The sequence below is a fragment of the Camellia sinensis genome, chromosome 2, assembly GCF_055761805.1.
Source record: "Camellia sinensis isolate YWXY chromosome 2, ASM5576180v1, whole genome shotgun sequence".
Lineage (NCBI taxonomy): Eukaryota > Viridiplantae > Streptophyta > Magnoliopsida > Ericales > Theaceae > Camellia > Camellia sinensis.
The window spans coordinates 168,748,897-168,820,985 of NC_138962.1; the positions used below are offsets into that span (position 1 = coordinate 168,748,897).

At 35.3% G+C, this 72,089-nt stretch overlaps 2 protein-coding genes across 8 annotated transcripts; one reads left to right on the forward strand and one right to left on the reverse strand.

The window, feature by feature from the left end:
- The first annotated feature begins 11,097 nt into the window (after nt 1-11,097).
- On the forward strand, nt 11,098-32,935 carry LOC145789265 (putative disease resistance protein At1g15890). 5 transcript variants are annotated; one of them, XM_082916089.1, is made up of 6 exons: nt 11,098-11,235; nt 15,533-15,644; nt 20,111-22,485; nt 22,570-22,923; nt 27,057-27,413; nt 32,319-32,935. In XM_082916089.1, exons 2-6 carry the CDS (start codon nt 15,602-15,604, stop codon nt 32,748-32,750), a joined length of 3,561 nt encoding a protein of 1,186 aa, XP_082772215.1. In that variant the 5' UTR covers nt 11,098-11,235; nt 15,533-15,601; the 3' UTR covers nt 32,751-32,935. The 5 variants fall into 5 exon arrangements, with proteins under 5 accessions (XP_082772215.1, XP_082772216.1, XP_082772219.1 ...); XM_082916093.1 differs by having other exon boundaries at nt 11,140-11,235; nt 15,533-15,630; XM_082916092.1 differs by lacking the exons at nt 11,098-11,235; nt 15,533-15,644 and adding exons at nt 19,496-19,568; nt 19,667-19,727.
- Nucleotides 32,936-36,616: 3,681 nt separating this feature from the next.
- On the reverse strand, nt 36,617-42,905 carry LOC114284048 (uncharacterized protein At1g51745-like). 3 transcript variants are annotated; one of them, XM_082916095.1, is made up of 4 exons: nt 41,904-42,905; nt 40,628-40,854; nt 40,426-40,525; nt 36,617-36,760 (listed from the first exon to the last, which is right to left on the reverse strand). In XM_082916095.1, the coding sequence occupies exons 1-4, from the start codon at nt 42,010-42,012 to the stop codon at nt 36,711-36,713; spliced, it is 486 nt and encodes a 161-aa protein (XP_082772221.1). In that variant the 5' UTR covers nt 42,013-42,905; the 3' UTR covers nt 36,617-36,710. The 3 variants fall into 3 exon arrangements, with proteins under 3 accessions (XP_082772221.1, XP_082772222.1, XP_082772220.1); XM_082916096.1 differs by having other exon boundaries at nt 40,628-40,989; XM_082916094.1 differs by having other exon boundaries at nt 40,426-40,854; nt 41,904-42,904.
- Between the last annotated feature and the right edge of the window lie 29,184 nt (nt 42,906-72,089).

The following is a 72,089-nucleotide window of genomic DNA, read 5'->3' on the forward strand; positions in this document are numbered from 1 at the left end:
GCATTTCCATGCAACGAGAGTGTCGAAGGTCTCCATTTCCCTCTGTTTTGGATGCGTTCCGTTGCCCAGATCGTCCGAAGTACACTTTGTTTTGTTAAGTTTTGTTTGTCGAGTTGTTGTTTTGTTTATCGAGTTGTTGTTTTGTTTATCGAGTTGTCATTTTGCTTATCGAGTTGTTTGTCGAGCTGTCGAGTTTCGTGTTTTTGAGTTGTTACTCTCTGTTTAAGCAATTTTTGTTCGAGTCTTGTTTATTTGAGTTGTCAACACTATTGTATTTTGCTTATCGAGTTGTAAACTTACTAAGGTTTTGTTATGTCTTAGAAAGTTAAGTTGTTGCGTCGGTTCACTACCTGACTGGGCAAAATGCAGAATGCACGTTTCCATTCAATCTCATTATGGTGCAAAATGATGCGATATGATGCTAAGAGTTTAAAATACAACACTTCTTTCAAAAGCTGTTTCATTTCATCATGCCTCGTTTGTTACAACATTTTACAGACTAAGGCACAAGTTTTACAAAAATAAAACTGCCCGATAATGTACAAATGTGCTACAACTACTAGCAAAAAGATAAATAAAACAGAAAACAGTTGCATCTGTGCTCTCAAGAGCAGGAATAAGAGGCCCTCATCGTCCTCTTCTGCGGAATAGACTCTCCACTGCCATCGCCATCATCATCATTTGAATCGGAATCGTCATCCTCGGGATCCCCCTCAGCCTTGCCTCCACTCCCGGAACCAAGGCCGGAGCCGTCCTCTCTATTGGCAGATGTCTCCGACTGACGATCTGCAACCTCCTCCTCCTCGTCCTCACCGGGCTCCTCCTCTATAATGTGTGCCCTGCGCCTACGAGACGGTCCCCCTCCAGCTCCTCGAAAAGGCCTGGATGGCCCAGCCCCCCGAGAAGGCCCAGGTGGCCTGGCCTGCGGCTGAGCATATACCGGGGGCATCTGAAAATAAAGAGTTCAATTCAAATACATCAGTCCAAATATGTACATTAGATGCAGATGCGAGAAAACTACATGAAATGGGTACATATAAACACAGTGTATAAATGAGGTGTGTGTCAGATATGCTCTACACAAGTGGCCTATCAATGCAGTAGAAATCAGCATATCATCAGAAGTATGATAAATGCCAGAAAACTAAAGAGTACCTGGAAACCCATGACGGACAGCTGCGCCTCTCTCCGCAAGACCATGTCCTCAAGTGAGGCCACCAATCCAATCACCCCCTCCATGTACTCTCTGGGTGGCTGCAGATACGAGCTCATAATCATCAGTGAATAAAGGAATGTCTAAGTGTTTGAATGATAGATGAAAAACAGTGGGGCATACCGGCGGTGAGTCGGGATCAATGACGTATCGATGGTCAGGCATGGGAGGCTCTATCGGAATCATGTAGGAGGCCCCGTACCACCATCCTGTTAACTCAGTCGGCATGTCTGGCCATCCAGGATGAGGATAAGTCGGAGGAATCGGGAGAACCAATCCACCCCCACCTCTAGATGTGCCAGCCCTGCTGGTGGAAGGAGCGTCTACAGCCCGAGCCCGGGCCTGGCTCGAAGATGGCATACCAGCAGGCCTCATCGTCGGAGTGCGAACTCCCGTCAATGGAGGCATCAGATATATGTGGCGGTAAGTAGCGTAATCCCCCTTCTCCAGATGTAGCAAGGCATCAGTACCCAGCATAGCATTAACAACATCCTGGGAAATGAGCATATCAGCAATCCGCATATCAACTGGGGGTGCTGAAGGAGGGTCTTGAGAAGTGTACCCCCAGACCTGACGCAAGAAGCGGTCTCCCAAAAACTAGGCCCTGCCAACTGGCCCTTCGAACAGAATCCTGTACCGGGAGGCACCCCACCCTCTGGCAAACTGGAATCAGAGACCCTCACCTAAAGGCGCCCATGGCTGCCATGTAATCTGCGGATAACAGACGCATAAACCAAGTAGAAATCGAAAATGTACAGGACAAATCAAAGATGAAAGCAGAAAGAACTGAGAATTTTGAAATACCTCCGACGACCGCACCGTGTCGAAATACTGCCGCAGATAAAGGAGAGACTCCCGAGGTCTTGGCCGGTGCTGGCCTTCAAATACCAGTGAGTATGGGGTCACGAGAGGTCCCTCTACCACCATCTCCGGGGCCAATATCGGGAAATACACATAGACCCACAACTGTGGAAAACAAAGCAGAATATGAAGTACTGAGGGCAAAGTGCACGATACAGAGTATAAAGTGCGCCGTGTGTGCAATGTGCAAGTAATGAGGAGCAAAAATGTAAATCAAGAGGGCAGAAAGTACCTCCCAGGCTCTCCAATAGCTGCCAAGTAAGTCCCTCCGTCCGCGGGAAGTCGCGCTCATATAGCAATAAAGGGTAGCCAAGCCGGCGCCACCCTAGTCGTATCGTTTGACCTGTGATAGGTCCACCAAAGCACTCAGCAGATAGAGCCCTACAGTGTCCCCCTGTCGGCAAACAAAGTGGTCCCGAAGAGGAACATCAGGAAGCCGCGGGCATACTGTGCCGCCTCATCAGGAGTCCCGGGCTCCATCTCCACCCGCCGGAAATGGGAAGAGAACCAGATGTATCGGACTCTCCCCGAAGCTCTATCAACAGGCGGGCGAGCCCCCAGCAAATATATCCAAGCAGCCTCCCACTGACCCATGTTCTCATCGTAAGGGATAGGCCAACCTCCCATGTCCATGCCAGTCAGTACGGCAAAATCAAAGGGGGTCATAGTCAAGTCCCCCGTAACAGAAAAATGGAAGGAGTTGGTGGTGTCCCACCATCTCTCCACCAAGGCAGCCATCAGCGTCCTTCGGGCAGGGCAACGGGATAGCCCAGTACAGAAGGGCCCAAACCCCGTCAAGTCAACCAAATCCCGGACAGCCTCCGGGAGCTCGGCATACCAGTCTCTCGCCGCAGTAGAGCCATACCCCCGCACATTGCGAGAAGTCACCTGCATTCAGAATGAATAGGTGTTTCAGCATAAAATGAATAAGCTGCGTGCAAATGAAATGAATAAGCTGTGTGCAGATGAAGTGAATAAGTTGCGTGCAAATAAAATGAATAGGCTGCGCGCAAAGTAAAGTAAGTGGGCTGTGTGTTCAAAATCAGTGTTTTGAGCTGCGTGTTCAACTCTCAATCTGTGTGTGCTGCGTGTTCACCATCAATTTGGGCTGTCTGTTCAAAATTAGTATTTGAGCTGCGTGTTCAACTCTCAATCTGTGTGTGCTGCGTGTTCACCATCAATTTGGGCTGTGTGTTCAAAATTAGTATTTGGGCTGCATGTTCAACTCTCAATCAGTGTGTGCTGTATGTTCACAATCAATTTGGGCTGTGTGTTCAAAATTAGTATTTGGGCTGCGTGTTCAACTCTCAATCAGTGTGTGCTGCGTGTTCACAATCAATTTGGGCTGTGTGTTCAGAAAATTAGTATTTGGGCTGCGTGTTCAACTCTCAATCAGTGTGTGCTGCGTGTTCACCATCAACTTGGGCTGTGTGTTCAGAAAATTAGTATTTGGGTTGTGTGTTCAACTCTCAATCAGTGTGTGCTGCATGTTCACAATCAATTTGGGCTGCGTGTTCAACTCTCAATCAGTGTGTGCTGCGTGTTCACCATCAATTTGGGCTGTGTGTTCAGAAAATTAGTATTTGGGTTGCGTGTTCAACTCTCAATCAGTGTGTGCTGCGTGTTCATAATCAATTTGGGTTGCGTGTTCAACTCTCAATCAGTGTGTGCTGCGTGTTCACCATCAATTTGGGCTGTGTGTTCAGAAAATTAGTGTTTGGGCTGCGTGTTCAACTCTCAATCAGTGTGTGCTGCGTGTTCACCACCAATTTGGGCTGTGCGTTCAGAAAATTAGTGTTTGGGCTGCGTGTTCAACTCTCAATCAGTGTGTGCTGCGTGTTCACCATCAATTTGGGCTGTGTGTTCAGAAAATTAGTGTTTGGGCTGCGTGTTCAACCCTTAATTAGTGTGGGCTGCGTGTTCATAATCAATTTGGGCTGTGTGTTCAGAAAATCAGTATTCGGGCTGTGTGTTCAACTCTCGATCAGTGTGTGCTGAGTGTTCACCTTAAGATCGGACTATGTATTCAGAAAATCAATGTGTGGGCTGCGTGTTCAAACCTCAACCGATGTGTGCCGTATGTTCACAATCAATTTATGGGCTGAGTGTTCGGGAATTCAAGTGATTGGACCGTGTGTTCGGAGTGCGAACAGAATACGAGAAAAATTCATAATACATTACAGAAAAGGTAAAAGACGAAGTAAATACCTCTCGTGCCTCATAGGAGAGATGATACTCTGGCTCCCGCAGAAGGAGATCCCCGGGCGCTCGCTCGTCGAACTCGGTGAAATGATGGAAAACAGCCCGCGGAAGAACATGTACTGGTGGGTCATACCTCTCGGGTATGAAGGGGCGAACCCTCGGAGGCAGAGACATGATGTCAGGCTCGCCTCCGGCGCCTGGAGAACCTCCGCCGTGGGGAAATTGACCCGATATTTCGAGAAATCTGCAAAAAAGGGGCAAAAATGAGCAAAAATGAGCCAAAATTGGAAAAAGTCAACAAAAGTCAACTCCCGAGAAAATCTTTCAAAAATTGAGACAAACTCACCTCAAGTGGCGAAAATGAGAAAAGAAGCCCCGAAACCGAAATTTAATCGGTTCAAAGTGCTTGAAACTGAAAGATTTCGCGAAAACAACTTGCGTGGGACGTTGGAAAACGCGTATAGAGCACAAATCTGACGGAGAAAATGGTTTGGGAAGCTAGGGAAGAGGATTTCGGAGCTACACTTATGAGCTCAAAATGTTTGGATAAGTGTATTTAAAGAAAAGAGGCTGAAAAGACAAAACTGCCCCCGGATTTGGCAAAGTGGTCGGCCGGCCACTTTTTCTGGCAGGCCGGACATTCACTTTTCAAAAAATGGTTGGTGGCCTCCCTCTCCCAACAAAACTGGCTGCTGGTGTTCCCCACATGCCCCCCAAGGTCCCTGCAAATTTTGAGGAGGATTGGAGTCCCCGGGACCTGAAAAAGTAGAAGAGAAGTGTACTTCCTGTCGCAAAATCGCTCCGCCGGGACCTCAGCTTTAACCTCCGACGCGTGTCTCATCATTACTCATCAAAAGTGAGATGTATCCTTTTTGAACATGTTGTAACCTCTCCGGGAGGTGAATCGGAGGTCGCGATCGAATCGCCCTCGCCGAAACACGCATTTCCTTGCTCTTTGTTTTGTGAAGAACATGCATCCTGGTTTATGCTTGTTCTGCATTATCATGCACATAACTTGCATTCTCATGCACATACTTGCATTGTTATGCACGTCTCTTTGACATCACCGAGCCTTCGTGCTTAAACTCGCGTTGTCGCGCGCGTTCCTTCCCGCATTGCGATGCACTTTTCCATTGACACCGCGATTGTCTGCATGCGATATCGCATTGAACATATGTTGTTAGATATGTTGTGCTTGTTGAGTTACTTTATTTTGCAGGCACGATATTTTATGTACGGTTCATTTGAAGCTGGTGTGACCAGACGAACCGCGCAGGTATCGTATCTTCTCCGTGTGAGACGTGGCGAGGATTGAATAATTCTCCGCATTCTTAACTGCATGAAATGTAGTTGTTGCTTTGTATTCTTGCTTAAAACGGTTGCATCTATTTGCGAATACTTGCTTCATTACAGCTTGCTGCATTTGCATGATCATTAAGTTACCTTCGGCTTCTTGCATTTTTGGTTGCATTTTGCCCCTGCCTGCAGGCATGCCTGCGGGCACATCTGTGTTATTTTGTATGTTTGTCTAAGTCTTCGGCCTTGTCAAAAATGGGTCGTCTCTGGGCTTTGACATTCACTCCCGTCACTTATGACTTTCGAGTTCTGTCAAAGAGAGGCAACTGTAGACACCCCATTTTTGACCGACCTTAAGACTCAGACGTCACCGATTGAGCGCTCGGTGATGTTGCATATCGTGCTCGTTCAGAGGTTTCAGAGTCTCGGCTACGAGCCTTGCCTCCGGACTTCTGGACTCTTTTGTGCTTTGCCTCGGTTTGCGAACCAGGCTCTGTTTTCTCTGTTTTCTCTTCCCGAAGGGAGGGAGAGGTCTCGTAGATCATCTCTCAGTGGCCGTAGGCTACGTTTCGTGGTCGTAGGCCATTTTGCCCGTTTGGAGTCCGGTTTTCGATTTTTCGGAGCCGTTGGCCGTGTGCCTCGGTTCGGGACCGCTTAACCACCTCCGTTTGCTCCAGTTTTTGGCATGCATCTTATTTACTCCCTTTTGAGGGACACTATGGTCCGAGAGACCAACTTTGTGGTCGGACACCACTTCCGGTGCCTAACAGCCCACTTCCGGGGCCCCGAACTGCGCGTTTCGGCCCCCGAACCCTCATTTTGCATCGGTTTTGGTTCATTTTTGGCAGGGACCTCTGTTTCATTGCTAGGAAGGTCGTAGAAGGATGGGAGGCCAGTAATTGTTCTGTCAGCCAACTTTATCCCTTCATCGCCCTCTGTCGCCCGATTTTTCTCACTTCAAAGCCAATATTGACCACCCTTGGGCCATTTTCTTGCACCCTAAACCCCATATTTGTGATGTACACATCTGGGAGGCCACCAAACCCCTTTGAAAAGTGGGTTGTTCTCTCTCCTGGTTCACTTTCTCCAGTTTTTGACCACAGAGTTGTGTTGTGCACACATGGGAGGCCCTCTTTCTGTGGTGGCCGGCCACTAATCATACTTGACCCTTTTGACCCTTGGCCAACCGGCCATGGGAAAAGCCGGCCGGCCACCTGCAACCTCAATAACTGGCCGGCCAGAATCCTTGCATCAAGTACAGTGCAGATACACCCTCTTTTTCCCCCCAGATTCTGTATCCGGGGGGGTGCATTTTTTGGGGGAAACTTGATTCATTTCCCTCCATTTTTCCCCCTTTTTTTCCCCTCTTTTGCCTATATAACAGGCCCTCCAGCTGCATATCTAGGGTTACAAAAATTTCCCCCAAGGCTCTTGCATTCAATCTCTCTCTCTCTATATTTCCATGCTCCAAACCCTCAAGTCCTACACTCATTTCTTCACCAACCCATAGCCCCACCCTTCCATCCTCCATTCCAGTAGCTTGAGGTTGTTTTTTAGAGCCTAGGAGTGCTGCATCTCAAGCCAAGAGGCTGTCAAAGACTAGTCTTCAAGGGTGAGTCCCTATTCTCCTTTTTTGTGCTTTATTTTGTTCAATACATTAGCCATACTTGCTTGCTGTTTTGGGCTCCGACCCTAACTGGAGCTAGGCTTATTTTGAGCTATTTTTCATGTTTGTTTAAGGGCCTCTCACTGTTTGAGGCCTCCTTGTTGCACTTTCTTCATTGCCTCTATTGTATGCCATTTTCTTGTGTAGTATTTTTGGCCTATGTATAAATTGTTTTGAGGCATGTCATAAACTGTAAAGTGGTTTATTTTGAGCCCTTCTTCAACATTGTTGAAGGGCTCATTACTGTTTGAGACTTCTATTTTCCACTTGCCTTTGTATCTCTCTTTTGGCTCTTTTTTTGCATGATTTGTTAGCCTCTTGTGCTTCTGTTTTTGGGCTCTGGTCCGAACTATAAATGGCCTTATTTTGACGCCCTCTTGATGTTTCATTAAGGGTCTTTTACTTTTTGAAGCATCCTTTTTGTACTTTGTGTTATAGCTCTCTTTTTGGCCTTGTTTTGCATAGTATTTTGAGCATGCTTGTGTACTGTTTTTGGCTCGGTCATAAACTATAAAATGCCATATTTTTGGCCTCTCTTCAACATTGTTGAAGGGCACTCAGCTGTTTGGGGCCAGAAGTTGTGACTTGCTTCATTACCTCTCTTTCGGGGTCATTTTTGCATGCTAGCTTAGCCCCATTTGTGTTCATTGTTTGGCCTCACCTAAAACTGTAAACATGCTTGTTTTGGGGCTTCCTTGAATTTTTATTCATACTTCATGTACAAATAATGCATGCTTGATGTAGCTACAAGTCATTTCATGTGCTTAATCTTGCATTTCGGGACCATTCCTTGCATCGGGTGCCAGGTTTTCATGATTCGGGGCTGTTTCGGGTCATATTTTAGCACTAAAATTTGCATGCTAGCATATCATATTTCATGCCTTGCCATGTCTTGTTAGAGTGGCATTCGGTGCCCTAGGGTCGGTCCTCGGTTTGCGTACATGCGTGCACGTACTTCGAGAGTCTCATTTTCATCTTATGGCCTCTGATGTGAGTGTGGCTGAGGTCCACTCATGTTGGTGTAAGTCCATTATGCATTGTGTATGCCATTTCATTTCATAACATTGTGTATGTTAGGTTGTATCTTAGTTGCATTTCACGCATATCATGCATATTGCATCGTGCTTGGGATAGGAGTTAGTCCGAGCACGGAAAACGAGGTACGTTTCGTACTCCGAGTGACGGAACATATCTCAATTCCCAGTCGCCGACACTCCGGATTATCCATGATGGAGTCTAGGTTTTGTTTTGTTTTCATGTGCATTCATTCTATATTAAGTTGCACAATTCGACTCCTCGGCCATCATGCATCGAGATGCGTGATTGGTGGCACGAGGATCGAGACATGCATACATATGTGAAAATACATTGCTATGTCCCTTTCCTGCTCTCTATTGCAGCAAATCAAGAATCAGCAGTCTTCCAGGGCTTGGCGCGCTTTCCAAGGAATCATTGCAAAACAGAGGCTAATTGGGGCATCCCAGTGGATTTTCGCGCAAGGCAGCCCAAACATACATCATTCATCAGAGTCAAGGCAGTCCCTGGCTTGCATGCCAGTTTATAGCTTTCCTAGATTAATTTGTAAATTAATTAGGATTTTTGTATTTATTCGGGACTGTAATTATTTATTTGGGACTGTATATTTATTCGGACCCTCTGCGCGAGGGCACAACTGTAATAAGTGTGCGTGTGTGCGATGTATGTCTTCCAACCCCACGTCTTTCTCCATTTTATTTACCAGCTTATGACGGTTAGATTATGGCATATTTCAATTAGCATACAGTATGATAGCATGTTTGCATTCATTCATCTGTTTTGCATGCACCGGGCTCGGCGCATCATACTAACTGCATTGTATTTTCAATTTCAAGTTGAATACATGTTAGCTGTAGCATTTCATATGCCATGTCTAGAATAGCCGAGCCTATCTTAGTTGCATTTTGCATGTGTTGCATTAGGCATTTCCGTGTAGTTAGGATCATGCATGGATTTCTAACCTAGCTTCTATTTTAGCTTGGAGTACTCGGTGTGTTTTATGTTTTAGCATCCTTGCATGTGTGTGAGTGACTGTCATGATAGCATGCTTACCATGAGGCTATATGCTTATGTGATATAACTGCCTGAATGCCTGTGGGTGAAGGTTAGGTTATTTGGATTGGAACAATTCATTAAATGCGAGTTTTAAGCCTACTAGATAGTGGCAAAATCATGTTTTTCTAAGCCCACCTGAGGGTGGCAAATCCACGTCTTAGCCTACTTGCGAGTAGCACCATCAAACCATCTTTCAAAAACAAACATGAAATGTTTTGTTCTAATTCAGGCGATCCAGTCTATACTTGTATGCTGTGCGCATCACATAGTAAATCTAGGCTAATAACCGGAATAAGAACACACAATGTTTTTCAAAAATAGATATCATGGTTAGTAGAGGCCGATCTTTGATCGGGCGAGCGGGGGTGCTCACGAAGTGACCTTTCCCAATCGTACCCAAGTTCCCGAGCCGAGACAACTTTGGTGATGACGGACACGTGGCCTTAGGCAACAAGTCAGGGTTTCCTAAATTTTTCAAAATAAAATATTTAGGTGGCGACTCTGTATCTGGAAAAACAGTCCATGTTTGACACTTCTTTTCTAAAAATCTGTTTTCTCAAAACGATTTGTCAGATTTGGACTCTTTGGTTCAGATTAAGAACCGTGACATTTGAGTCCTGAACTGTAGTGAGCCCAATATCGAACGGAACGGGGGGGACTCGTTCCTTCCTGCGGCGTTCGGAGACGTCTACAACGTTCTACAAATTGAAGGCAAATGAAATCAGTTTATCACAGCCATAGGACAAAAATTCATTCGATTATAGAAGTAACAAAGATAAATGAGTCTATCAGAGATAAGAGAGAAATTTCCACTCTTTCTCACTTCGATCAACTAAAGCAAAAACTTGTTGGCAATTACGAAGGGATAAAAATTAATCATGTGAAGTGGGTCCACCCAATGCCTACATAGAAATATAAATAAGGTAATACAATAATAACTTGCAATGCAACTTGCCAAGTTGCTCTTATATACATGCATCCGATAGATTTTGGGCCATACAAGTGACTTACTTTTATTGGACCAAATTAGTGGCTTAAGCTCATTGGACAAAATGAGTGGCAAGTTAGCCTATATAAAAGGATGTAGTCTTCAACTTCAGGAGAAATATGCCTGAACTACTTCTTTTAATTGTTCAATTTCATTTAGATATATGTTATCTAACTTGATCGGTGGAGTGCCCTTTGGCTGGCAACTGTCGGTCGAGAGACACAAACTATTTATTCTTTTGCAAATTCAGAACGGTGTAGCTCAATTCTTCGTTGATCTATCGATTAATATTTCTGAGACAATTTATACTTCCACAACTAAAATACTCATTTTTATATTGATTTTACTTAACGAAAATAGATAAATGATTTAAATTAAAAATAAATCAAAAATTTAGGATTTAAATTGATAAAATTAAAAATACAAGTTATATTTTGCTACAGGACTCTGATCTTAGGATTTTTTTATATATAATTTATCCTAAATATTTTAATGTAACCATCATTCTATTCCACTCCATTCAATTAAACCAAACACTAAGGGCTCATTTGGAAAGTTGGCTATGTTATTTGGCTTTGTGCCTATTTTAGCCTGAATAAAAAAAGTTGTATTTGAAAAATTAATTATTTATATATATATAGTTGATTTGATAGTTGTAATAAAAAAAAGTAAAATGATTGTGATTTAAATGTGAAATTTTATCTTATTAATTATTTGAATTTATTTTATTTTTAATAGCTATTTTAGTCCAAAATCAACCTTCCAAATAGGGCCTAAATGAAAAGTGTGAGTGGAGAGACATAGTACAAATTTATAGCCACACTTTGTTGATAAGTTTTTATTGGTCTTCTCTCGTCTGCTTCTTCTGGATGGATCTGAATGTCATCCCCAACTCTTCAAATTTTGTTAGCTAATAAGGTAATAAATATTATTTTCTTTTCTTTTTACTGTTGATGTTACTCTTATCATTTGCTCTTTAGATTTTGATCACTGTATTTACTGACGAGAGTTTGGAGTTTAGATCTATACTTCAGCTACTAATTTTAAAAATCACAATCAATTTTCATATTTGTTCTTCTTAAAACAAGATTGTTTTAATGAATGATCTGTTTCTTCTTCCTCTGTTATTGTTCTTTTTGTGTGTAATTCTTTTCCCCCCTTTTATTTCTTGATCTTGGAGTGAATAACAGTAATTGGGAGCACCGGAAAGTGTGATTGAAGTTTGGTTTTTCAGAAATTATTTTACGGTTTCTTGTTTTTTGTTTTTGTTTTTTTTTTGATAAAATTTTGGAGAAATTACAAAAAAAAAAAAAAAAAGAGTTCACTTTCATCTTTTAATTTGTTTTTAATTTAAATTATTTTTCTATTTTCATTAAATAAATTTGATGGAAAAAAAATATGTTTTAGTCATTAAATTTAATCTAGGTGTACAGAAAATGTCTAAATTATATATTTTCAATAAGTTTAATTATTAAAATATGTATATTTTTGATAATTTATTTAAGAAAAGTAGACAAATAATTTAGATTAAAAATAAATTAAAGGATTAGAGTTTAAATCGATAAAATTAAAAATGCAAAATTTACTTTGTTCCACTATTCAAATCTTGGATTTTGTTTATTTATTTATTTATTTTTGTTGTAATTTCTCTTATTTTTTAATATTTTATTTAAAAGTTCATCTAATTCACAACCGTCAAGGGGATTACAAACAAATACACCCATTGAAATTACTTAAAATATGAATTATTTATTACATTTGGAAAATTATAATTATTTATTTGGTAAAATTTTTTATTTAATAGAATAAATAGAAGAAAAAAAGTTGGATGATAAACCGAAAAAGAAATTATGATTATTTAAATGATCATGGACAACTAGGGGTGGACCTGTGTCCGATGGCTCACTTGAGCTCATCTTGATTTGTAGAGTTTTTTTTTTTTTTTTTGAACTTAGGCCTCGTTTGGGAATAAATTATTTTAGTTATTTTTTGACATTTTACAAGTAGATGTGTAAAAAGAGAGAGAGAGAGAGAGAGAGAGAGAGAGTGATGTGATAACTTACAATGACTTTTTGATTTTTTAACTAAAACTGAAGATTGTCAAATGAAGCCTTAGATAGTGAGACCCGTAAATCACTCACAGTGGGCAATTGTTGATTTTGGCAGATAAGGGGGGTGCTTGGTCGGCTTAATTTGGGCAGATTATAGCTTTTGGCTTCTAAAAAGCTACTACAGACTGTTTGGTTGAGCTTAAGGCCAACCACTTAAGCTTCTATAGATTTTTTTCTTACATAAAAAAGTCAAAAATAAGAAGCAGCTTGGAGCAGCTTCCGCAACTGGATTATGCGGAAGGGTGTCGAAATTACTTAAATGCCCTTCAATAATTTGAAGTATTACCAAATTGCCATTATATAAACTACAAAATCACTGTTCATTCTCTGAGAGAGAGAGAGAGAGAGTGGCGATTTCCAGCGACAGACGATTTCCGGCGACGCAGGCGATTTCCGACGTTATGAACCAGATCTCTCTCTCTCTCTCTCCGACGTTGTTTTCTGGTTGTGCTATGAAACCCATCGCGATTTGAAACCATCGCGAGTGACGATGGACGGCATGGCGATCGATGGCGTGACGATGAAACCTTCTTCTCCTCTCCGGCGTCGCGGTCGTGATCGCGATCAACGCTACCCAAGGTTGTTAAAATCGGGATCTTACGTTGGATCGTTGAAGGTGTTTATAGGATCGGATCGTAGAATCGGATCGAGGATCGTAAGATCCCACTGAAAAAGACAAATTATATAATAATTTAATTTAAATAAATATTTCTTATAAAGTATACACAAAATGAGCCTATATTCTATTAAAAAGAAGTGAAGATATTGTGAAAAATATAATACTCTATATAAAATGTACATATAATATTATGCAATAGAAAACTCAACGGTAAAAGTTTTGTATTTCATCAAAAAAGAAGGTGAAGAAGAAGAATTCTATAACAAAATACTTTACAATCTACAATAATGCATAAAAAGTGAAGAAAAAATATTTAACAAAGTTGGATATGAAAATAGATTAAGAACTCAAAAGAGTAGCTTAGTCGAATGATAAGGTTTGTCGTTAGCATCCCTGGTGGAGCGGATTCGAGCCACAAAAATAATTTCTCCAAAAATTGGGATAAAGTTTCAATCATCTTACCCTCCTTATACTTCGCTAAAGCTAAGTTTGTTTTTCCGACTATTTAATTTTCTTAAATTACTGCAATATTTGAATGTTTATTTCCTAGTTTGTTGTTCTTAGTCTATTTGATTCAATACTACTTAATTTTTATTATTTATTTTGACCACATAAATTGGTATTTAGACAACAAATATAAAATTTACAATAAAATATGTGATATAATACAAAATAAGGCTTGTAAATTGGATCGGATAAGATCGGATTCGGATCGGGATTCCACGATCCTATAAGATCCCACTACCAGGATCGACTGATCCTACCTATAAGGAGTTTTTTACACGATCCGGATCGATTGTACTCAAATGGATCGTAAGATCGTAGGATCGTAAGATCCGGATCAGGATTCTGATAACCATGACGCTACCTCTCTCTCTTCGCAATCGCGATCAATGACAAGCTTCTCTCTCTCTCTCTCTCTTTGCGATCAACGATTGCAGAGGGCTGCTGGAGTGTGGGATGAGGAGGAGAAGAAGGGCGTGGCCGGCGGTGGCTAGGGCTGCCGGCGGTAGGGTTTGGTATTTGTGATGAATTATTAAATTAAAAAAAGTTTAACAATTTTTATATTTTAATTAATATTAATTCTAATGAATTAATAATAAATTAAAAAAATTAACAATTTTAATGTTATTAATTAATATTAATTGTAATGGATTAATAATAAATTAAAAAAATTAACAATTTTTATATTATAATTTGTATTATAATGAAAATAATAATCACAATTTTTAATTAATTGATATTGTGCATAATGAAAAAATAAATCACAATTTTTATATTTATTGGCATGTAATAAAAAAAAAGGAAGAAAATGAAATAGGTTAACAATTTTTATATCTAATAAGGGTAAAAAGGACATTACATAACAAAAAGTTATTTTACAGCTTATTAAAAAAATACTACTCAGCAATTTAAATCTATAATCTAACAGTTATACTAAATAGGTTAACAGCTTCTGATTAAATCTATAATCTATTAAGTTATAAGTTATAATCTGTTTTAACAGCTGCACCAAACGCCCCCAAGATAAGGTTGGATTGGGTAAATTTTTGGGAAGAGTAGCCCCTGCCAAACCATCCCGATGGTTAAAAGTTATCTTTCAATTTTTAACTCATTTGCGTCGCATCATCTCTCACATTTTTTATACGTTTTTTTCAAAAAAGGTCCCAAAAAAAATCAAAAAGTCAATTTTTAACCATCTTTTCAATAAAGTTTTATAGATATTTATAGTTGTATCTATATTTTATATTGTTTAACTTTTATCATCTATCTACTATTATTATAAAAGTGTGAAAAGTCTACCATGTTTTCTACTTTTTTCAAATCTCAATTTTATATATTTTCTAAAAATCATGAAGAGTCCTATGTAAACGAACTGTTCCCTTTTTATTTTCCCGTGTCTGCTTCTATATTGATATACATAATATTTGCAATAAAAATCACTGTGAATAACTTTTTTTGAATATCAATTTTACCCTCTCAAATTTATTATATTTTCTATAAGTCATGAAGAGTCCTATATAAAACAACTGTTCCCTTCTTATTTTCCCGTATCTACTTCTATATTGATATACATAATATTTACAATACAAATCACTATGAAAAAATTTAGTTAAATTTTAAAATTGTATTCATTCGTTTGAATCTAGATAGAAAAAAGTACATACATTTTTAAAATATAGATTTGTGTTGCATTTAAAAAATTCGTAAGTTATCTTCATAAATTTTTTTTTATTTAAATTATATTTTATGAATTATAATATTTACATAATACTTTAATAGCCATGTATGACGTCAGAATTTTAAACAAGAACCACTTTTATTGGTTTTATTTTTTAAATCTATTTTTCACTTTTTGATTTTTCATATTTTTTTAAGGTATTGTTTGACTTTTCGTATAAATTACAGTGACCATTTGCATTCTAAATTAAAATAATAATGGCATTGTAATTTTTTATTAATTTGTTGTCTTTCTTGATTTCAGCGGCGGTGATCTGCGTCAATCGGCGAGAGGAGAGGCGAGACATGGTGTTTTCTTCTCTACGAATATGATATGCACACATGTAGTTGGGAATTGATTGGGTGCGTGTGTGAGGGTATGTTTTATTAAGGATAAATTACAAATATAACCTTTGACGTTTGATTAAAATACGAATTGTCCTTTATGGTTCTGAAAATTACATTTCACCTATGAGTTTCTAATTTCATAACAAATCGTCATTTTTATTAATAAATTATCAAGTCAATTAACTGTTTTTAATAATGTTAGAAATATGTTTTAATTAATAATTTTAATAATTTTATTATTGTATAGGAGAGTAATTATGAATTTCATTTTTTTAATTAATTATGTTAAATAAAAAATTATGACAAGGGGGTATTCGTAATTTTTCAAATCACGGGGGGTAATCTGTATTTTAAGAAAACCTCTGGGAGTGTATTTGTAATTTATCATTTTATTAAATACAATTGGTGGGTCGGGTCGGTTTGATAGGTGGATTGGTCTTTTGAAACCGCCATCACACCAACCTATCACTCTTAAACCGCCCAACCCGCTCGCCAGTACTCCAAAAATGCACGGTTCGACTTGGTTCGAATGGTTTTGGTGGTTTTGTTGATATTTTACAGAACCCTTAGACTCAAGTTTCTCCGAGCTTAGTGGGCCTCATTATGTTATTCATTTCGATGTTTTAAAGTATTATCCAAATAAAAAATCATACTGATAATTATATCTATATAATTTTGTTATATTTATCTTCAAATATATTAAAATGATCTAATTATGACTATTGAATCAATCTAATTTTTATGTGTGAATAATCTATACATAAAATTGGACAAAATACAATTCAAATTATTAAAATAGACAATGCTAAGCTCTACAAAGTCCAACAACACCCTTCCGTCCACCAAATGAACTAGAGACATACTTAGGCCTCGTTTGGCAAGTGGCTTTTTTAATCAAAAAGTTATTAAAAAAATCAAAAAGTCAACAACTCGTGCCAAAAAGTCAAATATTCTCTTTTCTCTCTACTTTTTGCACATCTTTTCGTAAAAAGTCAAAAAGTCATTCCAAACATATTCAGTTTTTTTTAACTCATATTTTAGCCAAAAAGTTACTAAATTAGCTTGTTTCCAAACGAGGCCTTAACTCTTATTAGTATTGTTTTTTTTTTATTATTTTTTTTTATGGTAATTAGTGAAAGGAGCTGGTATGTTTTCTTTTAGAATAAATTATGCTTTGTCCTTTTTAAGTTTTATAATTGGACAAATTATATTAATAGTCCTTGTAATTTGAGACTTCTGTCATTTTGGTCTATAATCTTTTAATTGTGATCCATTTGATTATGAATTTTGAATCTCGTTCCAAATAAAGACAATTAAAACGTTATTTCTTTTGCAAATGGAAAATGCTAAGTTGTCAATTTCATATTTTATATTTAAATTATACTTTTACATGAAACTATAATATCTAATAATTTAAATAGAATTAAAAAGTAAGATATTTGCAAAAATTTTATAAATTCAAACATGTACTGATTTATTATTATTATATATACATTTTTGTTATTATTATTTAATATGAATAATTTTTTTCTAAAAAGAATACACAACAAATTATTTTTTAAGTGCATTTAGATTAAGTGAACCTAAATTTGAAAGTAAAATTAAAAAACAAAAAAAGTAGTAAATTAAGTGAATCTAAAAAGATAATAAAATGGTTATTAAAAAAAATGTCTAAGACAAAAAATATGAAAATCAAAAGATTCAAAACAAAAGTTTGAAAAAACAAATCAAACTAACACTATAAACTTCTCTTTTTAAAAAAATTTCTTCACTAATCTCTAATTTTACACAAATTATTCACAATTTCCTTTCAAATTTTATGTGAATTTAATAATCTAATTAAAAAATAATACATAGACACAAAAAATATAACACTAAACATGTACATTATGATCAACTATTTAATTATGAATAATTAATTTCTCATTGTTACTTATATTATATTGTTGAAAAGATTACACATATTACTTTTGTAATATCTTTTATATATCAATGTCTACATATATAAATATAAAAAATATATAATTATAAATTTATGTATGTTACTGTATTCATACATTGTCAATCTGTAATATTATATTACTATCAGATACTTTAATTTTATAACATGTATCACTTTAGTAATATAGTTATATTTGCTAGGAAAAAATTGCGAAATTGTATGTTGTTCTTCTATCGACTTATGTTTAATACATATATACATACATGTCATACAATCAAGTGATCACAATAAACGCTTTCAATAACAAACTAAAATTTTGCAAAATATCTCCATCACCACAATAATTATACATTTTTTTCCCTCATAGAAAAAATCACATTATTGAGGAAAATGAATTTTGAAATTCATAACAATATAATATCGCTTCAAACTTACTCATCAAAATATTTTTATTACAATGAGTTATAATGGTGAGTAAGAAAAAAAACAAGAAGACTGTGAAATAAAAACTGCAGAAGATCTATTGCAACATACTCTCTAAACAAAGTTAGACAAGCTAAAGCAAGAATTATCCTATTTATTGTGAAATTCAAAAAAAACAATATATCTTATGCACACATTTTAGTCAAATTACAAGGGGAAAAAAAATCAAACCAAACAATATCGCAACAACACAATGATTTGAAAATAAGTACGTCAAATGAAAATTTTTGATCAATTTTTGTCATATGCTAATTATTTACAGATAACAAAATAAATTATATTACTTGATAATTTCATGAAAGTGACCTTACAAACACTTATAAGTATGAATCTATAAATATCATGAAAACAATTATGAAATTCATATATTAATCGAAATATTAAGTTACAATATCATTCCATTTTTTTTAAAAACAATTATTTCACATTTTCTAGATAAATGAAAATATACTAATGACTAATGTTATATTTTTCAACATGCAAGATATTCGTGGCACGGGAAACGAGACTCAACAACTCTTGATGTATAAGAATATATTACATATCGATATTAATGCATTCTTACACCAATAGTATGCAAATAATATGCAATAATGGGTTCAATGAATTTGTATTATGAGATGAACTATTTAACAAAATTGTGTAATTATGCAGCTAATTTCATACATTCAATTATATTACAGGTATGAATTATGAAAAGTTGATAGAAAAATATTTGTATAATACTATATATTTAAAATACATGTTTATTGTTTATTATTGAAGATAAGATTGTGATCTCAAGAATCTAGCTATACATTTGTATTTATGTTTATAAAATTTTTCATTTATTATTTAAATTCTTCAGCCAAGTATGTATTCATTTCTTACTTAGTTATATTTTGGATATAAATTAATTTATCCATACAAGTCTCCATACTTTATATACATATCACATATCAATTTAAGAAGCACGCATAATTACATTACTAACAGTTGATGAAAATCATGTGCCACATGCAATGCACGTGTCCAACCACTAGTAAGCATAAAATATTAAGAAAATTAGTAAAACATTCTCCTTCAACTTTTGATAGTAGAAGAGGTCTAATATATACATACATATATATATATATATATTATGAGTTAAGATCTCTCAATAATATTATTAGAGAAATTTCAGCTCGTTGTAAATTTCTTTGTGATGAATTTTTTTTACGAGTTGAAATTTCTCTGTGAAACTAAATTTTCTCTGTTAAATTTCTTTTTGAAGAGCTAAATTTTTTTTATAATGTGCTAAAATTTCTCTATGCCAAAATTTCTCGGTACAAATGTTGAGAGACTACAACTATTATAGAAATATCATGCACCTTTTATTTTTTAAAATCTTAATATCAAGAATCTTAAACTAAAAATCTATATTTTTTTTTCTTGATTATTTATTTATTTATTTTGTTAAATTCACTTTTCTTGAACTTAAAGCAGAGCTCCAAAAGAGGGTTAGTAGAGCTGCAAGTTTTTAACAATTGAACTACTCTCACATTTGCAAGTAAGTTTTAATGTTCAAAATCCTCATCATTAAAGTTGAATTGGTCCCATTGAGCATCAAAACTCATCTTATGAGTTTGTAACAATTTATTACAACAGAGCTGAGGATCTTCTACTTCTCTCATTATCTTCTCTGCAAAAGATCACCTACAGGCTACAGGTCAAATACATTACCACATTCTTCCAATTAATTGTTTGCTTTCCAGATCTACCATTACAAACCATAAAATTAATTTAAAGCTCTAAAATTATATTAAATAGTGAAAAATGAATTACCCAAAAAAATATCATCCACCCTCTCAAATCACAAAAATTAGCCTTCTATATAATGTTATTTGTAGATTTACTGACTAAATTAATTTCAGTTTTGAGGTGAATCAAAAATTGAATCAGTCTTTGCGGTTTTAAAAATTTAGAAACCAAACTAAATCAAACCAAGTGAGAACTAGGAAATTTGGCAAGTAGAGCTTCTTTTCTTTTCTGAAGCTAAACCCTCTTGAACTTTATTTTCCTACTATCAATGTTGTGCCCTTTTGTTTTCAGCAATTGACAAAAAAGAGACCAAAATGATTGGTTTGGGCGACATCGTTAAAATTTTATGTTCAGACGGTGTCCTAAAAGCCTGCAAAACTGGCTGGTCTCACGTTGGCTATGTGATTCACTATAAGAAGAACATTCAAAAACTTGAAGATGAAATTGTAGGGCTTGAAGATGAATGGAAAAGGATTGATGGCAGTGCCCACAGAGCCAGAGACGATGCAAGAGTTGTTGAGAATGATGTTAGGCAGTGGTTATTGTCTGCGTATGGAATGCAAGCAGAAGTCGAGGTGTTTCTACTAGACATGGTAAGGGAAAACAAGTGGTGCTTCAATTGCTCATGTCCAAATATATATTGGCGTTACTGGCTAGGCAAGGAGTCCGAAAAGAAGACCGCTCGTGTTATTAATCTAAAAGGGGAGGGCACCAAGTTTATGACATGCCCAATGTCACACCGCGCACCTCTCCCAGATGCTGGATTCACATTCTCTGCAAAATATGAAGCATTTGATTCAAGGAAACGCATCTTTGAAGAGATCATGAAAACATTGGAAGATCCAAGCATTAAAATGATTGGCATTTACGGACCAGGTGGTGTTGGCAAGACAACAATGGTGGAAGAGGTTCGCCAACTAGCAAAGAGAAATAGGCTTTTTGATTCTGTTGTCATGACAACTGTGTCCAAAGTTGTGGAAAAGGAAAAAGTTCAAGGTGAACTCGCAAGTCAACTAGGACTAAAGCTAGACGAGTTTGGAAGAGCTGGTGAACTACTGACTAGATTGAGCAATGGGCAAAAAAACCTTGTAATTTTGGACGACGTTTGGGAGCCACTTGATTTGGCAGAGATTGGAATTCCTATTACAGATGGTGGTAACAATGAGCCACTTATTAACTTGCCAGAAATTGGAATTCCTTTTACAAATGGTAGTAACATGGTCTGCAAAGTTGTGATAACATCACGGAAACACCGTGTGTGCCAAAGGATGCAAAAGTCTAATGAACTGAAAGTTTTCCCGATCGAAGTGTTAACAGACATAGAAGCATGGAGCCTATTTACGAAGGTGGCTGAAATTTCAGTTAACTCTGAAATACCCCCTGCAGCAGAAGACGTGTGTAATGAATGTGGAGGCTTGCCAATTGCTATATGTGCAGTTGCAGCAGCATTAAAAGGTAAGAACAACTATGCATGGATAGATGCACGCACACAGCTGAAAAATTCAAAGCTGAGGGATATAGTGGATATTGATCCAAAATTGTTCTCCTCCTTAAAGTTGAGCTATGATTTTTTAGAACCCAAGGATGCACGGTCATGTTTCTTGCTTTGCTCTCTTTTTCCCGAAGATGCTGTGATTTCCATTGAGGACTTGGTGAGATACAGCATGGGGATGAGGTTGCTTGATCAAATACACCTAAATACAGTTGAAGACGCTAGTGCCAGAGTACTTACATTGGTTGATGGGCTCAAATCATCTTGTTTGTTGTTAGATGCCAGAAACCAAAATGGGGTCAAAATGCATGATGTTATTCGAGATGTTGCTATATCAATCGCGGAAGAAGAGAAAGGATATCTAGTGAAACATGATATCAAAAAGTGGCCAGAGAAGGGCACATATGAACATTACTCGGCAATGTCATTAAGGTTCAGCACAAGTATCCGCGAGCTTCCCAATGAGTTGGACTGTAGAGGACTCCATGCCTTGGTGTTGAAGAGCAACCATGACTACTCACCAACAGATGTTCCAAACAATTTTTTCAATGGAATGGAAAACAATCTTGAAGTCCTGGATCTGAGTGAAATTCCTCTAGGGAGCCTCCCATCATCACTTCCAACATTAGTTAAGCTTCGGATGTTATCCCTAAATGGCCGACAGAAGAGAGACATAGGCTTAGCTTTATTGGGGAGATTAAGGAACCTTGAGATACTTAGCCTTCAACATATGGAAAAGGTTCTGCTTCATGATGAAGATGGAACAGGGTTTTCTGAATTAAAGTATCTTAAAGTTAAAGAATGTTATGATGTTGAACATCTTCTTGGCACACCAGAAATGTTTCTAAAAGCTCAGCCACAAAGTCCACCACGGCCTTTTTGTAACTTGTGCAAATTAATTGTTAAAAGATGTAGATTTACATTTCTATTCCCCCTCTCCGTTGCAAGAGGCGTTCTGCAACTCCAATATCTAAAAATCATACACTCTGGGAATATGGAAGAAATTATTAGAAATGAAAGACAAGGAGATGATGAGGAAATTATTTTTCATCATTTAAAAAAAATGTTTTTAGGGGATTTACCCAAACTCAGAAGCTTCTATTCGAGCACGAAGAACACTTCAACAATAGAGGCAAACAATTCTAACCCTTCACAACCTCTCTTTTGTGAAAAGGTTTGCTTTTTAGTAACTTTTTCTGTTGATTTGGCAATGTTTGGTAATTGAAAGAACATAAGTTTGATCTATTAATATTTGCAGGTGGCATTCCCTGCATTGGAGGACTTGGGTATTTGGGGTTTAGATAACATAGCAGGGATAGCAGGGGACAAACAATTAAAACACCCAATCAAAGAAGAAGAGGGAGAATCCTTTTGGAAACTAAGGAACATACCATGTCTCCGACATCTATATATTTCGGGTGGTGGCAACTTGAAAGCAATAGTAGTAGCGAATAAGGAAGGAGGTGCCTACGATAAGCCTCTCCTTTTCCCTAAACTGCGTTCTCTAAACTTAAATTTACTGCGGAATCTGAAAAGTTTTTATGGCAATTGTGGGCCTAGAGAAGAAGAGCAAGAAGAATATCTCCAACCACAACCCTTCTTTAATGAAAAGGTACGACTACAGTAAGTTTTATGAGTTTGTAGAGTTACAAATTTTTTAATCAAGTCATAATCTCATAAAATACTAGGTGTTAATACTACCTCACGTGATTAAAAATTCAATAGCTACATGTCTATAATATTTACTCTATAAATTTACTCAAGAACTTAAATGAATGGTCTAAATGCATTTTATATATCAATCCACAACACATAGGTTGAATTTGAACCATTTATCTTTATTTTGGATAAATTTCTAGTTTTTTTTTTTTCAAAGATTTATTGTTAATTTTTTTTTTTTTTACCCATATTACTTTTTGTGGTAAGGCAGTATACCAATTTTTGTGGTGATAGTTATTATTAAATTTTTTGGTTATGTTAGTTATTATTGAATTTTTGGTTATGTTAAAAAAATTTAAAAATTATGATTTTTTTTTTTTTTGGATGAGCAATGTTATGCATTTTTGTGATTTTATTATGACTACTTGTGATAAAATTATGAAATATGGTATGGAGTGTGTCTGAAAATTTCCCTTTATTCATTCCCAACCAAAATAAGATTGATAGCACCCAAAAGATCTTAAAACATAATTGAATTTTTACTGGTTGAACTAAGAAAATGAATTGAATATTTTTATTTTTACTGGTTGAACTAAGAAAATGAAAGAAAATAAATCACCCTGTTTGGTTAGAAATTTTCAAAAATAATTTTCTGAGTTTTTAATTCGTACTCATGTATTTTTAATGATTTTTTAAAAATATTTTAATCATTTTAATATACTTAAAGTATAAAATTTGTTCAAAAATTTTAAAAAAAATTCATTGAATACAACAAAATACAAAAATATATAGAATTTTTATATATTTTAACTTTTTTTGTATTTAGTAAATTTTTTAAAGTTTTTTTCACAAATATTATATTTTTTAAAAATATATCTATATTAGGTGTATTTAAAAAATAAAAAATGTATGTAAAATATTTTAAAAAATCAATAAAAAATAAAGAAAATTACGCAAAAATAAAAAAAAAAAACTCAATTATCTGAGAAGTAAGTTACAACCGAACAAGGTCATTATTTTTCTTTTCTTTACTTTTCTTTCTTTTTTAATGCAAAAAAAAAAATGAACAGGTACAAATAATTTTATTTCCATGTTTCTACTTTTCCCCGGTAATTCTAGATCTAAACATAGCATAATTGTTTAAGCTTTTAAAAATAATGCCCTAAAACATTTGGTATTAGAAAGATAAAATTTTATCCTCAACCCAGACAATATATTTGTTGATAGAATTATGGACTCTGTTTAAGCATCAATTTGGCATATCAAATATATAGATATCAAAATAGTTATAAATTATTTGTTGTCATTTGATGAAGTTGTTCTATGGGTAGATTAGAGACTGGTCCTCTACTTTGAGCAAAATTTACTTTCGTCCTCCAAGTTTTAATTTGATCCTTATATTTTTAATTTTGTTGCAATGTGATCTTTCCATCATACATTATTAATATGTTGAACTTGAAAAAAAAAAAAAAAAATCATGTGCAAAAATAAAAGGATGAAAAGTGAATTCAAAACAAATTATGGGGACACCGGTACAATGAATATATTACACCAGTGATTCTTTTAGTTTGTTTTGAATTCCACTTTAGTCTCTTTAGATTTTTTTTGTTTTGTTTTGTTTTGTTTTGTTTTTTTTTTTTGTTTTGGTTCCAAATTATAACGCTAAATCATAATTGTAAGTGATAGAAGGGTCATATTGTAACAAAAACGAAATTATATAGACTAAAGCAATTATAGGGATTAAATTGTTTAAATTAAAATTATTGCTAGGTTTATTGATTTTCTACCATTAGATTCACTGAATATCGAATTGAGGAAAATTTCACTGTAGTGAAAAAAAGAAATTGCATTGGTGCAACTCTCTTAGGCCCCACTTGTTTGGGGTTATAGAGAGTGAATTGTGATTGATAGTGAGATGAGACTCACTATATGTATATTTGTTTTGAGAGATAGGGAGGAAACTCTTAATCCCTTGGTATTAGGATATGTCTTGGAAGGGGGATTGAGATGGAGGAGGAGGAAGTGGAGGTAGTATTAGAAAAATAGTCCGTTAGATTATTTTTTTATTATTATTTTAATTTTTTACATGTTAGGCATTTTTTTTTTTAACATTAATGTTTAATTTTTTGTACTTTTTGTTAAGTAAAAATCATTGTTTTATTTGTTTTATTTTTTTTGAAATTTTTTTATTTTTTATTTTTATTTTTTACATTTTGGACATTTTTTTTTAACATTAATGTTTAATGTTTTTGTATTTTTTTTTAAATTTTTTTTACTATTTTATATAAAAATAATTTAACAATCCCTACACTAATAATTATCATCAAAACAAACACAATTTTATTTAATTCCTTCATTATCAATTCCCTCACTATGAATCTCCTCCATTCTGCCTCTGAAAACGGGACCTTATGGGCATGGTGCAAATTAATTCTTGTACTTGATACAACTAAATTTGTGTGTTAGAGTTGTATTAAAAAATAAAAAACAAACCCACTGCTCTATGCATTTGCAGTTCGCCTATCGAATTGGAGATCGTGTGAGTGTAATATTTAATTAAGAAAAAAAAATGATATACAAATTCACTTTTTAAATGTAATAATATGTAAGTGAGATGATTGATTAATTGATACTAATTAGAGAAGATAAGAGAGAGAGAGAGAGAGAGAGAGAAATAGCCCATGAAAGTGAAAGTGATTTGGTTGATTGATAATTAAATTTAAAAAGGGAGCCAAACTTTTGAGTTAAAATAACACTACTCCTTAATTTATTAGTATGCGGGTGTATATCCATTAATCTTACGTTAAAAGTAAATGCAAGGAACTGCATAAAATTTACTATTTTTATGTGAAAAATTCAAATAACAAAAATTATTAGACTAATGTCTAGCCAAGCAATCTACCTTTTCTAAGAATAAAATACAGAGTTTGAACTTATAACTAAATAATTATGGGGTAACTAATTAAAGCCTAATTTACTCTGCTATCTGGGAGGTAAGGGAATCAATTTTTACCAAACATATCTCTCTGTGGTTGTATTGTGTTATTTATTGGTTCTATTATGGGTTTTTTTATTGTGGTATTTGTTTAGCTTGAGTTGTTTTTTACTTTCTATTATGGGTTATTTCTTGTAGTGATTGTTGAGCTATTGGATTATAATTGTCCAAACTAATGTCATTATTTTTATACTTATAATTAATATTTGATCAATTGACAAAATATAAAACAAAATAAAAAAATTAATGAAGCCACTATTAGAGACTCAAAATTTTCTAAAAATAAAAATAAAAATTTTTTTTAACACAAAATTAACTAGGGGTAACTTAGACGTTTTTCTTCTTAATGTTATTTACACATTTTTTTGTTACTCTGTCCTAAATTGTTTGTTTATTTTCACTATTTCAAACATCTTAAAAAATCATTTAGATATATATATATATATTTCAATGATTTTCAAAACTTTATCTACATGAATTAATTGATATACTTTAATTTGCGAAAATATTGACTTTATAAAAATACACTAACAATTTGGAATAGATAGAGTATATCTTAGATTTCTATGCATAACTTGATGTGTCTCCGTATTTTGCAGTTTTCTACTTTATAATGACCAATCCTTTCTGGTCCCAAAATATAATGAGGTTGTTTAAAGTGGCATTTCGAGACTTTTTTTTAAAAAAAACTAATTTTTAGTTAAAAAAAATTTAAAATTTATTTATTATTAGTTTAAAAAATCAAATATCACGTCAATTTTTTTTGCTTATTAATAAAACAACTTTTTTAAACAAAACCAAAAAAATAATTTTAAAAAGTCGACTCCAAACCCAACCTATATATAAGTTGAGGAATTTTCAAAAATGAAAGTTATTAAATATTTGTCTACCAACTTTATGCAAATTGGGTTGGTGAACATTTGAAGTGATGATTACAAATTGGATAGGAATATAGATCATCCGTCTCGCAGCTCTGACTATAAAATTAAAATGTACTATTTTATGTGTAAATTTCTGTTGAAAGAACGTAAGGGTTTTTTTTTTTTTTTCGAACTCGAAAGAACATAAGTTTGATCTATTAAATTTTGCAGGTGGCATTTCCTATCTTGGAGGACTTGAAAATTTGGTTTGCACCTAACATATCAGGGATAATAGGGGACAAACAATTTAAACTTCCAGCCCAAGAAAAAGAGAGAGAATCTTTTTGGCAACTAAAGAACCTACCCCTTCTCCGGCGTCTAGATATAAGAGATTGTCCAGAATTAAAAGTCATAGTAGTAGCTAATAAGGAAGGAGGGGCCAACAATAAGCCCCTCATTTTTTCTGAATTGCGTTCTCTACAACTTGATTGTTTGGAGAATCTGAAGAGTTTCCATGGCAATTGCGAACTTGAAAAAGAAGAAGACGAAGAAGGAATTCTCAAACCTCTATCTCTCTTTAACGAAAAGGTACGACTGTCATAAGTTTTATGTTTTTAAAATTATTAGTTTAAATTCTTAAACCACAATCGCACATGATTAAAAATTTAATAGTGCTAAATACCTATAATATTTACCCATGAATCATCAAGATGCATTTTATATTAAATCTACGTAAGTTGATTTTGAGCCACCCATCTTCATTTTGGGTAAATTTCTAGTTCAATTTTTGCAAGTTCAAAGCTTTATTGTTAAAAAAAATTCTACACATATTACCTTTTAATTAGTGGGTCCAATTAGTATACACTCTTATCATATGAAAGTTTAGCAATTTTTATGGTGTTAGTTACTACTTTTTAGGGATTAACTTCTTCATAGCAGAGCCGTTGAGTTTACAGAGAGCCAATTGAAAATAGACAGAATAACCAATTTTGAGTTCCACCAAATAAACCAGCCACCCTCGTACACTCTCCTTCATCTGATTACCTCTCTCCTGTTCTTCCCTCTTTCGTTCTTAGAGTATCTTTAATTCTTCACTTTTTCTTTCATTAAACTTAATTTTGATGAAAAAATATTAAAAAAATTGTCTTCAATCCTTTCATCAAATCAAGAGAGAAATATTTTTCATCAAATTGATAACTTAATTCATCAAATTTAAATTTTATGAAAATTTAAAAAGATGAAACATTGGAGATGATGTGAAATTTGGTATAAGAAGGTAGTTTTTTAAAAGATTTTGATGAAAATTTAATAAAAGAACTAGAATAATTCATATCAAATCAAATTGTTTACTCAGACTTAAAATCAAATCAGATGAAAAGTTAAATGAATAATTAAAGATGGTCTTACTGTCTCTCTACTTTCCCTTCCCTCTTTCCATGCCCCGTTACCAACCACCGCTACCTCCCTCTTCCCCAACCCTCGTAGCCAGCAATCAGCCCCAGCCCATGCAACCAACCACCGCCTCTCGCACCGCCCACTCATTTTCTTTCTCCCGAGAGTCTCCTAACAACAATCCCACCACCATGCAGCCTCTATGGCTAATACTATACTGCCTCGTCATCATTTCTAGTTTGATTTGCTCATTTTGAGTTCCATTCGACTCGAAAAAAATTCTTACCATCAGTCTGCAACTCATGGTGCAAAATTGCGGGGAACTTCATTACCTAATTGACAGGTTTTTTTGCAAGCGACACAGTGTGATTGGGTTTCTATATGGCTCTCAACCATCTCAATTGTGGCCATTGTTGATTGGACTGTGGCAACAATGACCACAATTATTGTAGAAATTTCAGTGGTTGGAGGTTGCAGAAGAGAATGGTGTTACTGTGGATGGGAGATGCTGGATGGAAAGGAAGAGAGGGGGAAATTGAGACCTAGAAAATGTATAAGCTCCCCTCCATATTTTATCTCTTCATATCTATCCATATTCCTCTTGTGGGTCTCAATTTAGACTCACTTTAATAATTCAAAATGTTTACTTCATAGGTTTCACAATAAAAGTTATTCATATTAAAAATAAGATTTATCGGATAACTATAAACACATAAACAAATCACGTTTTGTTTTACAAAATAAATGGTTTAATTTTACAATTCTATTTGCTATTCATTTTATAAAACAAAATATGATTTGTTCTTATGTTTACAGCTGTCCAATGAAATTAATTTTTTATATGAATGACTTTTATTACGGAACATACAAAGTAAACGGTTCGGATTATCGATGCGAGTCTAAATTTAGACCCACAAGGAGAGTATGGAGAGATGCAAGTGTTGAAAGAAGCTTATCCCAAAAAGTCTCAATAGATAATCTCTCCGTATGGCTCTCAACCATCTCAGTTTATCTTGGTAGTCGGACTTGACACCATTGATTATTCTAGAAACAAGTAAGAAATTGAGGGGTGGGAAACTAAGAAGGGTAAGGAAATTGTCCAAGGCTTGACAGCTTAAGAGTGTATGAGAATATTGAACCAAACTAATATAGGTGAAAAAAGATAGTTAGGTGGAAAAAGATGGTTGGGTGCAGTAACTTAAGATTGTATGAGAATATCAAACTAAACTGATATGGGTGGAAAAAGATGGTTGGGTGCCGTAAACTTAAGGTTTTTGGCTCAGCTGTGAAGACGTTATTCCCCTATTTTTATAGTGTATATACGGGGAGTAAATATTTTTTACTTTTGTACTCCTTACGTTCAAACTCTGAACGGCGTCGTATTACTTGAAAGCACAACTCAGGTGAGCTACTCGACGAGTGTGGTGCTATAAAATCCCTCCAATGGTCAAGTTAACACCATTGGAAGAAGAAGGAATATACAGAGAGAGTAATCAGAAATTGTAGACCTTTTGTATGGAGGAGTCGTGCGCCTTATATAGCTTACTGCCTTGCCTTCCAAGATTATGTGCGCACTACCTCGCTCGTCCTTTCTTGGACGCATGGATGTATTATCCTCTCTTTTCCATACACGTGTACGTGTCAATACTGTCAAACAGCATTAGCTAAACCTCCAAACAATATTGACGCGTACTATTAGCGGATTTTCCTCCTTACATTCTTATTGGATCACATAGCATATGGCCGCCGAGTTATCCTAAACCAGGCTAACTCCAACCGATCTAACCCAGATCACTTCACGTCCAAGCTAACTTTGGCCAGTCTGCTCCCAAAGGGCTTTATTAGCCTGACTCGCTATATTCAACCTAATCAAGCTCCGTTTACTCATTGTTCGGATGAACTCCGCATGGCCATTTACCTTGACTAAGATTCTCATCTCGGTAAAGAGTTGCCCTTCATCACCCTAGCCCGGTCATTCTCCAACGCATGGGCTTAGCTCGACTGAGATTCTTCGCCCAGTCTATATTCGGCATGCAGGCTTAGCTTAGCCCATGGTCCAAGCTCATTTAGATTGGCCCAACGCCCATTTCATTCTAGCTCGGTTGCACAGTCAAAGGCTCATATGAGATTGAGGTCGACCTGTAACGCCCAGAAATAAACACAATATACCCGTCTCATACTAACCAATAAATAGCAACATAAATGAATTGATAAGCTTTCATTAATCAGAAAATAGCAACATAAATGAATTGATAAACTTTCATTAATCAGAGTTTGATATACAAAAGGTGACACATGTGATATACATTCATAAATAGTGCATCCTGAATTTACAGCATGTGTTACAAGATTATGAAAAGAAATGAGAGCTAAACAGATAATCATATGTCCTAAAGGCTTACATCTTTCCAAGTCAACGCATGGGCACATCAATAGTGAGTCTCAAGCTTAATACAAATAAAGTCCTAGGCTTGTACAAAATTAGATACAAAATAACAACATTGAGCCTTCAGCTCTACAATCCTCCCAAACTAAGTCCTTGGTGGAGGCATATTACCAGCACCTAAAAATGGTTGCCTATAACCAAGTGAAAGTGGGAGCATGTCACAATGGATTTTGTTATGGGTCTTCCGAGGACTGAACAGGGTAATGACGCCATTTGAGTGGTAGTTGATCGATTGACCAAGTCAGCGTACTTTGTACCTATGAAATTAAAAAAATAAAAATAAAAAGGGTAAATTGTATAAATAGTTGCTGTATTCTACACGATGTGTCAATTTGGTCTCTGTAGTTTCAATTTACTCGATTTTGTCTCTTAATTTAACGGATTGTGTCTTTTTAGTTCAATAAATAACGGTTGTTAAATTAATTTAACGAAAGGTCAAATAATGTATCAATTTGATTCCTGTACTTTACACGATGGTCAATTTGGTCCCTGTAGTTTGAATTTTTTCGATTTTGACAGGGACTAAATTAACACAATGTGAAAAATACAGGGACCAAATTGACACATTGTTTGACTTTCCGTTAAATTAACTTAACAACCGTTATTTATTGGACTAAAATGACACAATCCGTTAAATTAAGGGGCAAAATCAAGCAAATTGAAACTACAAGGACCAAATTGACACATTGTATAAAGTACAAGAACCATTTGCATAATTTTCCCAAATAAAAACCATACTTACGAAATATTGTGATTATGTTATAAATGTTAAAAAATTAAGATTTTTTTTATGGTAAAGTTACCAATTATGTTAGGGAGTGGGGAAAAAAAAAATGAAAACCCACAATAAGGTCCTATTTGGCAATTTGGTTTTTTTTAGTGACTTTTTAGTTTTTCAGTGAGGTAGTATGTTTGAAATGATTTTTTTAGTTGAATATATATTTGTAAGAAAAAAGAGTAATTGATTAATATGTATATTGTAACATTTTGACTTTTTTGACTCGCCAATTTTTTTGTGACCTTTGATTATTTTAACTTAAAATAATAACCAAATTAACGAATTTTAAAAAAATAAAATTTATTAATGTAGTGTTTGGTTCATGAATTTGGATAAAAAATTAGAAAGGTAAAAAAAAAAACAAGGCGTATGAAATGTAGTACCTGAGTTTGGGAGACATGCTAAAAAGATGCAATTAGTTTGGTGAACATTTGAAAGGATGATTACAACTTGGATAGGATTCATGAAAATGCAGCATCCATAATGATACCAATAAATCATCCATCTCGTAGCTGTGACTAGAAATTTAAATCTATCTTTTTATGTGGAAATTTCTATTGAAACAAAGAGAAGAGACTCACTGTTGCATTTAGTGGTGGTCCTCATAAGAGACCGTTTAATTAACACCGTCAAATGGGTGACAAGTTCTAATTTGTTTGTTTGTATCTTGTTATTATGCAAAAATTAAATCAGTTCTATTATTGATTGCAATCAATGAGAGGAAAGTACAAAAATTAAACAGAGTCACAATTTTTTATACAACTTATTGTTTGTTCAATTGTTTAAGAGATGGAAGCTCTTCCCTTTTTTTTTTTTTTTTTTAAATAAAAATCTAATAAAATTTTTCTTATTCCTTATGTTATTATCAATGATACAGGTTGTGTTTCCTTGCTTGGAAGAGTTGAGCATTGGGTCCATGGCCAACATTGAACGGATATGGATTACCGCACCTCCAACCAACTCCTTCAACAAACTAACAAGTTTGGATGTGGTCAATTTTTACAGATTAGTGTATGTTGCTCCATTAGAACTACTTGGAAGTTTGCAGAATCTACATTCCATTCGTATAACAGGATGTAAGTTCCTAGAAGAGGTATTCAAAACCAGAAGATCAAATATAGGGGAAGGAATAGTTTTAAGAGATGAAGCAACAAGTAAACAAGTCGAAATCACTCATGTGCTCCCTCAATTAGAAAGGGTATTCCTTAAAAATTTACCACGTTTGATAAGCTTTTGCTCTGGGTATAAATTGGCACCATCAGTACAATTGTCAATAAAAAAATGTCGCTCCTTCAGACCCCCAATGTAAGAGAAAATCAATAAATCTTTCCATTCCAATGAAGAGGTATGCCATTGATTCTTATTTATAGTTATCCAAATTGCACCGCCAAAAAAATAAATTGTTTATCCAAAACCTTCCTATTCATTATTATGAACTTTGTGTAACACATGCTTATTGGTTAGAGTTTAACTTCTTGACGGCTGTGCCGTAAATTTCTGATTTACAGCTAACCAATAGAAGAATGCCACATCAGCTAATTTATGGTACACAAATAGTCACATTATATTCCCTGTTTGGCTCTGTTTCTTGGCCCATTACCCTGTCTTCTCCCCAATCTGTTTTCCTCCACCATGGAACCCCCAGCATCCCTTCTCACCACTTCTTCCCTGTTGACAACTCCCTTCCCACCTCATCGCCTTCCTCTCCTAGACCAACATGTTCTCCCTTAAACACCCGTCACCGGCCCATTGTTTTCCCCATTTAACACAATAATTATGGCCGACGTTGCAAGCCCCAATCCATATTCCTTAACACTTTTGCTGATATCGGAGTCCCTTCCCCAACTATTTTCTCAGTTCGTGAATGGTGATTTTGGTGTTTCAGTTACAACTTGAATTTTGCAGTTTTGTCTTGAGTAAAAGAAAAAAGTTGGGAAAATTGGATACTAGTTTTGAGTGTCTTCCTCAGTAATTAGTGTGTTCATCAAATATTGATTTGATATGGGACATATATATACATGTATATTGTATATGCAATCTTGTACTGTTTGGAGGTGCTTAAATTTATATTTTTGCTTGTAATATGAAAACTTTATGTGTAACCCTGATTGTTTGACTCAAATTTCAGTTTAACTCACGTTGTTTCAATTCGTACAATTGAAGTCTAGTTTTATGTAGTCATTTTGTTCAAATTAAAAGTTTATCATCCTATTAAGGTGTAGACACATTGAAAAAATTAATAAACATTTGAGCAGAATAATTAAATTGAAACCAAACTTAAAGTGTATGGACTAAATTATATAAATTAGAATAACATAGACTAAAGTAAAATTTAGTACAAACAATTAAGATGAAAAATGTAATTTGCCCAAAATAATTGAGCAGTTTACAAGTTTGTTGTCCTGTTACGCGTTTCTTTTCTTAGTCATTGTATTTGTGTTTTAGTCAAATCCATCTAATTCCAATTGTATTAATTTTACTTTGGGAAGTTGGTTGATTTTTCAGTTATTTTAATTTAAAAAATTCGTTTGAGTTGATTTTTTTAACTTTTTTGACTTTGTGAGAAAAAAGTAAAATAATTATAATTTGTTTGTGATATTTTGTCTTATTGATTTTTTAATTTATTTTATCTTTTTATGGTTAATTTAGCTAAAAAAATAATAAAAAAAGTTCATTGCCAAATAATGGCTAAGTCAACCAATAAATGAAACCCAACAACCGCTCTTAATTACATATTAGTGTCACAATAGGAGAAAAATAAAAACTACTATAAAGCATATCAAACTTTTCTCAATAGGAGTTGAACTCGAAAGCTCACATCAAACCGAACTTAATAGCTAAGCCACTAAAGTAAGGCCTTTAGGCCCAATTTGTAAGGCCCCTAAATTTAAAAAAAAGTTAATTACCTAAAAATCATATTTATAAATGTTATGGTAATTCAGGTTCTATTTAAGATTTTTTAAATCAATAAGTCATATTTAATAAAATTGAGAATATTATCAGTTTTTCTAAATTTTAAAAACTAAGAACATTATAAATTTTGCATAGTAATGTTGCAAATAATTGTTTCACTAATTGATGAAAAAAATAGAGCATGAGATTAAACATTTTTGCTTTTCTACTTATTAATTTGATTCAACTATCCAATAAAACCAAGAATATTAACAATTTTTTTTTTCAGTTGTAAAACTCAGAACATTATCATTTTTTTTTTTTTTTCAATTTTGCACATTAATGTTCCATTATCATGCTTCTTCATAGACACAAAATTTTTAGTTTTATACAAAAAATAATAATTTTTTTTTTTTTGCACATAATTTTTTTTTTAAATTTTTTCAATTTGAAAGTTGATGTTTTAAAGTTTTGTTAATTAAAATAAATATCAAATTATCATGTTCTTTATAAATAATCATAAATGATGAACAATCATTATTTGAAGGGTAATTCCGACTATTAAAAATTTAACGGGACTTGAAGGTTCAAAAAATCTTAGTTAAAACTTAATGGAGTAAAAGTTCATAAATTAAGATTTGTATGTAAATATCCCTTTAAAAAAATTACAATTATATATGTATATTTTTTTAAAAGGTTTGTTTTGAGACATTATAATGAAAAGACATCAATCCATGAATAATACATGTTAGATATATTGCGGAAAAAGAAAGGTGTCTACCGGTTTTGTTATATGTTTTTTAAAAGTACCCACATTATTATTATTATTTTATTTATTATTATTTTTATTATTATTTTTTTGGAAGATTGACATTCAAAAGAAGTTACATAAATTTTGAAATTATCCAATCTATTAATTTAAAAAGAGTTTCTTTGAAAATGGCCTCCATCAATTTAGAATATGTTTTACAAGTTTATTTTCAATTTTCACATTTTTTTTTCTTGACGTGATCTTTTGAGTTTATAAATTATATTTATTTGATAGTTTGCACTTTTTCATTTCTATTCATTTCGTAATCCTCCTAAAAGCTTTAAATAGTTCCCAAAATTTGTATTGTAAAACGTTTAAATTTTTTAAAAAAATATCTAATTATGATTTCACTTTAACCCTCGCTGGCCTTACCTTACATCACAAAGAATGTTACACAACCATTAGATCGAATGGCATGATTGTTAACTTAGTTTAATTTACGGTCTCTTTGAAAATTGAACTCAAATCAAGTAGCAAAGTAATATATTCACTTTCTTTCAAAGTGATTATGGGGTAGTTTTGGAACCTACCAAAATAATTTAAAAGTCAAAAAGTCAACAAATACTAAAAAGTCAAATATTTCACTACAAAAAAGGTCTTTGGTAACAAATTGATTTTGTCTTCAAACACCAAATTTTCATCACTAAAGTGATCTGCGACGAAAAAAATTTGTCACCACGTTCGTGACCTATACATCGTCTCTGAAAGTACCTGGCGACGAAAAATAATTTCGCCGCCTATTTTTGATTTTTGGCAACGAAATGTTTCGTCGCCGATTGTTGAATTTTTCGTACTCTATAATATCAATTTCGTCGCCAAAACTAAATAATAATTTATTTTAACTGTTTTTCGCGACAAAATATTTTGTCACCAAATAAATTTTAGTGACGAAAGTTTTCCTCACCCATATGGATTAAGATGACAAAAAAATTCGTTACTAAAATGAACAGAAAAGAAAATTCTTCAATGACAAAAAACATTGTCACCAAATATTTCAATTTAACAACGAAATATTTAGCAAATGTGACGAAATTATTTGTTTGGTATTATATTATTAGTGACAAAATTATTCATCATGTTTTTTGAAAACTAATAGCGACATATTTTATTTCGTCACTAATAAAAATTAAAAAATTTGAAAATGAGAATACTATTTTCTGCTGAAATTTTTTCTTTTCAGTAACAATTCCCTGCGTATTTCAATAATCTGTTCAATAAAATATCCATTACAAATCAATATAAAAATCTGTTCATTTTCATATACATCACAATTGAATTTCAACACTATCCACAAAAATACAATATGAACTGCATGCGAATTATAAACATGTCTCCTAATATCCACAAACAATGTCTACTAATATCCACAAAAATATCATATCAACTGCATGCGGATCACCAAACACATCTCCTAATATCCAACAACAAAACATGTCTACTAATATCAACAAAAATAAAATATCAAGAGCGGATTACCCAACATGCCCTGTAATACCAACAAAAATGTAAAATTTACAACGCAACCAAAATACATACAAGGTAATATGAATAAAAACACAAAATGAGCTACCATCTGCCCTCCAAATTACCAAACATGTCCATATCAAATCTCGAATCTGTAAAAAAATGAAACAAAAAAAGAAAAAACGAAAAAAAAATGTAAGTTAGACAATTATTATCTTATCCATAAAATATACAATTTAACATGCATTTTTCGAATTAGTTTTCAAATCGGGAGTCCAGTGCAAGTCCGTAAGATTCCACAACTTAAATTTGTCCCTCCCGACGTGTTTGAAGTGTTCCCCGGGCCGTCTCGTGGCTGTTGCACGATTTTGGCCCCCGAAGGTCTTTTTTCAAGCTTAAGCGTGAAAAAGTGCAATTTTGGACTTAATTTTCAAACTGGGAGTCCCGCGCTAGTTCCATAAGTTTCCACAACTCACATTGGTCCCTCCCGAGGTATTTGAGGTGTTTCCCGGGCCGTCTCGTGACTGTTGCACAATTTTGGCCTCCGATGGCCTATTTTCAAGCTTAAGTGTGAAAAAGTTCATTTTTCGACTTAGTTTTTAAACCGGGAGTCTCGTACTAGTTCCGTAAGTTTCCACAACTTACATTGGTCCCTCCCGAGGTGTTTGAGGTGTTTCCCGGGCCGTCTCGTGGCTGTTGCACGATTTTGGCTTCCGATGACCTATTTTCAAGCTTAAGTGTGAAAAAGTTCATTTTTCGACTTAGTTTTCAAACCGGGAGTCCCGTGCTAGTTCCGTAAATTTCCACAACTCACATTGGTCCCTTCCGAGGTGTTTGACGTGTTCCCCGGGCCTGTCTCGTGGCTGTTGCACGATTTTGGCCCCCAATGGCCTAGTTTCAAGCTTAAACGTTATAAAAGTTCATTTTTTGACTTAGTTTTAAAACCGGGAGTCCCGTGCAAGTTTCGTAAGTTTCCACAACTCACATTGGTCCCTCCCGAGGTGTTTGACGTGTTCCCTGGGCCGTCTCGTGGCTGTTGCACGATTTTGGCCTCCGATGGCCTATTTTCAAGCTTAAGTGTGAAAAAGCGCATATTTCGACTTAGTTTTCAAACCGGGAGTCTCGTGCTAGTTCCGTAAGTTTTCACAACTCACATTGGTTCCTCCCGAGGTGTTCGACGTGTTCCCCGGGCAGTCTCATGGTTGTTGCACGATTTTGGCCTCCAATGGCCTATTTTCAAACTTAAGTGTGAAAAAGTACATTTTTTGACTTAATTTTCAAACCGGGAGTCCCGTGCTAGTTCTGTAAGTTTCCACAACTCACATTGGTCCCTCCCAAGGTGTTTGACATGTTCCACGGGGCGTCTCGTGGCTGTTGCACGAGTTTGGCCTCCGATGGCCTATTTTCAAGCTTAAGTGTGAAAAAGTTCATTTTTTGACTTAGTTTTCAAACCGGAAGTCCGGTGCTAGTTCCGTGAGTTTCACAACTCACATTGGTCCCTCCTGAGGTGTTTGAGGTGTTCCCCGGGTCTTCCCATGCCTGTTACACGATTTTGGCCCCCCGATCGCCTATTTACAAGCTTAAGTGTTGAAAAAATGCATTTTTAGACTTAGTTTTCAAACTGGGAGTCCCGTGCTAATTCCGTAAGTTTCCACAAGTTACAATGGTCGCTTCCGAGGTGTTTGAGGTGTTCCCCGAGTCTTCTTTTGGTTGTTTAACGATTTTTGTCCCCGATGGCCTATTTTCAAGCTTAAGTGTTAGAAAAGTGCATTTGTTGACTTAGTTTTCAAACTGAGAATCTTGTGCTAGTTCCGTAAGTTTGCACTACTTACATTGGTCCCTCCTGAAGTGTTTGAGGTGTTCTCCGGGCTTTCTTGTGGTTGTTACACGATTTTGGCCCCGATGGCCTATTTTCTTTTCAAGCTTAAGTGTTGAAAAAATACATTTTTCGACTTAGTTTTCAAAACGAGGAGTCCCGTGCTAGTTTCGTAAGTTTACACAAGCTACAATGGTCCCTTCCGAGGTGTTTGAGATGTTCTTCGGACTTTCTCGTGGTTGTTTCACGATTTTTGGCCCCGATGGACTATTTTTAAGCTTAAGTGTTGGAAAAATGTATTTTTTTGACTTAGTTTTCAAAGCGGAAGTCCCATGCTAGTTTCGTAAGTTTCCACAACTTACATTGGTCCCTCCTGAGGTGTTTAAAGTGTTCCCCGGACCTTCTCGTGGCAGTTATACGATTTTGGCCCCTAATGGCCTATTTTCAAGCCTAAATGTTGGAAAAGTGCATTTTTTGACTTAGTTTTTAAACTAGGAATCCCGTGCTAGTTCCGTAAGTTTTCACAATTTACATTGGCCCCTCCCGAGGTGTTTGAGGTGTTCCCCGGGCCTTCTCGTGGCTGTTACACGATTTTGGCCCCCCGATGGCGTATTTTCAAGCTTAATCAATCTTACGTGTTGGAAAAATGTATTTTTCGACTTAGTTTTCAAACCAGGAGTCTCGTGCTAGTTCCGTAAGTTTCCACAACTTACATTGGTCCCTCTCGATGTGTTCAGGGTGTTCCCCAGACCTTCTCGTGGCTGTTACACGATTTTGGCTCCCCGATGACCTATTTTCAAGCCTAAGTGTTAAAAAGTGCATTTTTTGACTTAGTTTTCAACCAGGAGTCCCGTGTTAGTTCTATAAGTTTTTACAAGTTACAATGGTCCCATAATATTGCAAGTATTTTGGTTCAATAATATTGCAAGTATTTTTAGGCTGTAGCGGTTTGTGAGTTTTCTCCCTATTCTCCCCATTCTATTTTATATCACTCAGTGCACAGCATCTTACCACGGGGCATCCCTCAGCCAATTCACCTCCCACCAACCACACAAATCTCTCTCTCTCTCTCTCTCTCTCTCTCTCTCTCTAATTTCCTATTTTCCTTTTTCTTTTTAACACACGTGTTCCCAACATTGCCAAATATACACTTACTAAGAAGGAAAAGCATTGCCAAATATACAAGCTACACATATTAAAGAACCTATTTTGTGTCTAGAGCAACCAAGGAAAAAGTACATGCTCTGCAATTATTCCAGTGCAAAGAAATTTGTCTTCCTTTAGTTTACAAAAAATTAAATAAGATATGTAGATAAGGTTTACAAGCAGGTACAAAATGTTTTCCATAAGAAACCCGAATTCCAAGAAAAAAAAACACCTAATTCTAATACTAGTTTTCAAGCATCTCTTTGCAGCATTCTAATGCAGACAAAGAAATGGAAACTGCTTCTTGAAATACTAGCACTTCAAATAATTTGCAGTCCAAAGTCATCTTCATGAAAATGGGTATAACTGGCTTCCTAGGAACAAAATATAGTTCAGTGCTCATGTTAATTATCACTTCACATAGAAATTGGCGGTTTCAAACTACTAACACATACAATACAATTACTCCCGTGCAAAGAAATTTGTGTTGCTTTGGTGTAGAAAAGAATTAAATAAGTTATGTAGAATGGTTAGATTTTCAAGCATTCTTTTGTAGCAGCACTCTAATGCTGACATAGAAATGGAAACCATTCTAAAATTACATGCTTCATCTTCATGATTAGGTAAAATAGGTACTACTGGCTTCCTAAGAACAAAAATATAGTTCAGTCATCATGATAATTATCACTTAAAATAGAACTTGATGGTTTCAAACCACTATTTATGAGATGAGATGAACTCATTATTTCATTAACATTGGGGAATATCATCTTAAAATAATACAAAATAGATACTACAGAAGATAGAAGCAAAGTATATAACTTTGGGTTAGTTTGCATTTATGATAAAGCATACCTCTGGGTTGCTTCTCCTCCTCTACGAACAGCACATCAAACAATGTTTCAGCAGAATCATTCTTAGGTAACTCTGACATGCTGGAAATTTCGTTCTCCTTCTGTTTGTAGTTAATAAGAGATGCATTAGAATTATGTCCAGATGCATTCAATGAGATTCCATTTTCATATGAAACTCCCGTACTGTCTGAGTTATTAAGTACCATTGAGAAACTTCTCTCTGATTCATTGGACTCTAATCCAGAAACTTTGCTGTCAGATACTCCTCGGAGAGGTGATCCAATTGGATTGGGAAGTTGTTCACACATAACCAAAACAGACACCATAGCTGTACTCTCCAAAACCTTTGTCAAGGGACAGCGACGATTTTTCCATTTTAAGAACTCATGAACATGGGCCACTTGAGATCTCTTCCTTTTCAACGATGATACTATACCCGTTTGCCAAAAGGTAAAGATAACCAAACATATAACAGCACAAAATTAGCCAGAGAGCTTATTTCCAACAAGAAAATCTGTCACTGCTATGAACAAATTCAGCAACCTGCATCTTGGGACAAATACATCTATACCATAACCAAACAAGGGACTTATTAACACATTAACAGAGTAGCTTGATAAATAAATAAAAAACACCAAAAACTATAATTTTGAATTTTCAAAAATTATTTCCACCCCCCAAAAGAGAAAATCATCCAAAATTAATGAAACTTTTCCCCATTCATTTCACCATATTTGAAAAAAAATTTTAAAATAAAATAAAAAATTCAAAAAGCTCACTCAAACAGAGACCCTCACAATAAAACCAAATTTTGTGTTATGAGTGCCACAAATCAGAGAATTTAATTCATGAAGTGGTTATGACCATGGAAGAATATAGATGAAGTTTAGGTTGAACCAAGCATCAAACCAATTGGAACAATAGCAGCCTATAAAATAAACAAAATAGGATATATACATAAGCAGAATGAGATACATTAGAAGAATAGGAATTTAGCATCAAGTACACAAGGGATACATTAGCAGAATGGAAGTTCTAGAACCAACCAGAAAATCTGATAGACTTCCAATTTCAATTACAATTGAACTGTGTTTTTAATCCCATCGATTATTCAATTCCATTTTACACCTATAATTTTGAATCTAAGCAGTGGTAATCAGACGAAGAGTTTATGAAACCCTAGCTTCAATTCCTTTTATCTGTGAATCAAAAGCAATAATACAAGAGGAGGTTGACTAAATTTCCTAAAATACAGGCATAAATAAATAAAAATCAATAAAATAGGTTTTCTAATTTTGAAGTAGAACACCAAAATTCAAAAGACATAAATTTAGATGTACATACAGAGTCGCATATATTATACATAGATATATAAAACAATTAAGAATCAAATAGAACAAAAATACTTGATCAATTCACAAATGAAAAGGTTCGATTCAGATGTATTTATAGAGAGAGAGATATTCATGTGACACCTACTTCTGGTCCATGGTCTTGGAGAACTCAGCCTCCTGCTGCGCCACCTACTTCTGCTCCACGGCCTTGGAGAACTCAACCCCATACAACAAGTGCGTGATCGCAATGTCATCGAGAACGATGTTGAAATCCTTAGCACGATGAAACAAGCTCTCGCGAACCAATGCAAAGACGCTGGGATGCTCTGTGAGGAGCTGATCGGCGTTGAATTGAACGACGACGGCCTCGAGGACTTCGTTGCCGATCGAAGGAAGGACTTTCTCGTCGTATTCGAGGCCTAGGGTTTGGAAGATTCGCGGTGAGCCGATCGGCACAGCTAGGAATGGCAACGGGGCGGGGCGGGGCCGGGGATCACACTGCCCGTCCCCGATCCCCGATGGTAAAATTTTCCCCATCCCCGGCCCCGATCCCCGACGGGGACCTATCACTGCCCCCGTCCCCGTCCCCCAACGGGGATCGGGTTTCCCCGACCCCGAAATTCCCCGGACCCAAAAAAAAAAAAAAAAAAAAACCAACAACAACAAACAAACAGAGAGGGATAGATCTGATATACATCATAAACATCACAAACAACATCAAACAACATCAGGGCAGATCTGATGCTGTTTTTTTTTTTTTTTTTTTTGAGTCGATCTGATCTGAGAGAGAGAGAGAGAGGAAGTAGAGATCTGATCTAAGTCGATCTGCTCGTCTGAATTCAAAGGGCAGATCTGAATCTGATTTGGCCTCGATCTGCTCGTCGCCCGTCGTCCTCCCATCTCTCTGCTGCTCGTCGTCGTCAGAGGTGGCGCTCCTCGTCGTCGTCCTAGTTGGAGGTGGCATCGTCGGAGATGGACTGTCATCGTAGGCGGATGTAGGCTGTAGCGTCTCAGACGGAGAGGAAGAGAGAGAGAGAGAGGGAGTAGAGGGAAGAGAGAAAGAAGAGAGAGAGAAGAGGATTAATGAAATGAAACAAAAAAATAGAAATGAGAGAGGGTTAAATGTTTAGAGAGACGGAACGGAAACAAATAAAATAATAAAAAAATATATTATATATATATAGATCAGTTCGGGGGCATGCGGGGCGGGGCGGGGCCGGGGCCGGGGATTGGGCACTTATCACCGTCCCCGGCCCGAAATTAATCGGGGATTGGTTTTTGAATACCATCCCCGTCCTGTCGGGGGTATTTTTCGGGGAAAACCCGTTCAAATCGGGATCGGGGGATCGGGTCTCCGTCGGGCCGGTTTCAAATTGCCATCCCTAGGCACAGCGGCAATGTGTGTGAATCGACGAAATGTTAGCAGCGGCGGTGAAAAACTGTGTGTGTGAATGAGTATAAGATGTGTGTGTGTGTGTGTGTGAAATTAGGTTTGATGGAGAAATTATGGTGTGTGTCTGTGTGTGTAAAAGCAACCATGAAGGTTTTTGTTTTTGTTTTTTTTTTAAACATATGCGGACTGGGTGAGAAGAAGAAGAACCGATTGCTTGATCTGTTTCTACAGGCGACAATACATTTTTATTTCCTTCTAAAATATTTAGGGTGTGTTACGTTTACGTTTTCAGTTTATATTTACAAAAATTTTATAAATTGGTTTTTGTTTATTTTTTGTTTATTTTTAGAAAAACATAAACTACAAACTCGTTTGGTAATTGACAAAATGTTTAAAAAAATTTTAAAATATAAAAAATAGTGAGAAATGACAAGTGGTGGCAAGTGGCGACGAAAGACGGTGGTAGAAAGTGGTGACGGTGGGTGGTGGGTAGCTGATGGTGATGAGTGGTGGCGGGCGGGTGGTGGTGGTGGTAGTGGTGGGTGGGTGACGGTTGCGAGTGGTGGGTGGTAGTGGTGATGGTTGCGGATGGTGGGTGGTGGTGGTGGCGGCGGATGGTGGGTGGTGGTGGTGGCAGGTGGGTGGCGGATGGCGGGTAGTGGTGGGTGGGTGGTGGTGGCGGATAAGTGGCGGGTGGTGGTGGCGGGTGGGTGGGTGGGTGACGGTGGCAGGTGGGGGTGGTAGCGAGTGGGTGGTGGTGGCGGTGGCGAGTGGTGGTGGAGGTGGCGGGTAGTGGATGGTGGTGGCAAGTAAGTGGCGGATGGCAGGTGGTGGCGAGTGGGTGGTGGGTGGTGATGGTGGGTGGGTGGGCGACGGTGACGGGTGGTAGCGAATAGGTGGTGTTGGTGGTGGTGGTGGTGGCGGGTGGTGGGTGGCGGATGGCGGGTGGTAGTGGGTGGTGGCGGGTGGTGGTGGTGGTGGTGGGTGGGTGGGTGGGTGACGATAGCGGGTGGTAGGTGGTAGCGAGTGGGTGGTGGTGGGTAGGTGGCGGGTGGGTGGTGGTGGTGGTGGTAGTGGGTGGTGGCGGGTGGGTGGCAGGTAGCTGGAGGTAGTGGGTGGCTGGTGGTGGCAAGTGGGTAGTGAGTGGTGGTGGCAAGTAGGTGGCGGGCGGTGGATGGTAGTGGCGGGTGGTGAGTGGTGGCGGGTGGATGGCAGGTGGGTAGTGGGTGGTGGTGGTGGTGGTGGTGGTGATGGTGGCGGCGGCGAGTGGGTGGTGGTTGGTAGTGGCGGATGGGTGGGCGGCGGATGGCGGGTGGTAGTGGGTGGTGATGGTGGTGGGTGGGTGAGTAGGTGACGATAACAGGTGGTAGGTGGTAGCGAGTGGGTGGTGGTTGGTAGGTAGCGGGTGGGTGATGGTGGTGGTGGTGGTAGGTGGTGGCGGGTGGGTGACAGGTGGTGGTGGGTGGTTGGTGGTGGCAGGTGGGTGGTGGTGGCAAGTAGGTGGCGGGTGGTGGTAGCGGGCGGTGGATGGTAGTGGCGGGTGGATGGCAGGTGGGTAATGGGTGGTGGTGGTTGTGGTGGTGGCGAGTGGGTGGTGGCTAGTGGTGGCAGGTGGTGGTGGGGGGTGGGGGTGGTGGCGGAAGACGGTGGTGGAAAATGGTGCCGGGTGGTGGCTAGTGTTGGGTGGTAAAAAAAAAAAACTGAAAACTCAAAACGGAAATACATTTTTTGTGTTTTCATTTTTTAGCCAAATTTATAAACTGAGACCACTGATTTATAAATCAAAAATTTTACCAAACAAGTTTTTATTTGAGTTTTTAAAATTTTTGTAAATATAAACAGAAAACTGAAAACGTAAGTGTTACCAAACGGCACCTTAGCAACTAAATTATTTATTGGTGGCAAAATTATTTTTTCACCAAAGATAAAAATATTAGCCACAAAAAGAGTTTTGTCACTAAATGATATTAAAATATTAAAAATTATTAGTGGCGAAAATATATTCGTCATTAATAATTTTATAATTGGTGACCAATTTTTTCATCACCAAAAGTCTCAAAATTTTGGTACCCTTCGAAAAAATTAACGGGAAAATCTTCGGTGACAAAAAAAATATAAATAATAACGAAAAATAATTTTGTCACCTAATTTTTTTATTATGTATTTAGATTAGTGACAAAATTTGATTTTTGTCTCTAAAAATGGTACACTTGGAGACAAAATATTATTTTCGTCATTAAAAGATACGTATTTCGTGAAAAAATTTATTTTTGTCATTAGTTTTCGTCTCTAAAGACTATTTTTGTTGTAGTGTTTCTTTCCATTTACTCTACTTTTTACATATCTTTTCATAAAAAAATCAAAAGACATCCTAAGCATGTGTTTTTTTATCTCATGTTTTAGCAAAAAATCAAAACGTCACTAAAAAACTTGTTCTGAAATGACCCCCTATATGTTGGCGCCTAATTTGAAATGATTTTATTCCTTTCTAAATCGATTGTTTTGTCATTATTTTGTGTCTAATTTATTAACAGGTGTCATCAATTGGACGAAATTTACACAATGTAAAAATTTAGAGGGAAAGATTTATACAATTGAAACAATTTGAATCAAATTGGCACAATTAAAATATTGTAGGGATCACAAATATAATTTATATTTTTCTGTATTTCATTTTGGGTCCTTGAATCTGTTCTTTGCTCACATGGATTTGGTTTATGTTGCATTATATAAACCAATGTAATTTAATAATGTAATTATTGATATTTAATCATTTTAATTTTTAACATAGATATTCTGCTCAACAAATTGGTTGAGAGAGGTTAACATGATCCAATGAATTTTTGGCATACCTGCGATATATGGAATGAAAGAACCAAAAAAAAAAAATTGATACAATTTATTTGTTATTGTATGGCAATGGTGGAGTGAAGATAATGGAAAGGGAGAAGATAATTGAGAAATGTAGTTAAATTGACAAAATCAACCTTCTCAATTAGTGTTTAAATAAAGGTGAATTGACGGTTAAGATTCTATCAAATTTTAAATTGTAAAGTTTAGTATGAAAAAAATAAATAAAAAAAAAATTTGAGTTTAATTTGTTGTAAGGATTAAACCTTAGGGGATATATATATATATTTATTATTTTTTAACTTTCCCAAAATATTTTCGGAAGTTTATGTCACAAAAGGATACAGTTTTGCAAAGACAACAATGGATTGTTACAAACTAGTGCAATTATGATTCAATTATGAGTGAGTTTGTCTCTAGTTCATTGAATAGTCCAAATTAAAACCTATGAGAGAGGCTATAGGCTCTACCGCTGTGAACTCCACAATGGGATCCACAGTCCTCATAATTTTTGAATTAATTTGTTAATCAACTAAAAAATTTAAAAATTTTAAATATTTATATAAATCGTCTTATCTCATTGCCAATGAGACTGTTTTACACCGACTTTCTTGCCGTTGCAAAATTGTTGGGAGATAATTTTTTTTTGTTTTTTGGGACCTCTTTCCTACTGTCCACCTTCGCAAAGAGCCCAACACAATAAATGTAAGATAAATTGATAGAGAGAGAATTACATAGAGAATAAATTGTATGTATTATTATTGATTGATTGTGTGTTTATGTATATTACAAGGATTCCTATTATATAGGAGAGGATTTGGGAGTAGGTGAGGAGTAGGTGTAAGTGGTAGTGGAGGTGGTAGGTGGAGTGGGTGGTAGTGGAGGTGGTAGGTGGAGTGAGTGGTAGTGGTAATTTACATTTACACAATTTACATTAACAGCCCCCCTCAAACTCAAGGAGGATAGGCACTAGCCAACTTGAGTTTGGAGAGAGTCACAAAACAGAAAAATAAAATAAAACAGGATAGGAGACACGGTATGGTCGTGTCAGACCGTTGTAGGAGACACAGTGTGGTCGTGTCAGACCGGTGTAGAAGACAGTTTACGGGGTCATGTCGGACCGATGTAGAAGACAGTTTACGGGGTCATGTCGGACCGTTGTAGAAGCTGACCGGAATCAATGTCGGGACAGTTTACGGGGTCATGCCGGACCGTTGTAGAAGCTGACCGGAATCAATGTCGGGACAGTTTACGGGGTCATGCCGGACCGTTGTAGCAGATTGTGGTGGTGCACCAAGGGGGCGACTTAGGGAGTGCGCCATGAGCGACTTATACATGATACTGTGTATAACCCCCCCTCAAACTCAAATAGGTGTGAAGATAGAAACCTAGTTGAGGTTGAAACAAAGGGATTGATAAAGCTGACCGGTGTAGAAGACACTGTATGAGTGTGTATATAGGCTGCCCAAAAGATATACAGGGATATAAATATCGAGCCCTCAAAAGTCGTGCCCTCAAAAGGTGTGCCCGCACCCTCAAAAGGCGTGCCATCAAAAGGCGTGCCCAAATGCATCAAAAGGCGTGTCATGAAAAGGCGTGCCAGGTTGTCGACGAGCGCCGAGCGGCGCAGGATGTGCGTGTCTGCCTTGGCTATATAACCAAGATGAAGGCTGAGGCTGAGGCTGAGGCTGAGACAAAAAAAACTGAGAGAAACATCTGAAAAACTCTTCGTGTTCTGAGAGATTCGTGTTCTGAGAGAGAAACTCTGTAATATTCTGTAACACTCTATTGCCCAGAAAATGGCGTCGTCGTCCCGTGGTCTGCTCACGCTCTTTCCCGACCTCAACGAGTCAACAAGAGAGATAACTGGTGCGGTGTCCCGTGAACCTCAACCAAACACCACTGGGTTTGCTCCGTTGAACTTTCCGATGCAGTCGGTGGAGCAAAAAATGGCGGTGCAAACTGATATTGAGGCCAATCAGTATACTTTGAAGTCATGTGTGGAGAGCATGACGGCGGTCACAAACTTGTCGCACCGGCTGCAGAGTAGGACAAATGAAGTGCAGCAGTTAAACGCTCAACTGGCTCTGCTCCAGCGCATGTATAAGGATGCGCGAGCAGAGATAAGTGTACTGAAAGCAGAAAACAAGGAGCTGAAGCGGAAGGCCACCGTGATGTATCGATTTGGAGGTCCGCCATATGCTGCAGTGGAGGAGTATGGGGGAGTGAACGTGCTCGGTGGCGTGGGAAACACAGAGGCAGCACCGGTAAGGGACACCCAAGAGAAAAGCAAGAAGAAGAGACCTGCAGCAGAGTAGAGAAGAAAAAAGTCCGCTGTGGGTGTGGTTGTTTTGTTTTGTTTTTGTTTTTTTGTTTTTTTTTTTTTTGTGTGTTTGTTTTTGTTTTTGTTTTTTTTTTTTTTTTTTGTTTTTTTTTTGTTTTTTTTTTTTTTGTGGCGTAGAATGGTGAGCGGGGTGAATCCCTGATATGAATAAAGCAAGTGTGTGTTGCAAACTCGAATGGTAGGTGTGGAATGCAGAAAAATCAACTAGAATGAATGTAGTTTTTTTTTTTTTTTTTTTGGGAAAATAATAATAATAATAAAAAATAAAATGAAGTGTGGGAAATCAGTGGAATCAATGAAGGCGAGGATAATATATTTTAGTGGTATCCACTGACTTTGTGGGTGACAGCAGGTCGAGCATCTTTGATTCCAAGGCTGGGATTGCTTTGAATGATTTCTTTGTTAAGTTGGTGGCATGGGCTGACAACGAGTGGGGTTACAGCACGCGTGTGGTTGATTTGATCTTTCACATGGCAAACACTGGCTAAGTTGTGTGTGGAAGGATTGGCTTTAATACGCATATATGCTGCTGTGTTGTTGTTTTGCTTTATGAGGGATGCAAGAAGCTGAATAAAATGAACACAGCTTGGAAGCCACTGGGTCGAACTGGTGAGCCTCCACTTCCATCCACACAGATAGGATTGCCATCTTCTTTTGGGTCCTGGCATATCAACTGGCATAAATTGTGTAAATGTAAATTACCACTACCACTCACTCCACCTACCACCTCCACTACCACCCACTCCACCTACCACCTCCACTACCACCTACACCTACTCCTCACCTACTCCCAAATCCTCTCCTATATAATAGGAATCCTTGTAATATACATAAAATGAACACAGCTTGGAAGCCACTGGGTCGAACTGGTGAGCCTCCACTTCCATCCACACAGATAGGATTGCCATCTTCTTTTGGGTCCTGGCATATCAACTGGTTCCCTTTGTCCACGTATGTGTGTGCGATGTATTGGTTAATTGCTCTTGACTCAAAGAGCGTCAGATCTCCATCTTGTAAGGTCGGATCTCATGTCAACTGGAACAAACTCGAACTCGAGCTCTTTCTCGTTCAGGCAAGCAAACACTCGCTGCGCCGCCGTGGAGAGTACGCTTCCGTGGACCTTCATTGTCGCCGAAAGAGAAGGCCGACTGGTTTTGCCGATTAGCGCTGGTGGTGATGATGATCAAAATGAAGATAGAGGGTCGACTGTAGTGGATGGTTCAGGAAGAAGATAAGGATGAAGATGGAGAGAGAAAGAGAGAGAGAGAGAGAGAGAGAGAGAGAGAGAAAGCTTTTGCATACGAGATAGAAGAGAGCCTATGTGAGAGAGAGCCGGAAGAGAGAGTTGCCGAGAGGGAGAGAGCTGCCATGCATATGTGTGAGCATGGTTACATATGTGTGTGTGCTGTATGTGTGTGTGTGTGTGCTGGGTTTGTGTTAGAGAGAGAAGAGAGAGAATGGTGTCTATGTGTGGCTGGTCTGTGTTGGGTGTGCTGGGTGTGTTCTGCCATGTGTTGGGTGTGTGATGGGTGTGTCTCGTGAGAGACCCAGCTAGAGAGAGGTGAGAGAGAGCCGTGTGGGTATGTGCTTGGGTGTCTCTTAATGGTTTCTTCTCCCTCTCCCTAAACCCGTGTGTGCATGGGTGGTGTGTGGGTGATGAGTGGTGTCCTAGAGAAGGGTTTGGATTGATGAGAGGAAAAGTGGGATCCAACGGTTGGGATCGGATCTGGTGCTGCGGTGGTGAAGTGTTGTTGAAGAATCTGCCATTGAAGAAGAAATTAGGGAATTTTGGGTTTGTCCGGCGGGCGGCCAAGGCGAGATTGCCGCCCGCCGATAAAACGAAATTACTAGGTTCTTAACCTAGCTCTGATACCATGTAAGATAAATTGATAGAGAAAATTACATAGAGAATAAATTGTATGTATTATTATTGATTGATTGTGTGTTTATGTATATTACAAGGATTCCTATTATATAGGAGAGGATTTGGGAGTAGGTGAGGAGTAGGTGTAGGTGGTAGTGGAGGTGGTAGGTGGAGTGGGTGGTAGTGGAGGTGGTAGGTGGAGTGAGTGGTAGTGGTAATGTACATTTACACAATTTACATTAACAAGAAATATGTTTTGATGTAGCTGTAAAGGTTGGAATCCAAACTTACTGATATATTTGGATAATTTTTTGAGTAAAATTTCTAAATTTGTACTTATTACGGTTTGATGTTGGGATTAATCAAGCTTACCTTGGTATTTATCAGGACAAACCATATTGCATGTCATTGTTACAGTAGTGGTAATGTGATGGATCCCACTGGACGGCTTTATTTTGGTGTCATTTGGGAAGTGGGTTGATTTTTTGACTTTTTAACTTTTTTAATTATTTTAGTCTGGGGTTAAAAAGTTTGATTTGAGGAGAATTTTTTGACTTTTTTAACTTTTTGGTTAGGTGTGCATATGTTAAATGACCGAACTGCCCTTGGTGTTTTACATTTTCACTCCTAGCCGTCCTTCTTCCACATCAGCGTCATTGTACTTTTTTTTTTTTTTTTGGATGAGACGTATTTTACGGTTCTTTTTTTTTTAATTTATGTTTTTGTCATTTTTATTTTTTTTATATATCTTAATTTGTTTTTGTTTTTCAAAAATGGGTTTTCTTGTATTTTATTTATTTTTAAATTACGCGACAAATGCTAATTTCTGTTTTTAATTTTTTTTTTTCGATGAGGCATATTTTTCTGGTTCATTTTTTTTTAATTTATGTTTTTGTCATTTTTATTTTTTTATATATATTAATTTGTTTTTATTTTTCAAAAATGGGTTTTCACGTGTTTTATTTATTTTTAAATTATGTGGCAAATGCTAATTTCTGTTTTTAATTTTTTTTTTCCGATAAGGCGTCTTTTTCTAGTTTTTTTTTTAATTTATGTTTTTGTCATTTTTATTTTTATTTGTATACATTAATTTGTTTTTATTTTTTAAAAATGATTTGAAAAATATTTTATTTCTTTTTAAATTACGTGGCAAATGCTAATTTCTGTTTTTAATATATATATATATATATATTTTTGGATGAGGCGTATTTTTGTGGTTCTTTTTTTTAATTTACATTTTTGTCATTTTGAAAAAAAAAATTAATTGAAAAAAAAATTATTTGAAAAAAAAAATTAATTTAAAAAAAAAATTGAAAACTGAAATTTATAAACTGAGACAACCATTTATAAACCATTGAAATTTATAAACTGAGACAATCATTGAAAACTGAAAAATTGAAAAATGAGTTTATGTTTTTTTCTCAAATTTATAAACGGAGACAAGCATTTATAAACCAAAAAAATTATCAAACAAGTTTTTATAACATTTTTTTAAATTTTGTAAATATAAACTGAAACTGAAAATTGAATGATTACCAAACAGACCCCACGCTAATTTATGTTTTTAATTTTTTTTTTTTTTTTTACTTTGTTTGTTTTTTTTGTGAAGCAACTATGAGAGAGGGTTAGTTTCGTAAAATCACCCAGCCTGAATTGTATCATCACCACCTGAAGGCCTTTTGTCTGGTAGTGGCTAAATTAGCCTAGTTTGGACAGTAATGGCTAAAATAGCCCAAAGCTGTCTTCCCAAACCATGCCTTTGTATTTTTTTTTTTTGTCGATATTTTTTTATACCTTAAAAAATTGAAAGGTAAATTTTAAATACACCTACTGATACATAGTTAAAAAATGGATTGCTTCTTATGATTTTAAAAATTACAAAAACTCTATTGTAAGAATTTTATATTTAACGGAGAATTAACTAAAAAATAAAATTTCTAACTATTCCCCTATATAATAATAAAATTACCTGAATTATTAATTCAAATATATTTCTGACATCATTAAAAATTGTTAATTGACTTGATGATTTATTGATAAAAGGGCCATTTGTTATGAAATTATAAATTTCAGAAGACGGGATGTAAATTTTAAAACCACAGAGGACAATTCACATTTTAAGCTAATTTTAAGGGGTGTATTTGTAATTTATCCTTAATTGAATATGCTTTCTTTATCCCTTTCCTTTGGGTAAATTACAAATACACTTCTTGAAGTTTGCTTAAAATATAATTTGTTTCTTGTGATTCTGGAAATTACATTTCGCTCTCTTAAAATTTCTAATTTCATAACAAATAGGCCATTTTATTAAAACATCATGCAGTCAATTAATAATTTTTAATAATGTCATAAATTTATTATTATATAAGAGAGCAGTTAAGAATTTTATTTTTTAATTAGTTCTGTTAAATAAAAAATGCTAACAAAGTAATATTTGTAATTTTTTAAATCACAATAAACTATACATATGTTAAGTAAATTTTAAGAGGTATATTTATAATTTATTTTTATTTATTTAAATCAGCTACTTAGGTAACAATTATCAGATCCTTGAATTGGCTGGGTCATCCAGTCAAGCCATTTCTGAGCTCATTTGGATAATGAGATTTGTTCATCTTTAATTACAAGGAAAAAAAAAACCAAAGATTTATCTAAAAATTAAATAACAATTTACTATCTTTAATTATTGTCCTGTATTAGCTTACTCACTTGAATTAAAAGATTGCAACTACACCTCCTCCATCTATTATTACTTTTATTATTATTTTTTTTTAATACAGACCTTTATGGTGAAAATGTCATTTCCAATCTCAACCTTTATGACAAAAGGAATGTCTTTTCAAAATGATAAAAATGCATTTTGTTGATGAAAATGCCTTTCTTCTGATTATGATTAAACTAATTCTTGTTAAATTTAGTTGGTGTTGTTTATTATGTCATAAAAGGAAACCAAGTAGTGTAGACTAGTTGGCCATCATATTTTCTTTAAGATTTAAGCCTCGTTTGGGAACCTTTCATTTTAGTTAAAAAGTTAAAAAGTTAAATTAGTCAAAAAGTCAACAACCCATACCAAAAAATCAAAAATTCTCTTTTCTCTCTACTTTTTACACATCTTTTCGTAAAAAGTCAAAAAGTCATCCCAAACATACTAGTTCTTTTTAGCTCATATTTTAGCCACATAGCCAAAAAGTTACTAAATTAGTCTGTTCCCAAACGAGGCCTTTATCTCAAGGAGGTCATTCAATTTTCCTTAAGGAGGTTGAATTAAGGGTGTGCAAGCACTTAGATGTTTTACCAAGGGTGATGAGATTTTCTCCCATAAATGCTAATCTAATAACTAACAACTAATATTTACTGAACAAAAAAATAAAATTATGTCATAAAAGGATGTCAATTACGATTTGATGTTGTGTTGGGGTTTGTCCATGAAATCAATTTTAGATAATCTAACCTGTTATAAAGTTAAAGAAAATAAAGAAAGAAGAATCTTAATAGAAAAAGAAATAAAGAGTTTTTTTTTTCTATGTCTTTATTATTATGTAAATTTACTATTTATTGGTGATAAAACTCTCACTATTTACTACTATTCACCACATCACATGATTTGCCCCATGATATATCACACTTCACACATGGTAAAACTATTCCTTATCTTCACTCTATCCCAAAAACTCATTAGAATTCTAATTACATCTCTTTTGATGGTTATTCAAATATTTCACAACACTCCCCTTTAGATAACTATATACTAAGGTGTCGTTTGGTAACACTTACGTTTTCAGTTTTCTGTTTATATTTACAAAAATTTAAAAAACTCAAATAAAAACTTGTTTGATAAAATTTTTGATTTATAAATCAGTGGTCTCAGTTTATAAATTTGGCCAAAAAATGTGTTTCTATTTTGAGTTTTCAGTTTTTTTTTTACCACCTAACACTAGCCACCACCCGCTACCATTTTCCACCACCGTCTTCCGCCACCACCACCCACCAGCCACCACCACCCACCATCCGCCACCACCACCTACTTGCTACCACCCGCCATCCGCTATCCACCTGCCACTACCACCCACCACTACCACCGCTCACTCGCTACCACCGACAACCCGCCACCGTCACCCACCCACCCAGCAGCACCACCACCCGCTGTCCACCTGCCACCACCACCCACCACCACCACCACCACCACCACCACCACCACCCACTCGCTACTACTCGCCACCGTTACCCACCTACCACCCACCCGCCACCACCCACCACCACCTGCCATCCGCCATCCACTTGCCACCGCCACCCACCAACCGCCACCACCACCCACTCGCTACCACCCACCACCCGCCACCGTCACCCACCCACCTATCACCACAACCCGCCATCTGTCTGCCACCACCACCCACCAACCACCACCACCACCCACTCGTTACCACCCACCACCCGCCACCGTCACCCACCCACCCATCACTACTACCCACCACCTACCCGCCACCACTCGCCATCCGCCACCACCACTCGCCATCCGCCACCCACTTGCCACCACCACCCGCCACCACCCGCCACTACCACCACCACCCACTCACCACCACCCGCCATCGTCACCCACCCACCGTCACCCACCCACCACCAGCTACCCAGCACCCACCGTCACCACTTTCCACCAACGTCTTCCGCCACAACTTGCCATTTCTTACTATTTTTTATATTTTTAAATTTTTTTAAACATTTTGTTAATTACCAAACACGTTTGTAATTTATGTTTTTCTAAAAAGAAACAAAAAAATAAACAAAAACCAGTTTATAAAATTTTTGTAAATATAAACTAAAAACGTAAACGTTACCAAACACACAGAATATGCCTCATTAAAACCTTACCAAGGAAAACCCAATGGGAAAAACTTTTAGTGAAGGAAAAAGAGTACAATATTTTTGTATGTGATTTGTTTAGATTGCCTCATTAAAACATTGCTAAGGAAAACCTAGTGGGAAAAAATCTTAGTCGAATGAAAAAGAGTACAATCTACAAATCTACTTAAATAAATGACTTCCCCTCAATGTTGCATAATGGATCTTTATATCGACGCATCCCAATATTATGCACCGGACTTCTTAAATGTTGTAGTCGGTAGTGCTTTAATAAATAGATCTGCCAGATCATCACTTGAGCGTATCTTTGATATAACCACATTTGATTTGTGTGATACACGCAACATTATCTTCATATAACATGATTGGACTATCTTTTATTGAAGACAATCTGCAACTTTCTTGAATATGATGGATTATGGATCTAAGCCAAATACATTCTCGATTTGCTTCATGAATTGCAAGGATCTCCGAATGATTTGAAGAAGTAGCCGTCAATGTTTATTTATTGATTGCCAAGATATAATAGTATTTTCATAGATAGAAACATATCTTGTTTGTGATTTGGCTTTATGTAGATCAGAGAGGTATCCAGTATCTGCATATCCAATTAGCTGAGGTTTTGATTTATTTGAATAAAATAAACCCATATCGGTTATTCCACAAAAATAACTTAATATCTGTTTTTCTTCATTCAAATGACTTCTGGTTGATATAGAAATATATCTTGTTAATAAATTGACTGCAAATGCAATATTGAGCCTAGTACAATTTATAAGATACATAATAACACTAATTGCATTGAGATATAGTACTTGAGGACCAAAAATTTCTTCACCATCTCCTGAAAGGCGAGAAAACCATTGAAGTATTTAATGGATGAGCTTTTTTCATATAAAGATGCTTCAGAACTTTTTAATTGATGAACAAGAATTCCATTTGACAAATGTTCGATCTGCAGGCCGATACAAAATTTTGTTTTGCTAAGATCTTTCATTTCAAACTCATTTTAAATATTCTGCAGTTTATGCAAGCTCTTCTGGAGTTCCACAAGATTCAAAACTTCAACATATACTGCAACAATTGCAAATCCAGATTCTTCACTTTTGGGTTTTGAATTAAATGTTTTTGGCACCTTAAAACCTTCACGGACTTATATATATATACATATATATACATATATATATCACTATCTAGTGAGTTGTAACCACATCCATTAAAAGCATATCTAAATTTTCTATGATTTCTAAACTGATCAGAAATCTAAATGCAATTGCATTCATAAGTTTTCCCATAGTCAATACTAAGTTTCTGCAAGAAACTTTGCACAATAAGTTGCGCATTATATCTAACAATTTCATTTTTCTCATTGCGCTGTAGTACAAATACCCACTTATATCTAGCAATACCCACTTATATTTGACAGACCATGTCTCTTCTGGGGGTTAGACTACAAGTCTAAGGCTCAGTTTGGTTGTATTCTCAAAATACAATTCCACCACATCATTTAAAATACATTTGGACTTCCCGTTTGGCAGCATTCTTCTTCATTTCTCCACTGTCAAAAGCTTCCAACGTATCTTCAGTCTTCTTTATTTCTGAAAAGCCTTCCATGTTTTTCATTTCTGAAAAGGTTCACGTGCAAAAAGAAATTTAAAGCTGAACTGATCTACTCGTCTTCCTCTATTTTAAAGATCAGGGCTGATGATTCATCACAGGTCTTGTTTGTTTCTGTGAACTGAGACCATTTTATAAACTATGTCTGGGAACCCCCTTCCTACCCATACCATCTCCCACAAATCAAGTGAGTTACATTTTGTGCGTTATGGAAGATTCATTCTTCGGGCAACCAAATAACGACGACACTGAGGTCAAATAAATCACAAATTTCTCCCAAAATTATTTTTACAACTCACTGATTTTCTAAAACATCCCCAATTTTATTCCAAATTTATTTGTCATAGGTCAAATTTGTCAAACCTATTCTCGAATTAGACGACTACCAAAAAAGCGCACATTCACTCACTGTACCCACTCCATCACTGGTGACAACTATTCCACTCCCACTGATCTGGTACGTATATCCTTCAATCCATCTGAAATGGTTCTAAAATGGTTTCTGAGAAGTTGAAATGGATATAGAAATGGTTTGTGATCTGTCCTGAACTGTTTGAACTATTTAAGCTAAGCAGGTCAACTGCCAGGACAACTGGCCGATCATCCCCCGGGTCATCCGGCCGCCGTGCTTTCCAGCCAAGCTCCACTCACCTCCTTTCATGCTTCTCTTCTTCTTCTTCTTCTGCTTATTTTTGGTTATTTTTTACTGCGTACACTTGTTTTACAAACTTTCTACAGACAATATTATTTGATTTTTATTTTGTATCTGTTTTGCCCTTCAATTAATCTTCTTTTCCTAACACTATTTAACAAGTTCAATTGATTAATTTTAATTCGTACTTAAACATAAATAATTGTAGTTGATTTTTGCATTGTTATTTTTTTACATCCACTCCAAATTAGTTTAAATATAAATTGTGTGTTTTTAGATTGATGGAAATAATTCAGATGACAATCTGGATACAAGAATGTGGACTCCTAGAATTGAAATGAAGTTAATAAACATGTTGAGAGAAGAGGTTTAAAAAAAAAATTCAAACAACAGGCCGTAGTACTGTGTGGACAATTAGGCATTGGAATCATTTTGCAACTCAGTTGCAAAATCTGTATGGATTTCGATATACATCAAAACAGGTGCTACAAAAATATCAGCGATTGAAAGCTGATTACCAAACTTTTAAGCGACTGCAGACACAGACTGGTTTACGATGAGATCCCATTGTAGGAACTATTGTTGCACCCGATGATTTTTGGGATAAAGTTTTTCATTAACCTGTACCATTTTCAATTTTTTTTTGGTAATATTTCATCACACGTACAGTATGCTTACTTTCAATATTTTCAATTGTTGTAGGCTACAAAAAATGTAAAAAAGTTTAGGACAAAAGGATTTGAGTATTTTCAAGAAATGACGGAAATTGTTGAAAATTGTTGTGCCACAGGAGCCTTGTCTCATGCATCCACACAAGGAGCCCTTGACTCAGATGAAGAAGATGAAATGCTTAATAAATTTTGGAGCCCTGAAGTTGGTGGGAGTAATGCTGCTGAAGCCATTCCTATTGACTTATTCGGCGATGAATATATGGATCCAGCGAAGGGCAAAAGTCACAAGAGGGGCCTTACAAATAGCCAGACTAACAATGGTCATTCTAAAAGGTCACGGTCAAGTGGGTTCGATGATGTCTGCATAGCTTTCACTACCTACGTACAGGCAAAAACGGAACATTCACGTGCACGATCAACTGACACAGAGGCTGTAAGTGTAGGTGGTAATGAGTATTCCCTTGATGCATGTCAAGATGCATTGCTAGAGCTTGGGGACATACCACCGATCCAGTACGTTAGGGCACTAACACTATTTAAAGACAAGGAATGGCGAAGGTTTTTTATGCGTACTCCTACCCACATGTGCTTAGCTATGATCCTAGCTTTGTAGTGAAGTGAGAAGTTGTGTTTTTATTGAGTTAGCGATTCTCTTTGTCGTTGTGCAAGATGATTTGATGATTCCTGATTTGTTTTTAATCATTTTTTTTCATCCCATGATATGCTCTTTTTTATCCGTCTTCGTATGTTTATTTTTATTGAATTGTTAAGTAGTTTCTGTTTGTTCTACGTTCTTTTATGTCCGTATTCTTATGACAAGATGACTACATATTAATCAAATTTTCTTCGCGTGTATATTTTAATGGATGCTGATAAATGACTAAGGCCGACTAAATGTAGCCACTTGTTAATTCAGTTTCACCAATAATGGTAACAGTTAGCATGTTGTCAAACATTATTTTATAATTATGCTTTTACTGTGATGTAGACGAAACAATGTCATCCGACATATAAAACAATGCAATGGAGATCTCATCAGAGGAGGATGAGGTTATTGAAGATTTTACGAATTTTTTTATGATTGCTTTTATGCATGACCATATGAATGCGTCAAGTAGCAGACGACCGCAACGAACTTGTCCATTCAAAGGTGATGATTACATCTTCAGTTTATTAAGTGGCCATCCAGAAACAATGATGGACATTATGCGAATGGATGCACAAATATTCATTTTATTAAAAGACACCTTACTTCAAAATGGCTTTATCAATACTGAACATATGCATATTAGTGTCGAGGAATCGCTTGGAATTTTTTTGTACATTTTCGCACAAAATGACCGCCATCGACTACTGGCTGATAGATTTCAACACTCCATGGAAACTATTTGTCGGCACATCAAAATTGTTATGCGGGCACTGAGCAAACTTGCATCAACGGTTATCAAACCACATAACCAAGGCGAGATACCGGCAAGAATTTTAAATGATAGAAGGTTTTTTCCTTGGTTCAAGGTATGACTATATGTGTGTCTTGTAAGTTTTCAATAACAATAAGGAACGATTTTTTTTTTTTTTTTATGTTATAAAAGTAATATCCAAGCTTGTTTCGCTTTTAATGTCAAACAAATATCTTTCAAGTAGGATTGTGTCGGTGCTATCGATGGCACATTGGTGGATGCATGATCCCTGCTTCAAGACAAAATACATTCTACGGTCGTAAATCTACGATATCGCAAAATGTACTCGCAGTTTGTGACTTCAACATGTTGTTTACATTTATTAATTCTAGATGGGAAGGTAGCGCTCACGACAACGCTGTTTTAGTTGACTCTATTACAAGAGCTGATCTACAGTTCCCACACCCACCCCATGGTGAGTGTCATCAAATAACACACTATACATTTTTTGAAAACATTTTTGTGTAAGTCTATTTGACAGAGCAGTGCATACATTATTTACATGTAGGCAAGTATTATTTATTGGATGCTGGTTTCACGAACATGCCTGGATTTCTTACCCCATTTCGTTCCCAACACTATCACTTACAAGAGTTTCATGGCCGTCATTATTCTGGACCTAAGGAATTGTTTAACCATCGACATTCGTCATTATGCAATGTCATAGAAAGAACATTTGGTGTTTTGAAGAAGCGATTCCCAATATTGCGGTCCATGCCAAGTTACAAGTCTACAAGACAAGGCCCTCTCGTGATTGCATGTTGTGTACTGTACAGTTGGATCCGTTTGCATGCAGATATGGACCCATTTTTCATGGAAGCTGATAATGAAATGGCGGCATAAGCAGAAGCAGACGGGTTTGTTGGAGACCAAGCTGACTATGTTGACATGTCACAACATGGGTTGACGTACCAATCGAATTTTAGGGATGCAATTGCTACTACTATGAGGGAAAATCATGTTGGTCATGGCTAGATTTGTGATGTGAACAAGGCAAGTGAATTTCGTAGTGATTAATGGTTCAAAATATATAATTATTTTACTAGTTTCAATCAGTAAGACACCTTTATTACATAACTTCCCCCACTTTATTTGTAATTGTCCATTTAATGATTTTTTTTTTCCTCTTTTTGTAGGATAACTGACAATGAGGATAAGGATTGGGCTAAATGGCAATTAAAGGAAAGGGAAGCCAAATCAAATTCCTTTCCCAAACAGCATCACATGGTCAATCAACAAAATATAATTACGTGGATGAAAACACTTAATATGTTGTTGATGCAATGTATAATATGCAGGGGCAAATACTTTATTTGATTGATGGTTGAATGATGCATACAGAATTTGTAGTTTATGATGTTCATTCAGTTTAATACAGAGTGTTTTAGTTTAGTTTATGAAATAATTGAGTTTTTATTAATTTTTTTGTTCATTTTATTCAAATAATGTTTTTGTTATTAATTTAAATTGTTCAATTAATTTTTTTATTAATTTTTATACGAAATAATTTTTATTAATTTTTTTCATTTTATTAAAATAATGGTTTTGTTATTAATTGAAATTGTTCTATTAATTTTTATACGAAATAATTTTTATTAATTTTTTTTTTCATTTTATTCAAATAACGGTTTTGCTATTAATTTAAATTGTTTTATTAATTTTTTTTATTAATTTTTATACGAAATAATTTTTATTAATTTTTTTTTCATTTTATTCAAATAGCGGTTTTGTTATTAATTTAAATTGTTCTATTAATTTTTATACGAAATAATTTTTATTAATTTTTTTTTCATTTTATTCAAATAATGGTTTTGTTATTAATTTTAATTGTTCTATTAATTTTTTTTTATTAATTTTTATACAAAATAATTTTTATTAATTTTTTTTTCATTTTATTCAAATAACGGTTTTGTTATTAATTTAAATTGTTCTATTAATTTTTATACGAAATAATTTTTATTAATTTTTTTTTCATTTTATTCAAATAATGGTTTTTTTATTAATTTTAATTGTTCTATTAATTTTTTTTATTAATTTTTATACGAAATATTTGTTTATTAATTTTTTTCGTTTTATTCAAATAATGGTTTTGTTATTAATTTTAATTTTTCTATTAATTTTTTTTATTAATTTTTATACAAAATAATTTTTATTAATTTTTTTTCATTTTATTCAAATAATGGTTTTGTTATTAATTTTAATTGTTCTATTAATTTTTTTATTAATTTTTTTTCATTTTATTCAAATAATGGTTTTGTTAATAATTTTAATTGTTCTATTAATTTTTTTTATTAATTTTTTATAAGAAATATTTTATTATTATTTTTTTTTCATTTTATTCAAATAATGGTTTTGTTATTAATTTTAATTTTTATATTAATTTTTTTTATTAATTTTTATATGAAATAAATTTTTTTATTAATTTTAATTTAAAATTAATTGTTCTATTAATTTTTATGATGTTGTAGAAGAAAGTTGTAATTGTTATTGGTGTTAACAATCATGCATCAGTTAAGGGAGATGTATAATATGCACTTTTAAAAAAAAATGCATATGGCATCTTCACTTCATAATACAAATCACAAATTGTTATAACATTATCACTGGTTAATTTTAGAATGCACACCATAAATTCACTATTTATAATGTTAATACAAAATATTACAACAAAATAAGAAAACAAAATAACCACAAGAAAATAAGAAAACAAAATAACCACAGCATGTGTCAACCATTAAATCCCTCATCAAAACAAGTTAAGCGTCATTGTCAGGTGGAGGTGGTGGTGGTGGTGGTGGTGGTGGAGGTGAAGGGAAGTAGTGATGGTACACCTGAGTGACTCGATGGTCAATCTAATCAATGTGGTTACTTGTCACTTCATCACGTCTCCCAGAGTCTACACGCAACTCACCAAATTGTTGAATTAGTGAGTTCTGAGCGGCGGCAAATTCATCGAACCGATTATCTAATGTATTGACCTGATTAGCCATTTGTTGTTCCCATTGTAAGTGTTGATTGTACCGTTCTTGTTCCAACGCTAAATAATCAGTCCAGTACTGGGGTTGTTGATTTGGTGGCATGGCATTGTCATTGGGGTATTCCGGATCAGGTAATTGTTCATTTGCAAAATTAATAGAGCCTAGTAAGTTTTCAGCACCACCAGCTCGGGTCAGTGTATACTTTGAAATTAGTGAAGTGATTTTCACATCTACTTCACCTTCAAGGCTGACATGATGCGCTTTGAAAATTTTGGTTAACAAAGCTCCAAAAGGTAGTGACCGGCCACTAAGAGTACCAAGATTTGCAACTATCATTTCCTTCAGTAATATGCAGCATAAATCTAATGTTTGTCCAACTTCAAAACAATATAACAAATAAACAACAAAACATGAAACAACATCAAAATGTCCTGTTTTGGAAGTGACATTTTCAACTATCCATGGATGAAGAATACGAAAATGGGGTTTTAAATGTCTTGCTTGTAAATTAGTGCCGGTAAATCGGTTCTCACAAATTGTGGTATAAATCTCAGTTATATCACCAACAATGTTAGCTAACTCAGACTCAGTCTAAAAATGACATTGCAAATCCCCTGTCTCAACTCCAATGATTTGTGCCAAAGTGTGGGGTTTCAGTGTGATTATTTTACCGTTCACATAAGAGGTCAGACTACACAGTTCCACTTCTCCCTCGGTAGGTCTCAAGTGAAGGTAAAATAAATACACAAGACGGGGCTATACCTTTTGTGGTAAATTAGCTAAAGGTAACCATCCCATCGTATCCAGTGTGCCAAGAAACAGTGGATCATATTGAGAAGGTGGATTAACCTTTCTCCCTGTAACAATTGGTCGGTTGGCAAAATTTGAATAAGCTCGTTCGTGATTGTATGTGAGAAAACCAATAGTTGGATAGTGATGATGGTGTTGCTGTTGTTGACATTGTGAAGGGTTAGAGGTTTCGCCATGTTCGGGTCTCGCTCTTTTTGTTCTCGGTATGACTTATGAAGGTAAGCAAAATGACTGCAAAAGTTAAGAAAAATGTATGAAAGATGTATAGCAAAATGTATGAAAATGGTGTAAAAAAAAAAAAAAAAAAAGCAACAGATAGCCAAACTGAGCCTCGGGTGGTGGAAGCTGGGAGTGAAACCGGTTGACCGACTGGATGATCGGTCGGTTGTCCTGTTTGCTGAAATATTCGGTTTGTGCAGCTCAGCTCTGAAATTGCGAAGCTATTAAGAATATGAAGCGCTGGTTCAAACTAACCTCTTATGAAAGCTCTTCATCTCAGATTTTACATGGATATATCTACACTAAATTTATGATATTGTATGGTGAAGAAGTTACTGAAGTTGTTGGAATGAAGATGGTGAAGATGGTGTAGTTAAACAAATGAAGATGCTGACTTATATAAAGCCTCAGTTCCAGAAGTTGCTCTTTTTATTTATATTTCTTTTCTTTCATCGAATACTGACTTATAGCTCTTTTTATTTATTTTTCTTTTCTTTCGAATACTGACCACCGACAATCTGTGGCTCAGTTTTGGATTTTTTTTTCTTTCCTTTTATGGAATAGTAACCAACTGACAACCAGCAGAGTAGAGGGGGGGTGTCTATTGCATGAGTGAAATTACGATATTTCCCTTTTCATTTCATACTTACATAGCAATTTGACATTCTATGAAAGAGGGCAGGTTAGTCATTTTATAGCCAAACACATCAATCATATGAGGCAGGGTGAGGGACTATAATATGAGCTTCACGGGTGAGGCAGGGTGAGGGACAATAATGAAGCTAGGAAAACGGTACAAGATAAAGCATTTTTTATTAAATTGATAAAATTTAACAAATGAAAAAATGTTGATAATGTTTGGTAAAACGTTTGGTAATGTTTACGTTTTGGTTTGTATTTAAAAAGATTTAATAAATTGGTTTTTGTTAATTTTTATAAATATGTGATCTCCAAACGTGTTGGTTTAAACAAAATATTTGAAAAATATTAGAAATGTATAGAACAAAATGTTTATTCAAGCCTAAAAAATTAATTGACAGAAAAATTAATTGACATAAAAGTTATTTGAAAAAAAAATTATTCAAAAAAATTATTTAAAAACAATTAATTGAAAAGAAATCATTTTTTTTATTTGAGTATTTTAAAAATAGTTTGGTTATGACTGTTGATCAAAAACACGGATATCGAGTTGTGAGTTGTGTGTTTGATTATCAATTATAGGTTGAATTAAGTTTTGAAAACTATTTTGAAAACTCATAACCAAACAAATTTTCTTATTTCACATGTCGCATCAAACTTTCAAAACTCAATTCCACACACAATTCAAAACTCAATTCAACACTCTATTCGAAAACCATAACCAAACAAATTTTCTACACTCAAATCATAATTCTAAAACTCATAAACTCAAATGCAACTCTATTCTCAAATCATATTTAAAAAACTCTACCAAACGTAACCTAAATATTTCACGTTTTTGTAAGCAAGTTTAATTCTACTTGTATTACTTATTTCCACATTGGCCAATTATTTCTACGTTGTCATTCTTCGACAGTTTGTGGCTTATTATTATCATCACTTTTGGTAATGCTTTCACCATTACTTCTGGTAATAGCAAGAGTAAGGGGTTGTTTGGGGTGTCCCAAATAAGTGTACTTTTTGTATTTTTGGACTAAAAAGTTAAGGAAAAAAATATGGCTGTTTGGGTTAACTTTTTGACTTTTTATGGAAAAATGTGTATTAAAATTTTTTATAAATTAGTGTGTAGGGAAAAATTAGGATTGGGAGTTATGCAGCCGTAATTTTTGACTTTTGGTGAATAGTGATAACTTTTTGACTTTTTGGCTTTTTGACAACTTCCCAAACTTGGCCTAACATTAAACGAAAACATATTGTCAACAACAGTTTAATTTCTATCACAAATATCTCATGTACTTATATAATGTATTGAGATCTCATTATTTTCAGATACCTTTTCCACTTTAAGGGATAACTATTTAGGAAATTCTACGTCAGCGTATAACTCTTCAGAAGATTCTTCTTTCTAGAGGTTCTACTTCAAAAGGTTTATAAGTAGAAGATTTAGATATATTTATTATAATAATATGTTTATTGAGTCTAGCCTCTTCAGGAGCACTGATATAGCCTCTTCAGGAGCGCTAGATATGATCTCATCAGGAATGCTAATTGTCTTCTTCTTTTAAGAAACTTTGTCTTTTCCATCGACAGGTCTACCACGCTTCTGGCGTGACTTTGATACATTTACAGCTATACCAACAGATTGTCATTCAGGAACATTAATTCTTGTTGGAGCATTAGCAGCTGGAATATACGATTTTATTATATTTTTAGTGTTGGTGCAAGATTGATTTGCTTACTTGGCAAATAAATTATCCTTTGAACTTCTAGTTCACATTCATTAATATGAGGATCAAGATAATATAACATCGAATTATTTCAAGTGATTTCACATCGAGTTTCAAACTGCAACTTTTCTTTCCCTGATGATCGGAAGACTATTTTATAAAAATGACAATCCTCAAAACATGCTCTAAATCCATCACATGCTTTTTTTTTTTTATCAAAAAAAAAAAGAGCAATTTATTGATGAATAATAAATTATACCATACATCCATAAAGGTGATGGATGCACAAGCATCATAGTAAAGTAATATAATCCCAACTAGCTTGGCACCATAGAATAAGCCCATTCATCTGCAGCATCTCATCAAGTTGGTGAGTAACCAACCAAAAATCAGAAGTAAATCCACACCATACATAAAAAAAATAGCACACAAAATACTCCCCTGCCATCAGCAATAGCAGCAATAACCATACGCAAATAAATCAATTCCTTGCAGCAACATCACTAATAGTAGCAGCCACTAGCAGCACTATCATTTGTAGTATCCCTTTTCATGACACTTCAGTAAAACACAAGGCCAAAAGGCAACTCAAGAAGACCAGAACAAAAATTCACACTCAACCAGGACAGCCTTCAATTCAATCCAGCAGCATGTTGATATCAGCACCTGATCTGATCATAACAGCCACCACGGGTGCCTAGTCACTTAACACATAACTTGATTTGTTGTATGTTTGATACAAACTGATTAATTGAGTAGTCTCTTCTCACCAAATTTGACTTCATCCACATGGTTACTTTTACCTTAATGAGATCACAGAGTTCTTCTAGATTAGGCTGTACCTTATTAAAAATAACTTCATTTTTGTGCTTCCACATAGACCAAAACAATGCTACTGGTAGTGCTTTCCATATTTGCAATTCCCTTTTTTTAAACTTCCATCACTGGAGCAAGCATTCCTCTGTGCCTGGAACAACCCATTGCACTCCCCACCATTTGATGATGCTAGACCAGGTTTTCTAAACAGAAAGGCAATGTAGCATTATATGTGAAAATCTTAATTCCCAAAAATATTGATTTGTGATTATGTATCAATTTTAAATAGTAAATAACAATCCCATTCAAAGACGAATCAACACAACGATTTAACGTGAAAAACCACAATTGGAGCGTCTCCTATTGTATAAAAAACCATGGGCCAAAACCACAAAACAATCCACTAAAAAGACAAAAAAGAATTACATTAGTGTACTCTCAATTGCCTAGTAAATCCATGCTCGAATTGAACCACCCCAATGTGTCTCTTTCAATACCGTCTTCACCTCGGAATTGTCTTGTCCAACGTTGAATCCACAACACCGATGTCAAATCACGACGATGAGCCACTCTGGAATCCACCAAAGCTTTAAGCCCAAATTCCTTGAATCCACAGAAGAACAACTCTCTCTTTTGTACTAAATAAATAAAACTACCCCCTTTGATAGAATACACTCAATTCATGATATGAACTCTCACAGGTATCAAAGGAAACAAGCAAAGCAGCTCCAGATGAAAACCTTAATACCTAAAAAAAAGATCTGGAAGTCGTACCCTAGAAACTGATTTAATTACAGCTTTATAGCAGACAGAATCGCGATCACCGCTCAAGCGTAGGAATGGCCGCTCTAGCGGTGTGACTTAAACGTGTGTTCCTGAACAAGTGTCTTCAGTCGAGCGATGGAAAGTTAGCTCGAGCATAAAATGTCAACTCCCGGTACTTTTGCAGATGAGTGAAATTTCTGAGAGGATTGCATCTTCGCTCGATCCCTGACATAGTTAGCGAAGTGGCAAACATGAAAGAATTAGCATCACAAACTCCTCTGCAAAGCACAATTTGGGTTGGATTCACATCTAAACACTCATAGTCTCACTAAAATAAAAGATCGAGTAAAATTGCAACTGAAATAAGTTTTGTCAAACGGGATTGCCAATAACAAAAACCTAACAATATGATTTAATGATTCCTCTCCTGTTCTATAGAGAACACAGCTTGGTTCCATATTAGAGTCAACAACCGCAATCTTCTGCAAAAAAATCTAATGTCTTTATTCTCCCTTTCCACACCAACCAAGCGAAAAACTGAGATTTTGGAGATGCAACATTATTCCAGATTAAGCCAAATAAACTTTTCATAGGTCCATAATTTAGCTCACATCAATTATATACTGATTTTACATTGAAACACCCTAAGCTTCTATCTTTCCATCTGATGTTGTCCATTGCTTCCAAACATAGTGTTGGACTTGATCCTAAATCCTCTTTCATTTTTCTCAATTCGTCTTCTTCCCACACCCGTAAAATCCTTCTAAAACTAAAGAACCAATCATCATTTCTAGCTTTTTTGTCCACCATCTCTTTTAATGTTACCCCTTTATCAGTAGAAACACTAAATAATCTCGGGTATTTGTCTTTAAAACAAAAGCTACCCTGCCAGGCATATTTCCAAAACTTAATCCTTCGCTCATTCCCAACTTTGATTTCAACATTTTCCATAAAAAAAATTAAAAAGCCTGGGATTGGATTGTGCTACTAATAGAATATCACTCCAAATCCTTGAGCTAGGATTAGCAGCCATGGGAAAAGGAAATTCCACCATCAGCTCCATACCTGCAGCAGATCAATGTCTTCTATAATGTATTATCTTCGTACCCAAACCTCTACCACCATTTGGCAATTAGACTTTCGTTCACTACTTTAATGGTCTTTATCCCAATCCTCCAAGTTTCTTACTCACTGTAGCTTCTTTCCACTTCACAAGATGAATCCTTTACTTCCAATCATTGTCTCCCCATAGAAATGTGGATTGTATCTTATTTAGCTTCTTTACAATTCCTTGAGGCATCCTAAATAAAGACATGTAATAGATTGGAAGATTGGATAACAAAGATTTAATTAATGTCATGCTACCAGCAAAAGAAAGCACTCTTCTTTTCCATCTGGCTAATTTAGCATTGAACTTATCCACCACCGGTTTCCAAGTTTGCTTTCTTCTAGGATTAGCCCCTAAGGGCAAACCTAAGTATTTGAAAGGGAGCTTTTGACTTGTGCAATTTAATCTTGAAGCAAATTCATCAACTGTAGTCTCATCAATTCCCACTCCACTGACAGCACTTTTATGGTAGTTGATCTTCAGTCCAGACACTACTTCAAAATATCTTAGAATCCTCTTCACATTTGTAACCTCTACCCAATCAGCCTCACAAAATAAAATCGTGTCATCAGCAAACTATAGATGAGATAAATTCAGACCTTCATTCCCAATACTGAACCCTCTTATCAGTCCAAGTTCTTTGGCTCTTGATAGTACCATATTTAGGCCTTCAACTGTAATATTGAACAAGAATGGTGAGATTGGATCCCCTTGCCTCAACCCTTTTTGGGGACACAGTTCCTTAGATGGGGAAACATTAATAAGAATTGAAACTCTAGCTAAAACTAAACATGTCCTCATCCATTTCACCTATTTTTTTTCCAAAACCAAACTTACCCAACATATCAAACAAGAAACTCCAATTTATTGTATCATAAACCTTTTCAAAGTCAAGTTTGATTACTAAGGATCCAAGATATCTAATAATAGATGGAGAATCAAAACTAACATAAACTCCAAGTTTATGTTAAAGACCCATTTGCAATAGAAACATATACAGCATAACTAAACATTCTAAATAAATAATATTTGGTGGTTGACCAAATACAAGCTATAATGGTGAGTACTCACGTATATAGTTGGTCTTGCATGACCCAATGTTGAAACAAATAATTTATTTAACATAAGCAAAGGTTGAGCGATCAACTAAAGCCATTTAATTAAATATTAAACTGTACCATTTTGAGTATGAACATGGGTAGTAGGATGCTTGACATCAATACCAACATGTATGAAATAATCATTAAAAGTTGTGTTACGAATGAGACTATTTAGTTAATATATCTATCAAAATCTTGAAATAACGAATAGTCCATATTGATATAAATGAGATACTCTAATAATTAATTTTCTCAGTGAACAGATAGAGCATGGATAATCACTTGATGGATAATCTCTTGGTAAAAGAATCTTTTGGTTCTTTAATGGATGTCTTATTTGAATTTTTAATAATTCAATACATCCTTATAGATCACGAATGCTCAGTGCAATCATGCCCTAACATGACCGCTTTTTGGATTATAACACTTCTGGTACATTAAGTTAGAGCACTTCTGGTGTATCTCAACATTTGATTCAATTGCTCTTATTTCTGTATAATACAACTCATATCAATATCAAGTAGCTTCAATAGAAGTAATATATAAATATTCTTCTTTACCTTTATTTATAGTTTTAATAACCAATACGACATATATCTTTAAAACTGAATAGATGTCTTTTGGATCTGGTAGAATATACTTCATCAATATCAAATTTGATTTCATTTGACAATCATAATATTGGCTCTTCTAGAGCTTTCAATCAAGTTTGTAGAACTTGAGATTTTACCTTAGTTTTTGTCATCGTCAAATGTTTTTCATTACAAAGAATTATGGGTGTCTTTATACTGTCTACTAAATTAATATTTTACTCAACATTTTAGAATTAGTCAATACATTAATACAATCCATGTTTATAGATAGCTAATCATCATTTCCAAAACATGATGAAACAGGAAAATATAAATTCCAAAAACATAACTAAAACAAATATAATATTCAGAAATCAGTGTGAATATTTTCATTACCAATAATCTTTTCTTTTTCCTTATATTGAGGTTTATTATCTAGAAGGCAAACGTTCCAAGTGGAAAAAAATTTAATAGTAAAATAATGTTGGTGAATAGTATTTTGAAAAAATTGTTAAAAGAATGCACAATGATGAATTATGATGAATAATGAACTTTCGGGTGAAAAAATATGAACAATAATTATTTATGCATAGTAATCACTCTCTTTTCTAACAGATTTATTTGCCATGCAATATGCACCATGCATATGCAACATGAATACATGCAAACATACATACATCATTCTAGGGAGATTCTATAATGTAAACTTTTCCTTTTTTCCTGTGATATCTCAGGATTATTCCACTTCAGATGAAATGGCATGATATTTTTGCTCGAATGTTTCTGAACATGTCCCCTACGGATTTTGTAATTTTACCTCAACCATGTCCAAAACCATGACTTCTCCCTCGTCCACGACCACGACATGCAACCTCATTCACTTCAGGGAATGGAACAAAGCCAGTAAGGCGAGATTGATGATTTTTCAATAAAAGTTGTTTAGTTTGTTCAGCCACAAGAAAGCATGAAATCAGTTTAGAGTACTTTATAGATTGACGCCCTTTATATTGCTACTATAGGAGCATAATATTAGTGTGAATATTTGAACACATATTCCATAGATTATACTTACTAACTAATTCATAATTTTGCAACTTCAGGTGCAATCAATTATAGGGAGCTTTTTGGGAGGTCTATGGTCTTCTAGTACTCGTATTTCTCCTTCAAATTATTAAACAAAAATAGTGAATCTGTTACTGTGTGGTATTCAGTTTTAATTCTTCTTGGAGATGATGGCAAATGAATATCGTTGTCTTTGCGCGCTCCTTCAGGAATGCTTTATTTTCATTTTTAATGGTATTTCCAAGATCCATTGCCTCAAGGTGGATCTCAACATCAAGTAACCAAGATAAATAAATTTCCTGAAATATCAAGATTTATGAATTCTGATTTTGAAGGATTTGACATATTTGTGCACTCAACACAACAATAATAATATATTTAGTACTACGTGAATCTATTAAGAAAAATATAGAATTAGCCTTATCATGAACTGCTTTTATAAAATATTTATTCATAATCTATTTATACTTACCTCAACCACTTTGTAAAAAAACCACACCAACCTTATTTGTATGTGATTCCATTTTTCCTTCTTAGCTGGTCATAATCTCGCGCTGATAACTGTAGACGTGCCCTTGGGCTTTGTGACTACAGTTCAGACTCAAATGTCACGGTTCTAAATCTAATCCCGCAAAGTGCAATGCAAGATTGATAAACCACCAAAGAGTCCAAATCCGGCAAATCGTTTTGGAAAACTGATTTTTAAGAAAGAAGTGCCAAACATGGAGTGTTTTGCCAGATACAGAGTCGCCACCTAAATATTTATTTTTGGAGGAATTTAGGAAATCCTGACTCGTGCTTAAGGCCACGTGTCCGTCATCACCAAA

Excerpts from the sequence above, each read along its gene's own strand:
- LOC145789265 (XM_082916089.1), top strand. The coding sequence starts at position 15,602 with ATGCACACATGTAGTTGGGAATTGATTGGGTGCGTGTGTGAGG. Across the intron at positions 15,645-20,110 it reads GATTGGGTGCGTGTGTGAGG|CAATTGACAAAAAAGAGACC; the intron begins GTATGTTTTATT and ends TTTTGTTTTCAG. Across the intron at positions 22,486-22,569 it reads AACCTCTCTTTTGTGAAAAG|GTGGCATTCCCTGCATTGGA; the intron begins GTTTGCTTTTTA and ends TAATATTTGCAG.
- LOC114284048 (XM_082916094.1), bottom strand. The coding sequence starts at position 42,012 with ATGACATTGCGATCACGCACTTGTTGTATGGGGTTGAGTTCTCCAAGG. Across the intron at positions 40,855-41,903 it reads TCCAAGACCATGGACCAGAA|TATCATCGTTGAAAAGGAAG; the intron begins GTAGGTGTCACA and ends AAACGGGTATAG. Across the intron at positions 36,761-40,425 it reads GGAGGAGAAGCAACCCAGAG|ATTCGAGATTTGATATGGAC; the intron begins GTATGCTTTATC and ends ATTTTTTTACAG.